The sequence below is a fragment of the Erigeron canadensis genome, chromosome 5 (genome assembly GCF_010389155.1).
Source record: "Erigeron canadensis isolate Cc75 chromosome 5, C_canadensis_v1, whole genome shotgun sequence".
Taxonomy (NCBI): domain Eukaryota; kingdom Viridiplantae; phylum Streptophyta; class Magnoliopsida; order Asterales; family Asteraceae; genus Erigeron; species Erigeron canadensis.
In genome coordinates, this window is record NC_057765.1 from 5,092,751 (window position 1) to 5,153,698 (window position 60,948).

At 33.7% G+C, this 60,948-nt stretch overlaps 5 protein-coding genes across 5 annotated transcripts; 4 read left to right on the forward strand and 1 right to left on the reverse strand.

The window, feature by feature from the left end:
• Positions 1-11,247: 11,247 nt before the first annotated feature.
• LOC122598888 lies at positions 11,248-22,434 on the forward strand. Its single transcript, XM_043771370.1, has 7 exons — positions 11,248-11,477; positions 14,614-15,691; positions 17,535-17,595; positions 17,684-17,790; positions 19,032-19,122; positions 21,531-21,578; positions 22,159-22,434. Exons 2-7 carry the CDS (start codon positions 14,703-14,705, stop codon positions 22,258-22,260), a joined length of 1,398 nt encoding a protein of 465 aa, XP_043627305.1. The 5' UTR covers positions 11,248-11,477; positions 14,614-14,702; the 3' UTR covers positions 22,261-22,434.
• A 12,840-nt stretch (positions 22,435-35,274) lies between these two features.
• Positions 35,275-36,830, forward strand: LOC122600509 (UDP-glucuronate 4-epimerase 1). Its single transcript, XM_043773237.1, has one exon. The coding sequence runs from the start codon at positions 35,428-35,430 to the stop codon at positions 36,709-36,711; it is 1,284 nt and encodes a 427-aa protein (XP_043629172.1). The 5' UTR covers positions 35,275-35,427; the 3' UTR covers positions 36,712-36,830.
• Positions 36,831-43,360: 6,530 nt separating this feature from the next.
• Positions 43,361-48,340, forward strand: LOC122600245 (protein FLX-like 4). Its single transcript, XM_043772932.1, has 4 exons — positions 43,361-43,460; positions 46,231-46,785; positions 47,150-47,289; positions 47,875-48,340. The coding sequence occupies exons 2-4, from the start codon at positions 46,253-46,255 to the stop codon at positions 48,174-48,176; spliced, it is 975 nt and encodes a 324-aa protein (XP_043628867.1). The 5' UTR covers positions 43,361-43,460; positions 46,231-46,252; the 3' UTR covers positions 48,177-48,340.
• Positions 48,341-48,946: 606 nt separating this feature from the next.
• On the reverse strand, positions 48,947-49,957 carry LOC122601054. The gene has a single exon (XM_043773831.1). The coding sequence runs from the start codon at positions 49,955-49,957 to the stop codon at positions 48,947-48,949; it is 1,011 nt and encodes a 336-aa protein (XP_043629766.1).
• A 7,294-nt stretch (positions 49,958-57,251) lies between these two features.
• On the forward strand, positions 57,252-60,636 carry LOC122600533 (cytochrome c oxidase subunit 6b-3). The gene is made up of 4 exons (XM_043773262.1): positions 57,252-57,359; positions 58,116-58,204; positions 59,468-59,549; positions 60,386-60,636. The coding sequence occupies exons 1-4, from the start codon at positions 57,348-57,350 to the stop codon at positions 60,437-60,439; spliced, it is 237 nt and encodes a 78-aa protein (XP_043629197.1). The 5' UTR covers positions 57,252-57,347; the 3' UTR covers positions 60,440-60,636.
• Positions 60,637-60,948: the final 312 nt, after the last annotated feature.

Consider the following 60,948-nt stretch of genomic DNA (forward strand, 5'->3'; position numbering starts at 1 on the left):
AAACATAGATAATTAATATCAATTGCTTTAAATGTATGTTTGTACATGATGTATAAAGTGTTGCATTGTTTAAGTCTATAAACATTTTAAACCGAAAAAATGTATAAAACCTTGTAATAGGGTGTAGAAAAGATAGTTTAAGAATCCATATTTTTTAAAGAATTAAAAAGCCAATCATAAGCCTACATTGACATGTATAAAAGCATGTGAAGCTTGATCTATACATGTACATACATAATTTTTCACATTTGTAATTTATCAAAGGTTGCAATGCGTCCGAACTTTACTATTCATTGATTTTTCTCAGCCAACTTACAAATTTTTCTTCCAAAAGTTGTGTGATCATGTATACATGGTTACATGACTTAGATACATGACAAATAATCCCTTTGGTCCAAGTTTTATATATTATATAGCTTTAAATGAGTGACAACTATTGTAAGACAACACTCACTTATCCATTTTATCTATAAATAAAGGTAGACAACTTTCCTACCAAGATAATCTTTCAAGTAACAAAAGATTTACCTCATTTTTCACCATAGATAAGTAAAATCCCCTTTATTTCCTTACAATGGAGATTCCCCACTTGATATGATACATATTACAAGACATATACATTCACACTATACCTACATATGTATGGCATTCAGTGCCATATTCTCTCTCTTTCATATATAATTGTGAATTACATGTTCACTACATCATCTAGTAGAGAGACTCTTGACTTCAAACACATACATATAGCAAGTGTCAAACTCACATTTCTTCAGATGCATGTATATTACAAAAGACATAAATGTCTAATTACATGGTATCGATAGCAAACATACAACGTAATAACACAAGCCAAGTGACCATGCTCACTTGCTCCATATCCTTCTAGGGAAAACATATACCCACAACCATTGCCACCTTAGGCTCGCTAAGAGCTTGTTAGGTTTGCACTGTATATTCAGGAGATGCGATGGTTGTCGCGGTCAAGCCCGTATTGTCACTGAGCCTGTCGTTTTAGGTTCAAACATTGGCGTCATCCGGGGGACCCGTTTTGAACGTCTTGTAAAAACCAAATCACCAATTTTTTTCATTTTTTCCTTGGGCTGAGTAAAGAAACTCCAGTTTCTAAGGTAGTCACATCTGGGCTGGATACTGAGATTATCGGTGGAGAAATATATAAAAATAAAAAATAGAAAAGAGAGAGCAGACAACACTTAATCGTACTGGTTAACACATAGTTGTGTGAAACCCTTATTGCCTCCAAGCTGCGGCAGTACGATTATGCATGCTCTCTCTTTTTATATACATGGGTAAAAGTTTGGTCCAAAATTCAAACATATCAGTATGTATATGTATGAACGATATATTTATATGTATCTCGGGCCGGAGCCGGACACCCCTTTGTTTAGTCAATTAAGTCAGGACCGCCTACACTTCTTAATTACTTAGTGACTATATGTTTATATGTTAACACAAAACTGTGAACATATATTACCAATGGTCGAAATTAGTGTTGGATTTTTAGTGTAATTGGGTTAACTTGTTTGATCAATAACGTCATAATAATACATCATATAGGATTGGTGGTGCGGAGTGCACGCCTATTTGAATTTATTATGACCTTAGGGGCGAAGCCCCTAAGATACGGGGGTCCAGGGGTAGCGCCCCTGGGAGCGGGGTCCAAGGGGCGGCAGCCCCCTGGCGGGGTCCAAGGGGCAAAGCCCCTGGCTGGGGTCGAGCTGAGGGACTTGAGAGACCAAATGTGGCAACTCGAAAAACCCATGTTGTTAACTGCCGTTTATGCAGTTTTATGGACCAACAGATATATATATGTCAATATGTGTCCCGTATGTACGAGGCTTTGATCATTCTTTTCTTTTTCTTTGGTTCTTCTCTCTCAAACACATCAACACCGAAAATTCTTAATCTTTGATTGTATCCTATTGAATAGTTTGGGTGAACCGCCAAATTAATTCAATCTGAAAGCGATCACGTGCCTTCAAAGATTGATTTGTATACGGTTATTTGTTTGTTATCTCGAATTTCCCCAACAAAGATTGAATCAATTTCTGAAGATGACAAACAACGATTCTGGGAAGGATATGATGAAACCCTTTGAGAAGTTGAAGCAGTTTACTGGGCAGGACTTTCGTCGATGGCAGAAAAAGATGCACTTCTATCTGACGAATTTGAAAGTGGTATATGTTTTGAGTACCCCATGCCCTGAGGCCGTTGAGAATGAAACCCTGGAACAAACTCGTGCTCGTTCAAAGTGGGAAAATTCTGACTACATCTGTCGCGGTCATATTCTTAACGGTATGTCTGATTCCTTGTTTGATATCTATCAAAACGTAGAGTCTGCAAAAGAATTATGGGATTCCCTTGAAGCCAAATACATGGCAGAAGATGTGTCTAGTAAGAAATTTATTGTCAGTAATTTTATTAATTATAAGATGGTAGATACTAGGCATGTCATGGAACAATATCATGAATTGCAAAGGATGTTAGGACAGTTGGCACTATATGGTATGAAAATGGATGAATCTATTTCTGTTTGTAGTGTGATTGATAAACTGCCCCCCTCTTGGAAAGATTTTAAAAATAATCTGAAACATAAGAAAGAGGATATGAATATGGTTCAACTTGGAAGTTGTCTCCAAATTGAACAATCCATACGTGATATGGAAAAGGCATTTGATGGTGGTACTAAAGCCATGGGGGGTTCTTCTGTGAACATGATGGAAGAGGGTGAAACCTCCAAGGCTGGTAAAGGGAAACGAAAATCTCAAGGCAATAACAATAAAGGGTCTGATAAGAAACCAAAGTTGGCCTGTTGGAAGTGTGGAAAACCTGGACACTTGAAACGTGAATGCAGGTCTGGTAAGGGTAAAGGAAAAGGCAAAAACGAGGCTGGTTCAAGTGGATCCAAGGATCCAGAAAAACAAGCAGGTTCGTTTTTGGTGCCATGTGATCATTCTATTCAGATTTATTATATATCTGTAATATCTGAAGCATTTTATGTGCAGGATGATGACACTTCGTGGTGGACAGATTCGGGAGCAACATGTCATGTGTGCAAGGATTTTCGATGGTTCAAGGACTTTAAACCAATTGAAGATGGATCTTTATTGAAGATGGGCAATGTTGCTATTGAACCTGTTAAAGGAATAGGATCTGTTCTATTAATATTTACTTCTGGAAACTCTTTACTCTTACATAATGTTCTATATGTACCTGGAATTCGTAAGAACTTAGTATCTGGTATTGTATTGAATAATTGTGGATACAAGCAGGTCATTGAAAGTGACAAGTATATCTTGTCAAAACATGGAACCTTTATTGGATTTGGATATTTGAATGGAATGTTTAAATTAAATTTGGATGTTTCTTCTTTTGATAATTCTATTTGCATGGCTTCTACCGTCTCTAGCAATAATTTTAGCAAATCAGAATTATGGCATGCTAGACTAGGACATGTACATTACAAGAGATTAGTTGACATGTCGAAAATGAGTCTAATACCTTCTTTTGATGTTAATAATGAAAGGTGTAAAACTTGCATGTTGACTAAGATTACTAGACAACCTTTCACTAAAAACGTCACTAGAGATACAAAGGTATTAGAACTCGTTCATAGTGACTTGTGTGATTTCCATTCTACTCCATCACTTGGTAATAAAAAGTATGTGGTTACTTTTATTGATGATGCTACTAGATATTGCTATGTGTATTTGTGTCACTCAAAAGATGAAGCTCTTGATAAATTTAAAATTTACAAAGAGGAGGTAGAGCTTTATCATGGTGTGAAGATTAAAACCCTTCGCACTGATAGGGGAGGCGAGTACTATGATCCAGTGTATTTTCAGTCCACTGGAATTGTACATCAGACCACAGCTCCTTACACTCCACAGCAAAATGGTATATCCGAAAGGAAGAATAGGACATTAAAAGAAATGGTTAACTCCATGTTATGCTATTCTGGCCTTAGTGAAGGTTTTTAGGGTGAGGCTATGTTGACAGCCTGTCATTTATTGAATAGAGTTCCTAACAAGAACAGCAAGGTAACCCCTTATGAACTTTGGCATAAAAAGATCCCAAATCTAAGTTATCTTAGAGTTTGGGGCTGTAGAGCAGTGGTGAGACTGACTGACCCTAAAATTCATACCATTGGTCAAAGAGGTATAGATTGTATCTTTATTGGTTATCCTGAAAATTCTGTTTGTTATAGGTTCTATGTCATAGAACCTAATGACTATGTATCCGTGCACTCTATTGTTGAGTCAAGGGATGCAGATTTTGGGAATGAGGATAGGTTCACATCTTTACCTATACCTGGAGACACAGTGGCAAGCTCTAGTGGCACTGGTGGAAATGAACAAGTGACTGAAGCACCTCCTGAGCCTAGGAGGAGTGAAAGAGCGCGAAAACCCAAGTCATATGGGGATGATTTCCAATTGTATTTGGTGGAAGGATCAAGGAATGGAATTGATTTTCAATATCAATATTGCTTTAATGTTGATGATGATCCTAAGACCTACAGTGAAGCAATGGCTTCAAGGGATGCTGCATTTTGGAAAGAGGCAATCCAAGATGAGATTGACTCTATTATGCACAATAACACTTGGAAATTGGCTGATTTACCACATGGGTGTAAGCCTTTAGGTAGTAAATGGATCTTCAAAAGGAAGATCAAGGTGGATGGAAGCATAGACAAGTATAAAGCTAGATTGGTAATCCAAGGCTTTAGACAAAAGGCAGGTATTGATCACTTTGACACCTATGCTCCTGTTGCTAAGATTACCACCATTAGGTTACTGTTAGCACTTGCTGCTATACATAATCTTGTAATTCACCAAATGGATGTGAAGACTGCCTTTCTAAATGGTGAATTGGATGAAGAGATTTACATGAAACAACCTGAAGGATTTGTCATGCCTGGTAATGAACATAAGGTTTGTAAGTTAGTGAAATCTCTTTATGGTCTGAAGCAAGCCCCTAAGCAATGGCATCAGAAGTTTGATGAGGTGGTGTTGTCTAATGGTTTTGCATTAAACCAAGCAGACAAGTGTGTCTATAGCAAATTTGACACTTCTGGTAAAGGAGTGATCATTTGCTTGTATGTTTATGACATGTTGATTTTTGGTACTCACCAAGATCAAGTTGATAAAACTAAGGAATTCCTGTCATCAAAGTTTGATATGAAAGACATGGGGGAGGCTGATGTGATTCTTGGAATTAAGATCATACGTGGAGAACATGGTATTACTATCTCTCAATCTCATGATATTGAGAAGATATTGGATAAATTCAATCACAAAGATAGTTCTCCAATGAGTACTCCTATGGATCCTACTCTAAAACTCGTGCCTAACAAGGGAGTTGCAGTGAATCCACTTGAATATTCAAAGGCTATTGGATCTCTCATGTATGCCATGGTTAGTACTAGGCCCGATATAGCCTTTGCTGTTGGAAAGCTGAGTAGGTACACTCACAATCCTGGTTTGATTCATTGGCAAGCGATTAATCGAGTATTTAGATACTTGAAAGTAACCAAGGATTTTGGTTTGACTTATACTGGATTTCCTTCTGTTCTTGAAGGTTATTCAGATGCAAGTTGGATTACTAATTTGGAAGATCACTCTTCCACAAGTGGCTGGGTATTCCTTCTTGGTGGTGGTGCTATATGTTGGGCATCAAAGAAACAAACTTGCATCACTAATTCAACAATGGAATCTGAGTTTGTGGCATTAGCAGCAGCTGGTAAAGAAGCTGAATGGCTAAGGAATTTGATATATGAAATTCCATTGTGGCCTAAACCGATATCACCCATATCTATCAGATGTGATAGTGCAACCACGTTGGCTAAGGCATACAGTCAAGTGTATAATGGGAAGTCTAGACACTTAGGTGTTAGACACAACATGGTACGTGAGTTGATCACTGATGGTGTGATATCTGTGGTGTTTGTGAAGACACAACACAATCTAGCCGACCATTTAACCAAAGGGTTGAATAGAGATCTCGTGAATAAGTCGGTTATAGGGGTGGGATTAAAGTCCGTCAGAAATCTCTGAGCATTGAGATACCCAATTCCCATCTAGTATGACGTTGGATGCTGAATTCAATGTGGAAGGCTTAATGTTTAGAGATTGGAACACATTTAAAGATTCATCCCAAGGTATGTGTTCGGACCTGCAAGATAAGGAGGTTGAATGTATATATTCTTAATAGCTCTTTTGACAAATTGCATATGCAGGTGCAAGATTAAAGGAGCTACCTATGTGAGCATGAAGTTTAGCCGCTTCAAGAAGCTGGGACTTGGCTTTGACATGCTTATGAAGGATAGGGAAATAGGCTAGTAAAACATATGTCAAGATAGAACTACTATGTGTGTAAACTTTTGTGTACATTATCTTCGTGTATTCAATAGAGTTCCCATGGTTCAATCGTTACGACACCTTGAAATTCGAATATTCGGAATGTGCAATGTACTAATGTGAAATTCAATCGTTACGACATTTCATTTATGCAAAAGTTAGAATGTTTGAGATGGTTTGTTAGTTAATCATGGATTACACTAAAATAGGGGAGGATTGTTGGATATTTTAGTGTAATTGGGTTAACTTGTTTGATCAATAACGTCATAATAATACATCATATAGGATTGGTGGTGCGGAGTGCACGCCGATTTGAATTTATTATGACCTTAGGGGCGAAGCCCCTAAGGTACGGGGGTCCGGGGGCAGCGCCCCTGGGAGCCGGGTCCAAGGGGCGGCAGCCCCTGGCGGGGTCGGAGGGGCAGAGCCCTTGGCTGAGGTCGAGCTGAGGGACTTGAGGGACCAAATGTGGCAACTCGAAAAACCCGTGTTGTTAACTGCCGTTTATGCAGTTTTATGGACCAACAGATATATATATGTCAATATGTGTCCCGTATGTACGAGGCTCTGATCATTCTTTTCTTTTTCTCTGGTTCTTCTCTCTCAAACACATCCACACGGAAAATTTTTAATCTTTGGTTGTATCCGATTGAATAGTTTGGGTGAACCGCCAAATTGATTCAATCTGAAAGCGATCACGTGCCTTCAAAGATTGATTTTGTATACGGTTATCTGTTTGTTATCTCGAATTTCCCCAACAATTAGATCGGCTAATTATCTAACCAAAATAGAAAACTCATAACACTAACATTGTCATTCTATAAGAGTTTTCGTTTTGAGTAAGCATCTTTTCCTTGGCATGGATAAAGGCTATCCGGCCTTCACACATATCTAGAGGTATAGACACTGTTGTATCCTATAAAAAAAAAATAGACACTTTTGTATACGATAAACATGTATTTGAAGGAAAAGGCACGTACGCTCAGTGTAGATCGACCTCGATCAAAGCTAGAATCCAAGGCTAATGCCACACAGTATACCCCTTTTTTCTCTCACAAACTCTAAAGTCTATATAGATGATCTGTATAGAAATAGAAATATATAAATATAAATACAAATATATATATATATATATATAGGAAGGGATATGAGCCTAGCTAGCTAGATTTAGGCTTTCCTTTTCTCTCTGGAATATTATTCCTGTAAATGTGCATATTAGTGGTAATGTGTGGATCTGGTCAATAAAAAGAAAAAGAGCTCTATGGGTTACAAATATCCATATCAACATACGTAGCCGGATAGTACTCGGTTGTCCAGCATAAATATATATATATATTATCGTGTAATGAAGTACACATGGGCATGGCTTTCTTTCTAAAGGCGCGCATATATATAATGCCATACCGCTATGAAGGTTTATCATCTAGAGAATTAGCTATTAATTATATATGTTGCTCACAAAGCATTGACCTATATATATAGCTGTTTCCACCTAAACAAATAAATAAAAGCCATATAACATATACTAATAGTGGATATAAGCATACTATGGAGTATGTATGTTAAGAGCTGGCGAGCTGCTATCTTTTTTCTTTTATATCGCTCATCCTTGGAATCCAATATCGACATTAGATATGAGTGGATTAAAAAAAAAGAAAAAAAAACAACTTTTTATGGCCTAGCTGTATGATCTACACTGTATAAATTAAGAAGTGTACGTATAAGTGGAACCTAAGCCGAATGAGATCAGGCCCAGCCTTTTGGTTGGCCAGCTACACATAAAAATATATAGGTACACTAGCTAAGTATCCCGGGTTTAACCCGGGAATAGTAATAAAAGTTTTGTAATTAAAAACATATATTTGATACTTAAGTTCTCATAATCTCGTAATACTATATCTTATGTTTTAAATAAATTTAATTAGTTTATTAACCTGTATGATATGCCAAAAGTTTAAAATTATGTTATTATAAAATTACTTATATGATGAAAATATAAAAGTCCCATGTATAAAATATTAGAGTTTTCAAAAGAAAATAAAAAAAAAACCATCAAAAATAACAAAATAAAAATGAAATAAACTTTAATTAGGAAGGTGTTTTTGACATCATAAATAAATTAAATAAAAAAGAAATAGTTTTAAGAAAAAATTTAGAAGTAACAAATTAGTTATTTTTGTAAGATGTGATATCATAACAATTTTATTTTATTTAATATAAAAGTTGTCTATTTATTTCCGTATCATATGCTTTAATTATGAATAACCCTTGCTGATCAATTGTTGCAAGCCAAAGAGGTCTGAAATGAATTGCGGGTTAACATCATTTAGCCCAGTATGTCATCATATTGCAATAAAAGAATAAGTATAAGGATATTTTTAGATGTATTCTTGGATGTGTTTTCCGAATAAATAAAACATATTGTTTTTGGACAAATTTCCCGAATAAATGAAGTACATAGTATCTTCCATACGCATAAAGTGTGTATGCATACTCGGACGCTTTGGCACGAGCAACTATGTTATAAACTCTTGGAAGTTCAAATAACTTCTTGAAAATGAATCAAGATGAGCGGGTAAGCCGAATAATATTACGGAAGTCAAATGCTAAAGCATGGAGAAAAAACTCTTTATTTAAGCAACTTCCAATCTAGATTATAAAAATCCAAGTATATAAAGGACAAAACATGCCATGCATGTGCAAACACTTAAAGAACATCTTATTAATTGAATGAGAATACGTACATACGTTTCTCAAAATACAAAATTTTTATCCTAATCATCCATTGGATGGGATGATAAGCATTTCCCATGGGGAAGTAATATCATAAAAGAAAAAAAAAGTGACTACCTTAACTTTCAAATTTTATCCATCCTTTACATCTATTGGATGGAAGGATATGCACTTCTCATCGGGGAGTGATATTATCAAAAGGGATCAAAAAGGTAATTACCTCGACACCCATGACTTTATTCATCCTTCACATTCATTGGATGGAAGGGTAAGCGTTTCTCATCGGGAAGCGGCGCGCGAAAATAAAAATTAATAATAAAAAAATCATCTTTTTATTCATTGGATAAAAAGGTAAGCATTTCTCATCGGGAAGTGACAATCCTCGTGAGTTATAAAATTTGTAAGACCCAGACGTGGACAAAATATAAATACAAATTTAAATGCAAAGATACTAACAATAACTCCTTCACAATTGAATTTGGGGGACTTGATATTGGCAAAGTTATTATTTGATAGCTAAAACATCGACAAAAATAATACGGGCATGGATTATGTTCCTCTGTAATGAAGGCGGGCATGGATATTTTCCTCCATGAGGCAAGTATGGATTGTTTACCTCTGTGAGAAGGCGGACATGGATTACATTCCTCCGTGATGATGAAAGCGGACATGGATTATTTTCCCCTATGATAAAAATAAAATAAAAAAATATTATGCTTCTCCATGGTCTATCTACCAAAATATAATTTCCAACACTCGTATGAGCCGATTAAAAAGGCTCCCGCTAATAAAGTGTCAATTGGAAAAAAGTTCCATCAGCAGATAAAGTATATCAAGTCCACAGGTTGTACAATTGTAAAATGCAAAAAACATTTGAAACCGTAGACAAGGAAAAGAAAGACGGTTATAAGTTTAGACACAAATATACTTGAGAAATCACTTTATGTCTAAACTTGGGGGGACTTGATTATGTATACATGGTTATATACATGTTAACAAGACTTAGATGCATGACAAACAATCCCTTTGGTCCAAATTTTATATATTATATAGCTTCAAATGAGTGACAACTATTGTAAGACAACACTCACTTATCCATTTTATCTATAAATAAAGGTAGACAACTTTCCTACCAAGATAATCTTTCTGGTAACAAAAGATTTACCTCACTTTTCACAACATATAAGTAAAATCCTCTTTATTTCCCTACAATGAAGATTCCCCACTTGATATGATACATATTACAAGACATATACATTCACACTACACCTACATATGTATGGCATTCAGTGCCATATTCTCCCTCTTTCATATATAATGGTGAATTACATGTTCACTATATTATCTAGTGGAGAGACTCTTGACTTCAAACACATACATATAGCAAGTGTCAAACTCATATTTCTTCATATGCATGTATATTACAAAAGACATAAATGTCTAATTACATGGTATCGATAGCAAACATACAACGTAATAACACAAGCCAAGTGACCATGCTCACTTGCTCCATATCCTTCTAGGGAAAACATATACCCACAACCATTGCCACCTTAGGCTCGCCAAGAGCTTGTTAGGTTTGCACTGTATATTCATGAGATGTGATGGTTGTCGCGATCAATCTCGTATTGTCACTGAGCCTGTCGCTTTAGGTTCAAACATTGTCCCATTCCAGGAATTTGGATTTATCATTGACTAATGGACTAGTCGGACAATCAAATTTTAACAATAAATATTGATCATTAGTATTTTCAAAATAATAGTTAAACGTCAATATTTACATTTGAACCTAAAACGGTGTTTGGGATTACGTCTCAAAGTGATTATTTGATTATTACGTTTGTAAAACACCAATAATTTTAAAAAAAATTTGAATGAAAAAATATTTATCTGTTATAAAATGCGATTATAAAGAAACATATAATACGCAGTATATGCTTTTTCAAAACTAAACCAAACTTTGTTTTTTTAACAAAAGAAACAACAAAAACCTCTTAAATATAATCTTTTTAACAAAAGCAAACTCTTCCACAAGCCCCTTAAACAACAATAGGAAAGAGGTTACTTGAACTGTTAAATACATAAATCTTATATAATGAAAATGTTAGACAGTTAAAATTTAATTAAACCAAAGCCAAACAAACCCACCTTCACATTCCATTCCATTCCATTGTAACATAACACAACCACCATTCCAAGAAAGAGAAAAACTTTCAAAGAAAAGGCTGCAGCAGCCTGTTTGGTTGATAATTTTTCAATTTTATAAAACATAACAAAATTAGTTTTAGAGAACTATAATAAATAACAAAAAGGGGTTTCAAAAGTTGCAAAATTTCAAACACTGAAACCAATCTCATCAAATCTCCCTAGGTATAAACGCTCTTTACTCTCATCCCTTTATTAATTTGCAGTATATACGTTTTTGTATATTATATATATATATGTATGTATGTATCTATATGTTGATAGTATATCTGCTCTGTTAGGATCAAAGCCCTTAGTTGTTGAATGTATTAGGGTTTTTTTGTGGGGGTTTGTTGCATAAATTTATAAAATCTTGAGTCGCGGATATGCGAAAAGTTTATAGCTTTAGTGTATATATATTTAGATTTCAATTATTATGCTTATAAACTTGTTTGACTGTTTCTGTGTGAGGAACAGCAGTTGAAATTGTCGAAGTGTTCATGATACGAAACATATTTATAATCAATTTGTATTTTAAGTATATATATGTGATACCATATAGATCTCGTTTAAAGAAGCCCTAATTATAGAATAGTGGAGTCTTGGTTAGATTAGATTTCGGTTAATGTGTATAAACATGTTTAGTCGGTTTACGTTTGCTGTATTATTATAGTATTGACCGGATATTTAGTAAATTATATATGCAGTGTTAATCAGATCTAGTTTAAAAAAGAGAGCGAATAGGGTCTAGGGACCAGATATTTGGTCAACATTATACGCAAAATTGCAATACCTAAGTTTAAGACTTACATATAGATACATACGAAAGGAATTGTGTGAGTAGGATGAGAGTAAATGCATCTTGGTGTCTTCGTTGTAAATTTTTTTGCTTTATAAGCTTGATCATGTAATATGATAGCACGATACTAAACTTTTATCATGAGTTCTAGTATAATTGTAGGTGTTTACGTTCAGAAGACATTCAAGGCTAAATTTTATATGCATAGTTGCAGTGCTAAGCAGATCTAGTTTTCTCAAGAACACAAGAAAAGAGCTTTTAAATGGCCTTCTGTTTTTGATCAAAAAGTAGTGTTTTCCCGTGTTTTTAGGCCATAAATTAGAGAGTTAGAGGGCAGAGAAGGGGTTGGATTTCACCTATGATCAGATCAATGATCAGATCAGTGGGCAACCATAGTTTACTTTTTTCGTAGTGTTGTTAACGTTGTTGAAAGGTCATTACTTATTTAAGCAGGCCTCGCTTTTCGGAGCTAGAAAGAGATCGAATAGGGATCAGATACTTTTTTAACTTTATACGCAAAATTGCAATACTTCAGCAATTAGCGTCGTAAATAGAGAGTAAATACATACGAAAGGAAACATGGGAGTAGGATGAGAAAATTTACATAATGGGACCTGAAGCATCTTAATGGTTTCGTTGTGATTTTTCTCGTTTTATATGCTTCATCATGTGATATGGTAGCATGACACTCAACTTTTATCATGAATTTATAGTATAATTACAGGTGTTTACGTTCTGAATGTCAACCTAAGTTTTTGTGATCATATATGTTCTAAGGGGTGTTTCTATATGTGTTTTGGAACTGATTATCTGTGACTTGAATATTAATAACTTGTTTTCAGTGTTTGTATGAATGTATTCTGTTTCTGAGGAAATAGTTGTGTAATGATCTTACAACTTGCACCTTCGCTAATTTCTAAATGGTAATATAAAATGGTTCATGTATTCTTTCTTTAGCCAAACTTGAGTGACTGTGCTTATTGAGTTATTTCCATTTCATTAAATTTTATGCCTTTTTTCACACGAATATCATCTTTGGTTGTTTTCCTGTTGTGTAAATAAAATGCTTTTGGGTAAAAGGGATTACCCTGGTTCAATGCGTAAATATAATTGCCGAATTAATAACAAAAGCACATCAAAATACTTTTAACCCAATTACATTTTTACTACACTTATTATCATTTATAATCTATTTCAGAAGACTTTTAAAGTATGAGTCTTAAGTTCAATGTGATATGGTAATGTTGTGAACCCTTAGGACCAATGATGTATTTGTTTTTGGTTTAAAAAGCTTTCCGAGGTGATAGGCTTTTTTCATTCCTTTTTTTTGTATAATGATGTGGTATCAACTATGATTTTTGTGAAACCAACATGGCTGTATAACTAGCTCTAAAGTGGACTAGTGGTTAAAACCTCACCAGGTTAACATCTTGGCATAGTCAAGGAAAAAGTTTAGGAAACGGCCACGGGAATATTAACTAGGTTGCGTTCTTCAAATCCCAAGGCTTGACTTTTGCCAGGTAGCCTGAAATTCCTCTCCTTTTACCCACCATGGTCGTATAAAAGTATGTTTGCTTGTTATGTTGGGTGCATATGCATTTTTCTATTCAAAGTTTATTCAATCTGGTTATGACCTGACATTCAGTAGAGCTTTTGCTATATGCGTAACCTCTTCTGTAGGTGTTTGTGCATATGTTCCTTTTACATCTATATGATTGTTACGTTAGTAAATAGATTGAGAAAATACAAAAGAATGATTAATTTGCTTTGTGCTTGTTTGTCTTTTCTCAATTTGGGGTCCACTAACAAAACATAAACTGGTCATGGTGTGTTGTGGCAATGGGTAAATCGTAGCAGAGAAGGGAACAATCAGTGTATGGCCTGTGTAGACATTTAGTGAGGTACGATTGGTGGAGGAATCAACGAATTAAAGGGACATAGGCTTCATTTTTTGGGCCGAATCAAAAAGTTTTCTATCTTGTTTAGTGTCTCACTGTGATCTAGAAGAGAAGAGGATACGTGGGTGGAATTAAGATCATGGAATAGATGGTGCTAGGGCAACTATTGTAATATACTTGGAGAATAAGGCTTCTTTCTAAAGGGAAGTAATGTTAGACTCATTTGGAACCTCCTGGATTTAGAGTTACGGTTTAGTAGCGGGCTTAACTGGTTTTTTGCAATGATTTAGTTACTGGCTCGGGCGGTTTAATAACTAAGGTTTAACACCGGGATTTGATTTATATAATTGTCAAAAGTACTTTGCCTTAACCAATTCTTTTATTAAGATTTAGTAATAAGTAGTCATTTATTGCATGTTAGTAAGATTAATAAACTTATATGTAGATATTATGATTAGTTTCTTGGGTTTTGAGAGAGACGACCCAACTTTTAAAATTCATCCAACCAGTTTCATCTGTTATTTTCGCTGGATAAACTTGCTCAGGTCTTTACGTTTTAATTCTGGTTCAAGTATATGAGGTTTCTCTCTTTTTATGTTTGTATATTGTTTTGCTTTGTGATTAGGTTGCATTGGGGTGCACGTGGATTCCAGATCTACACAGCTGCTACTTCCAAAGGTGTATGTTTAAATCAAATAAATAAATGACCTGGCGATGATGTTGGTACAGAGTTCTCTTCCCAGTACAATTGATGCTGGTCTCTCTTCTGTTGCTCAGCACGTGGAGCAAGAACACTCATGTGTGTGGATCCCCAGTGATGGATCATGGCAGGAACCTACTGTATGTAATGAACATCCTCAACTGGACCAATCACATGCTATTGAAGTAATCAAAAACAAAAATAAGGATGATAATTTGTGCTCTATAAACTTAAGTTTTTCTTCCCAGTTATCAAATATGTCTGAAATTTCTACACCTAATCTTGTGTACAAAAGAAGGAAGATTCAAAAGAAAGCTGATTTGTGTGACGTGTTACCACCTAATCAATGTTCTACACCGACTTTTGTATACAAGCGAAGGAAGTTTCAAACTGAATCAAAATCAGGATCTGTTGATGGGGACCCACTTGGAGACGAGCTTATTGAAGACCCAAAAGGTAAAAGGCAAAAAAGCTCGAACGTGCAGGGAGTAAATGATAGTTGTTCATCATCAAAATCGAATCTCGATACGGGTTCTTCTTTGAAACAGCAAGTGGATGATGTTGGTGAGTGCTCATCTTCAGGTGTAGTGATCATGGAAGGATCAAGTTCCTGTTTCTCCTTTCTTAGAAAGCATGGAGTGTTTGAAAGAAGTAATTCTAAAAAGCCGACAGTCGTTGAAAAAAATACTTGTTTGAGGGCGTGTCAAGTCTGTGATCGATCAACCACGACTTTGAAAATGTTAATATGTGATCTCTGTGAAGAGTCATTTCATATGTCTTGCTGTAATCCTGTTATAAAGAAGGTACCGGCTGGCGATTGGTTCTGCCATTCTTGTTCAAGAAAAAAACTCAAGAAAATGGAGACAAGTTCCAGGACATCAAGCCAGGATTCTTTAGGTCCCATAGCATCTATGTTAAGAGATGATCACCGTTATGCATCAATTATTCGTATCGGTGAAAATTTTCAAGCAGAGGTTCCTGATTGGTCTGGTCCCCTAGCTAGGTACGTTTTTCTGCTAACTCTAAAGTTCTATAAAGATGGGTCAATTTGGTTGTGTTATATTGTTATTGAGTCTAAAAAATATAGCCAAAAAGAGAATAATATAAAACCGGATGAAAGCCTGCTAAAATCTTTTGTACCACTTACCAAGTATTATCAAGTGTTAGACTAATAGAAGAGAGTTTCAAACAGTAGTTGATGGTGTTGAAATTGCCACCTTTAGTTGCACATGGTGTTAGTCATAGGGTGTTGAAAACTCCATGGGAAGGTGGTGGAACCTATCAACCTAACAAGAGCCTGGGTCAAATGATAGAATTTTTGAACATGAGATTGGGATATGTAAAGGGAAACTAGTAGGATGGACAAAGATGATAGAGGGTAAAGATCAGTGACGAGACTGGGGGGCGAAAGTAAGAGCAAACTCCAATTGAAGGGCACACTGGATGGAAACAGGAAAGTATAATATGCAATCAAAGAGACCTGTCACATGCTATAATTTCGGAGATGATTATGTGAGTGTGGAACATATATAAATGTAAAACTAAAGGGGAAAAGGCAACATTGTAGTAAGAAGTAAAACATGAGACCTATATAGGAAAGTAGGCATAGTGAGAAATTATATGCAAGAGAAGGTAAGGGAGCGATCTACATCATATGTAAATGATGTAAACCCTCTATTTGAAAAGGAAAGTGTTAAATAAAGTGGAGAGGTGAACTAGTAAGAAAATTGAACTAAAATAACTATTAAGGGTTGTAGCACATCCTGACAACTCATAGTAAAATGAAATTAGGCAAGACTTTGGACTCGGTGGAATTTCTATGGTATTGACGAGACTTTGATCCACCGTAACAATGTTATGGCACACTAAGTTTTATAGTGTTTCTCTTGAGGTAAAATGGCGTATGTATTGAGGAAACGTAGCATGATCTCGTAAAGTAATATAAAGTTTACATATAAAACTATAAAGGTTAGATGTTTAGGCAAATACAATGGAGTCTTGGAAGTTGGGTAGCACTTAGGTTACAGGGTGATTAGATTGTTTGGAACTCAGCTGTTTTGTGTTGAGAAGGTGACAATGTTGGCGAGGGTTGGGTAAGGTGTCGAAACAGTCGGTTGTGTTGATCTGTCACAGTGTCACACCTTCCTTTCCAGGTTTACAATTGTGACCCCGATCTCGCAGATGTTTAGATTCCAGCGATTGATGGCACCATGTCTTCAATCTGCTGAGTTCTAAATAAATAAATAATCTCTTTGTATTATTAAGTGATTATTAGAAGATTGTACTCGTTTTCAACTATCACTTTGGGTGATATACATGTGACACACTTTATTTGTGGCTAATATAACCTCCAGTTTTTACCCAGGGTATCACTTTTGAATTGCCCAACTATCTAAAACATACATCACAGTTTATCTCTAGTTTTCCCACTGACATCTTGGTTAAACATATTGCCGTTATAGAAGGGAAGAATAATTGGAGAAAAACAACCTCAAGAATGATATACATTTGAGATAACTATTGTAGTCCTTTGACACGATAAAATGATTAATATACTTGAGGAAGATGTAGATAGTGAATAGGAAAGGGAAATTATGGGACAAGAGAAAGACAAGTGTAGTTGATTAGGATACGAAGGGTGATTGGGTAATGAGACTCATTCCCCTCAGTTTTATGGATAAGTGCGAATAATTCTGATGTTTATTTCATCATTATTAACCCTTTGTCGTATTTTTTTTGTTCTGTACAGTTATGATTTCTGCTACGTGTCTCACTTTCACCTTTTTTTTGGTCTTTTTTTGTTACTTGCATTTGTATTTTATTAAGGCTAGCGTATCTTGATGCAGTGAACTTAATGATTACATCGAGCCTATGGAAATCATTCCTTCGGAGTGTGCTAGCTATCAAGTAAGACCTTCCTATTGTTTGGACTTGACTGTTTTGGTTGGTGCTGGTGTAAATCTTCTGTAAGAGATATTGTACATAATTATTTCAGGAATGGAACTCTAGCAAACTTTCAAGACTCAGTTCTATTGGGAATTGGATTCAATGTCGAGAAGTAGTTGATGATGTTGATGGAACTATATGTGGAAAATGGCGCAGGTGATCCACCTGTTTTCTAGCTGTATTTATTTTATTGTTATCTTAGAGGTTGCTATTTTGAACCCACTATTAAATCAGTCTATATGGGCTATATTTTCTCTCTTATGGTTCAACAGGTAAACAGAAACAAAAAATAACCAATATAAAAGAAAATGTCTAACACATACTGAAAATATCCCAAATGTTGATAATGCATAAATCCTCTGTATCATTTTTTTTTAAAGTTAAGATGATCATTGAAATAAATATAATATTTGTGAACATGCATGATATACTGTAACTAACTACAGTATCAATCAACAGATGTAAATTTTTTTTGGATATAAAGTGTTCCGGGTTTGTCCAATCCTACCCATACTACTCATTTTGAGCTCCCCTACCAAGGCCCCATTTCACCGCCTCCCAGTTTCATGTATCCTTCTAACTACTTAATAAGCATGGTTATTCAGCTTTTCTCTATGTAATTCTTTTGTTCTTCCCCATGGGCCATGGTCCATCTATGATATAAATCTTTGGCTTCGTATTGAATTTACTAACGTCATTTTTTCTTTTATTTTCACATACCCTTTTTTTATCCACTTTGGTTGATCAATCTTATTGGGTTTAAGATTCTGGTCTCTATAAAGGTTGGTTTTAAAATGTGGTTAGCACTCTCAGGTGATATGTATCTGAAACCCAATTACTTTTATCAGTTTTACATACCGTTTTCTACCAAGTAAATGTTTAAAGATACTTAAAAATTACTTCTACATAACAAAAGTACTTGAAATACTTCACTTACCCGCTAAAAATTTTCAAAAACAAGTAGCAGTCACAAGGTCATATGAAACCAAAACGGTAATGTAAAATGTGTATAATTAACAACAATTATAGTATATTAGTAATTTAATAAAACTACAAGAGACCATTCAATTTTATTTGTGTTGGTTTTAATAGGTTTACCAAGTGAATTTCTACTTATATTTACAAAAAGCTGGATTAGAAAGAACCCAATAATAACCGAAGTAATTTTAGTAAAGTATGTGGGTGAAGAAAAGCTTGGCGCCTTTCTCTTAAAGTTACGCAATAAAATGCCTCTTCATGTCGCCTTATTTACCAAGACTGTCTAGAGTAACATAATGCGTTCTGACCATCGCCCAGGGTCTATGCCTCCCTTTTTTTATACCAAGCTGTAAATTGTATATTGTCCAAAATACCTGTTGTTTACAGTTTCTGATTCCTTGATTTTAAACATGTCTCAGGGCTCCTCTCTTTGAAGTTCAAACTGATAATTGGGAATGTTTCAGCTCTGTCCTCTGGGATCCAACCCATGCTGATTGTGCTGCCCCACAGGTATGTCTTTGGTGTTACCCTTTTTGTTTTTTGCTGCGTACTCTTAATATGTATTTGCAAAGATATCAGACTGGAGAATTTTTTTGTTTTTTTCAAATGTCACTGGATGTCTCCTATCATTTCACCAGTCCTTTTTGAGCTTGGTCACTTATTTGAAGTTATGATTTCATGTATATGTTTATTCTTCAAATTATGGGACTTCATGTTCATTATGGCCTAGTGGTAAGGCAACCTTAAATTCTTAAAAGACCCGGATATGAACCTTGCTGGGTAAACATCTTGGAATGACAGGGAAAAAGTCTCGGTTTAGAAAATGGCCACAGGAATACCAATTAGGTCGCATACATCAGAGGTTGACTTTCCCGAGGTAGCCTGTATAAGGATCCTTTCAGTTTATCTATTTTTTATGACACAAACACACATATGAGGAGTGTGGCTTGTGCCTTGGGCCCCCAGTAGGGTTGGAGGCATGGATAGACATAGACTTGTGCTGTAAGAATAGGTTGGTCCATACATGAAAAAAGCAGAAAACTTGATAAAAAGGAATATTTATCATTATGATTAGCATTTTAAATTTTGTAAGCCAATTTAAGAATTGTTTAAGCAGAGAAAATATTGAGAAAAATTTGGACATGAAAATTATGAGTCATCTAGAACCAGGATGTTTTTGCACAATTAAAAGGTGGAAGAAGAAAATAAAGTAACAAATTAGAAAGCATAGATGAAAATAAAATACCGAGTCAGCTATAAAAACTAAGAAGGTTATTAAGCTAAATAAGATATCGATAGTGAAGAAAAGAAGAGACTATTAAATAAGCTCATTTTAGAGATGAAAAATGACGAGTAGGTAGCAGACCCATAGTCACAGGAAACGGGTGTGAAGCAGAGTTTTTTGTATGGTACACCTCGTACCGAAACGCGGTACGAAATCGTCCCAGACGAAGGGGAAACGCGATCCAGAACGTAAATATAAGCGTACCTGATTTGACGTATCAAATGCTGAAATTCGCGTTCCAGGAGCTTCGTTTCGCCGTACCGAGTTGATAGAAATCGCGATCCAGAACATATTTGTTCGTTTTTCCGGTCAAAACAAAGAGAGGAGAGAGAAAAAGATAATATAGCGGTTGTACGCCTGTACGTGACTTATTATTTGTCAATTGGGAAAAGTGTTTTAGATTTGAAAAGTAAGTGGGCTTATGTTGGGCTGACCTTATTTTTAAAAAGTCCATTCCTAGCCACGTTTATGACTCTATACATTCACAGTTACAAGGGTATATTAGTTTTGGTTTATTTTTTGTTATTACGAACAACTTTTGGATTTTAGTATGAATAAGAAATCTTTATTATATATGTTAGTTGTTTATATATTTCGTACCAAAAACGTACCGAAAATGGTACATCGTTTTGCATACCGAATTGGCGTTCCGAATGAATCTACCCACCCTCGTACCGGATTTTGGAGACCTACGAACCGCGTACCAGTTTTCGTTCCGCGTACCACGTTCCATGTGACTATGCAGACCACATAATGTTTGATGGGGGTATCTTAGAAGTAATCGGATTTCATAAATTTCATAAGATATTTATGGCCATAAACATGGCAGCTGTCAAACCCTAGTTGGGTCATCTTTCTTCGTCTATGCCTATGCCTCCAGGGATGGATCCAATTTTCTGTCTTTTTTTGGAATCGTTTATAGATGTGTTATGTTACAATGGCTTCGGATGAGAGAGGGTGGTCGTAGATCATAGTTCTGTAGCGAAGCTAGGCTGTTGATTAATGGGTCAAAAATGGTTCAGAGTGTTTGTGGTACATGCTGAAACCAGAACCCGCTGGGATGGGATGACTGAACATATTTGGTCTTTTTCTATAGTTGGTTGATCCGTTAACCCTGATTACAAAGTCTGGAAGAATAAGAAATAATAATGATAATCTAATGTTATAATATAAAACATTCTTGGAATCTTGGAGTCCGTAAGCATTAAATTACCATTTTGCGGGACATTCAACGTGCTTGACTCATTCCCCTTTGTTTGACCCTACAGGGATAAACCATATCCCAGATAGACCCATTCAGAAATTGCCTCCACCATAACAAAAATTTGACCCAATTAGAAAGTGCATATTTTAAGATTCTGGATGTTAATTAATTGACATATATCTCGTAGATACTCTAATAAAAACAGGGGTTAGCCTCGAAGTCATTCATACTCTTCTTTCTAGTACATTGTCTTGTCAAGTTTGTATGCTTGAAATTATCATGTTTAATTATAATTGGGACAATGCCATATTCAGCACCTACTGGAAGCCATAGGCCGCATTTTATGCTACTAGGTCTAAACCACTAAAACTTAAATTTCTAATCCCATCCATCGAAACCTATGATAACATGCAACTGTATGCTTTTCAGGAGCTCGATAGTGATCAAGTTCTGAAGCAATTGAAGTATATAGAAATGGTATGTTTTAGAGACTGCATTGCACGTTGATATTGATTATGTATTATAAAATACCCTTAAAAGTTGGGCGGTTGGCTGGGTTGGGTAAGAGGTCAAAACGGATTTTGGTCAAAAAACTATGTTTTGACAACAGGTCTAAAAGACTTTGGTCGGTTGGTTATTGCTTTAAATATGGTTGTAGGAACTCTGATTCACAAATCACAAGAATAATATTCTTTTGTGGGTAAGGTGATTCAAGAGGTCTTGTGCATTTAAGTGTATGATGAGTGCTAACTAACTCATTTTCTTAGTAGTGGCTTTCTCTTACTTATTTGACTTGTGAAAGATCAAATGGATTCGATCCATTCAAATGTCTACCTAGGTTGATATTGACACTTCGATATAAACTTCATTTTCTATCCATTGACGGTATAAGTTCTTTATTATTACAACTTGACATATTATGACTGTACACTATGAATGGGTATAGGCCAAGTTTCTATAGTCTACAAAAAGGACGTGCAATCTATTCATTTGGCATCTGAATTCATGACATTGTCATTGTAAATTTATGATTGTATATATATTGTGTGACATGTAGTTGAGGCCACGGCTTTCTGCGAGAAGGTGGAAGCGGGGGGCTAAAAAGGCTGTAGCTCAACGAGAACACTCCGGGGATCCAAGAAATAGACAAAAATCGTAGGTGTCATGCTTCTAATACTTCTTTTTTTTTTTTTTTTTTTTTTTGCATATATTGTAGATTTTGAAAAGTTTACCGAGGAAGAATTTTTGTGATAATATTCGGCATTGATGTTCCGAGAAAGTGTATTACATTGCTGATCAAACATTGAAACACGTTAACAAAATGTGTATTCGGATCGAGTTTTAACTTTCTTTTTCGTTTACTCTATCAATAGTTACAAGTTGTCATCAACTTCAAAATCTGTCAAATTCTGAAAAATCGTTATAATATAGCTGGTTACACACGAAAGCTAGATATAAAAAAAAAATCAAGAAAATTGATAACAATTATGTCACCCAACCTGTAGAGATCGAAAACTAGGCACTGCCTTCAAACTAAAATACCATAAAAAAGTATTATTTTTATATCATTGCGTAAATACATGTGAGCTAAAATGGATGAGATGTCAGCCGATCAAACAATATCTCTTCTTTTATATTAATAAAATAAAATTGTGATGATATCACACTATTTTAAAGAAGACTTTCATTGAATGATCTGTTCGTAGTTTTATCAAGGTTTGAGCCTAAAATAACGTTTTTTGGGAATGTACACAATTACATACCTTTTATTGATCAAGATCCCTATCAATCTTCTTTAAAAAATATCATATTGATTTCTAACGGGTCATAAAAACACACTTGGGCCGTATTGTGTCATAAGGTTATACGGGTCACAACAAGTCCCAAATGGTCCTTCGCAATAATGACGCGGGTGGCAGTGGGTAACTCGATTTTAGACTCGTGTCCAACACTGGACACGGAATTTACGATATTAACAATATTAGATTTCCATACATTTAAGTCATAAAAGTTTACAATTTCAAAAAAACACGGTTTTAAGTGTTATATTTTGCAAGTTGTAGTATAATAATCATAGATTCCTCACTGTCATTATTAGCCTAGACATATTGATAGAATTGTTTGTCGTAGTCATTCCACAAGGCACATGCTATATATAATAATTTCTCCATTATAGAATATTTTGAAACAGATGTACTCATAATGTGATATTATTAGGAAAAATAATTAAGAATTAAAATATAAACATATTTGTGATCCTGTACTTGACATTTAAGTATATGTATTTAATCATGATGCACGTTCATAACACGCATATGTTTATTTTCAATCACTTGTTTTATGATAATATGATAACAACTAGGATTGTTTTTATATTCATTGATAACAATTAGGACTTTTCTAATATTTGTTAATAAGTCATTAGGTTTTCAAATTATTTTTTGTAGAAAATATTTCATATGTTAAATTTTTTTTACTTAATTAAATGATTGTAAATTTTAAAAAATTCTTTCAAGTTGATGGTTAAAAATAAATATAAATGAAGTATTCAGGCTAAAAAGTGTAAATTATTGATGGAAAACAAAAAAGTGTAAATTAATGAGACTTTTTATACAAATTAATACAAATATTAATATAATAATATATTTGGATAATGATTATTATGATTTTTAATTTGTAGTTTATCTAAATGATGACATCATCAAAAGTCAATTTGATGAAATCGAACGATGTGATTGATTAATTAATCATTTGTTCAACTGTCTTATAGTATATATTAAGATTAAGATAAGATATGGGTTAAGTGGTTAACCACCCATCACATAAGTTCGAGATCAGTCATCTTTGTCATTTTTGTTATATTTAGTTATAGAAACTACGAAGTATTAAATAAATGCAGTTCATAATCGTTAACTTGAGGAATTGATACTGGTTAGTAATTTCAGATCCCAATCTTATCCCGGTCTCATACTGATTTTGGTATCGAAAACTCGTACATAACTTCAAGTAGGACCTATTCACTTTTAGTATTTTTCAAATTAGGAGATGAACAGTATAAAAAATAAATAAAAATGATGTGTCTAATTGTTATGCCTAAAGATGACCTAAAAAAGATATTAAGCCCTGTGACAAGATCGAAGGTAAAAATAATGAAACAGAATTAACAGTGTAATGTATGGAGTATGCTTAACTTTATGCCTATAAATTAGACATATATATCATTATGCATCAAAAAAATCTCGTAATTTGTTGAATTTTCCTAATAACGCGACGTCCGATCTGGTATCCATATATTTGCCACCGGTACCAAACTACCAAACAAATTTATCATACACAACAATATATGCATTAAATAGTAGTTGTATAGTATATATTGACAAAATCATATTGTATAAGTATCACTTCCCTTTTAATGTCTTGCTTTCAGTTTTATCCCAATGGAGTATATACATGCTTTGTAAATATGTGGAAGTGAATAATATATTTCACCTTTTAAAAAAGGAAAAAAAAACACAATTGTTGTTGCCATGGAGAATGTGAAAGTAAAAGAAAAAGAAGGTGAACAACAAAATCAACCTCCAAAACGGATCAAAACCCAACAACCTTCAAAGCTGAATTAGGTTATGACACGTGGAAAAATAATGGGAAACTTGCTTCTAAAAAAGATCAAGATGAGATGCTTAATACGCTTATACTAAACCTTCGCCACATCAAAGAGCTTAACATCGGGATTCCCTGTTATGAGGTAAATTGTTTGTTTTCTTTATGCATTTTGTGTATTTGTAAAGATTATGCCACTTAAGTACTTTAGTGTTTCATACATAGTTGATTATTGTCAAATTGTATATTGCCACTAGAAGCACAAAAAAGCAATTGGTTAGGTGTGTGAATATTATTGCTACTTTGAAGAAATTTTATAATAAGATAATTAACTGTTTGAAGTAACAGATAGTTTAAGACTTTTTACAATAATCTTTTCTGATTTGTTGTAATATTAAAACAATCTAAACAGATCATTGCAACATCTTGTCAAAATAATCCGCTCCCAAGAACTCCTATGAGTCAGAGACAGAGCCATACATATGTAACTGGGGTCTGATCCCACTTAATAGTGTTCTGTTCACCCTTAAAATTTTTGCTAGTTAATTGTTGATATGACATACTAGGATGTTCAGTTCGTGAGTTGGCTAAGAATGTTTACCCGACCTCTAATTGGGTTGAATTTAAATTATCTTTTATTTTAATAAGTTATATTGTTATTTTTTATTTTTATAAGTTATCTCTTTATTCTATTAGATAATTATAGATTGAGTTGTTTCCTAGTTTAATAATGTTAGGGTTAATATAAATACGGGTCCTTGGTTATTGTAAATTAGAGTTGATTATATGAAATTTGACATTTTTGTCAAGAAAACCTATATGGTTTTGGTCTTTGATTAATCTTATAGTTTTGAGTCATTTGAATGCGTGTGAAACTCCATCAGTTTAATTGTATATAATCTTTGTTATTAGTCCTTTGGGTTGTGGTTTTAACCTTTAGGGAGACCCTTTCTGTTGCTCTGATATAAGTTTGTTCTTGATATTATTACTTGATTTTCTAAGAATTTATATACTTGATTATAATATTATATATAATCTGTTCATGTTATGTCCAGTTAAGCATTGTATATATGCCTTGACCCCGTTGGAAAATTTGTTTGCATAGGTTGAGGCCTTCATGTATAGAGGATGGATGTAATTTTTTCTTCTTCTTTTGTTCTTGGGTGTCTCCTTGTTTAACAATTGATTATTATTATTGTAATTATTGTTAATGTGGAAATAGCTTAAATTATTAGGATAACAAAAAGCACGAGTATCAAACAAAGCCATTGTCACAAATGCTTAATTTCAACTCATTTTAGCATCTTAATTTCTTATCCAACCCAACCATCTTGCCACAACTTTATTTAAACCATTTAAGGCATCTTACCTTTCTTATTATTTTTGCTATGTTCTGATTAATATATTTTATTGGTAAGCTCTTGCTCGTTTGGAAGTTAAAGGTTTCAGTTTTCCATCAAATTTGAAGGGTGTGGATACAACTTCACATTTATACAGTTTAGCTCATTCAAAGGCGCTAGTTGATTGCCATGATAGTGACTCATCTGATAGTGATGCATCTGATAGTGACTCATCTGATAGTTGAAAGTGGAGATTCAGAGGAACCCATGCTTGAAGAGTTTAATTGATTGATGCCTTGATGGCACTTTGAATTCTTGTTTAAACTTGAAATGGAGCTTTGAACTTTTGTTACTCCCCAATTTCATTTAGGAAATTATAGGTTATAAAGTTGTTTGATATTTTTTGTTTTGTTCTTTGTGTGATTTTGTATATCAGATTTTAGTTATCAAACCTGATCTTCCATGCACTCATACTGCTATATAAGTTTCTACATAAATATGATTGCATAAATATAATATCCAAGATCTTAAGGGTCTTGGATTGTCCCCAATATCTTGAGGTTAAAGTAAAAGATTAAAAATTTTCACAAGTTTCTTTACTAAATGTAATGATGATTTAATAACTCTAATAAACTAAGGCAATTTCAAAGTAGATAAAAATTAATCATACATTTGATGATTTTCGAAATTCATATTCCAAGTCAATTGTAATCGTATAATCAATTTCTCATATTAAGTTTCACTTATTAACATCTAATAAATCGAGTTATTATGTCCCCGGTTAAAATTTTAGCATGACATCTAATCTTGTTCCTTTTTATTTGTCTACTTCTATTGATAAATTTTTTAAAATTATTGTTACGTCGGAGATTGCTATTAAAATTAATCACAAATTTACTAAGTGAGATTCTATCACCGCCCTAGGACCATATTCTAAATCACAACATGCAGTCATCCTAATTGCGATTTCTAGTTGCTATGTATTTTATAAAATATTAGCCTTTATATATGTAGTATGCATTTCGAATATTGCCTATGTTTTGTAAAAGATATAAGTAATAATAAAGTAATATTTTTAAGAAGAGAATACCTCGTTTCCGCATATGATAAATTCTTACTTGTTTTTCCCGTAGAGATCACGCCTCATTCCTTCTCAAGATCTCGTCGAGGTATCCTTTGCTCACGAGAATGTTTACTTCTTTCCTTAAAGAAAGACAATCTTTAGTTATGTGGCTTAAATCCTTGTGAAAAGCGAACCAATCTAGTCTTCCGCTCCGTTTAGGATTTTTATTTTTTGCCTTTGGCCATCTCACTTTGTTCCCAAGTTCATACATTGCAAAAATTAGACCTGAAATGTCAACAGAAAAATGATAGTCATTTATGTTAGGATATTCCTCATTGTCCTTATCTTTATCCACGTCATCGGCTTTGTGATTGTCAGATCTTGAATAGGGTTTAGCCCTAAATGATTTGGAAGACGAGGTTTTTAGTTTTCGGTTGGGATGATCATAAGTAGATCGCGACTTTATCCTCATCCTATCCTCCTCATCCGCATACCTTGAACCTCAGATCCTTGCCTCCATCAAGCTCCTACATGGATTTTCTAAAAGATCATCATAGAGTGGAGAATCACTACGCAAACTCATATGGAAAGCGTGTACCGCCGAAGTGATCTCAAGATCTATGATAGGAAAAGACTTTTGGAGAAACTTGTTAAGATAACTTCCAAGAGATTCATTAGAACCTTGGGTGATCTTATAAAGATTTTTAATTAAATTTCTATAAGAATGATTATAAAATAAACTAATCATATGAGAAAATGAAGTAAATGAGTAGGGAGGAAAACTTAGCAGCCATTTCAAAGCTGAACCCATAAGAGTATATTCGAAACCTTTGCACAAGTATCCTTCCTTCAAATGTGTAGGAATAGGAAATCTTTTTATCTTCTCCCTAAATTGGGCAACATGCTCTTTGGGACCTTTAGTACCATCATACAGCTTCAAGTTGAGAAGTTGGATACATTTGGGGATCTCCATATCACATATCGGAGGAGCAAATCTGGAGATATAGCTTCTTGGTGGAACTTCTTTAGAACTGATTCTATGATCCTGCATATTGTTAGTGTCTAGAAAGTAATAAGGGTTCAAAATTTTATGACCTGGGTTCTGGTATGAAGATTCCAGAGTTATGTCAATATCTTGAGCTTTAAGATCTTGAGCTCTAAGATCCTGAGCTTTAAGATCTGCAACTTTAAGATCCGCAACTTTAAAATCCGGAGCTTTAAGATCTGCAACTTTAAGATCCGCAGCTTTAAAATCCAGAGCTTTAAGATCCAGAGCTTTAAGATCCTGAGGGACGTCAAGATCCCGAATTGTTAAGATCTTCAAAGCTCCAAATGGCTTTCTGGTCCTTGATCTTTGCATTTCTATCATCATTTGTACCTGCTCTTTAAGTTGAAAAATCATAGAAACAAGATATTGGTTAGAATAAATAATGGGATCCAACATAGTTGTCCCGGATGTCAATATCTTGGCCGAATGACCATCTTCCTTCTCAGATGATTGGATATGAAGAGGAGAGCCATCTGTTCCTGAAATTGAAGATGATAAAAAGGAAGAAGAAGATCTAGATTGAAATGACATTTTCGCAATAAGTTTTGTAAGATAATGTAATCGCAAGTTTAAAGAAAAAATTTGAGAAAAGCACCACTTGCCCCACGGTGGGCGCCAAATTGTTTTGGTCAAAAATTACCCAAGATAATCACCGTTGAAAACTTAGATCAATTATGTAACCAAACTTTCGTTCGTGAGGTTGTGTGCTTAAAGATCTTGAAGGGTCAGTATACTAAAATGTCAAAATAATTGCGGAAATGTAACGTATTTGCTAGATATTGAATAATCACGTAAAATAATGCTTAAAAGAATGTTTTTATCAAGATAAGACTGTGAAAGTAAAGATCTACTTGTAAAATCTAATAAATGAACATTTAAATTGCCAAGATCTTGAATAAATAACGTTAAAACGTAATAATACTTAAGAATTTGTTAAGAAACAGTAAAAAAGCATAAAATATGAGTAATTAATGTACTTGAACTTAAATAAAAAGATTACTTTGTAAAAGTTGATCTACAGTAAGCAAAACGTAAAGATATGAGCAAAAATTGTAAGAAAAACGTTATATAAAATAGAAATAAAGTAAAATGCATATAGGAATAAGAACACCGTGATTTGTTGACGAGGAAAAGCCCTTAATCCTTTGAGGATTGCTGGCATAAAAACCCCGGGAGGAAGCAATCGTCCATGCCTTGTTCTTTTATTAATGATGTGTAAATCGATTACAATGATAGAGCGACTTGATCGATCTTTCTAAGTGAATAATACGTAAAGTAAAGTGTGTTGTGTGTTTACAAGTGTTTATGAGCAGAAGTGATAATGAGAAAAATTGATTGCCTATGATCGATTAGCCCCTTCGTTTATATAGAGCTAGGAGCTAACTAACTATCCGAAAAATCTGGGATCTTGGAGCTGACTATCCTGAAAATCTAGGATCTTGGAGCTGGAAATCTGGGATCTTGACCAGATTTTCCTCTTTGACTTGATTACTTAGTAAATGAATGTTGTGGAGCCATTTCTACACGTTTTCAACCATAAATTTCGACTTTGGGGGCAAGTCTTCCATTTTAATCGTTCCTGTACAGCCAAGTCAAAGTAAAATAATGGTCAGATATCTTAGAGCCTCAAGATCTTGAACCACTAAGATCTTGGATGCTGAAGATCTTGGAACTTCAAGATCTTGGAACTCGAAGATCTCGGAGGTGAAAATCTCAGGCATAATACCTACCACTTCAAACCCTAAACTAAAGTGCGGGGCCGAAGGCCCCCGTGATCACACTCCCCCCTCGGATTAGATTTTTGCCCCCAAGGGTTTAGATTTTAGGGTTTTAGAGTGCAACAATGTATGTATAAAATCAAAAATGATTTTGCATTGATTTTTAACATTATACATGTGAAATCAAATTTGATTAGCAATTAAGTAGTCATAGTTTACAAAATCAAATTTGATTTTATTTATACATTTAGAAAAACAAATGAAGTCCATATCAAGAAGTATTTAGAAAATCACATTTGATTTTATGCATACATTTAGAAAAAGAAATAGAATCCATATCAAGAAACATATGCAAAATCAAATTTGATTTTATGCATTTAGTGTCAAAAAGCTATACAAAATCATATTTGATTTTATGCATACATTTAGAAAAACAAAGAGTTCATATCATGAAAGCTAAACAAAATCAAATTTGATTTTATACGGACAGTGTTAACAAGTTATACAAAATCAAATTTGATTTATACATACATTTAAAAATACAAACAGAGTTCCTATCAAGAAACCATTACAAAATTAAATATGGAACATAACTAAACACAATTTATCATAATTCACAACCAATTTTGATTTGTTAAACAAGAACAAATGTGTAGACAAATGATCAACTAATGAAAACTATCATCCAAGTATAAAATCTATATACAGCTAAAAATTATTTATTTCTAAACATGTATAATAAAGAAAAAAATGTTTGTCTAACTGTTTGTAGCTCCTTCAGTATCCATGTTTTCATCTACTTTTTGTTACTTATTTTCACATGTCATGTTGTTGTGACTCGTACCTCCACACTTCTGCAATTTCTCCGACAGTTTTCAAGTTTTTCATACTTTTTTACAAACACTGGTTGTCGTTTATAATCAACTATAGACACAAAAAACTGCGATCCATCTTGTGTTTGAAATGTTTGTGTAACATTTGTTTTAAGTGTTTTTTTCAGCACAGGAACTATATGAAAATATACATGTCAAAAACAATAATCATATATGATTTTACTTATCAAATTGAGTCAAGGCAAATGGTTTCCATACAAAGAAACCTATTCAAAATCAAAATTGATTTTAAGCATACCGTGTGAAAAACTTATTCAAAATCATATATGATTTTACGCATACAATGTGAAAAACCTATACATAATGAACTATTCAAAATCAAAATTTATTTTACACATACATTGTGAAAAACGTATACAAAATCAACTATATTCAAAATCAAAAATGATTTTACGCATACATTGGGGAAAACCTAGCACATTGAGACAAAACCAAATGAGTTCCACACAAAGAAACCCATTTAAAATCAAAAATGATTTTAAGCATAAAGTGTGAAATACCCATACGAAGTCATATTTGATTTTATTCATACATCTAGACAAAACAAATGAGTTCGGTATCATTAAACTTATTCAAAATCATATATGATTTTAGGCGTACATTGTCAAGAAAATATATATGATTTTGTATAATACATTGAGACAAAGCAAATGGCTTCCATACAAAGAAACCTATTCAAAATCAAAAATGATTTTACACATACAGTGTGAAAAACCTATACATAATGAACTATTCAAAATCAAAATTGATTTTACGCATACATTGTGAAAAACATATACAAAATCAACTATATTCAAAATCGAAATGTTTCCCTTCTTCTGATCTTTTCAACACTCGATCCATATATATAGAAAAACAATATATTGCAATGTAAAATCAAATTTGATTGTACACAGATAAACTTACAAAAACACAGATTTTAAGTATAAAGCTGCACATAATCAAATTTGATATTAAGCATAAAATTACACAACATAGATACATAAAGCTTACATAATCACATTTGATTCTAAACATAAAGTATTGCACATACATGTAGTTAAAATCTTCGGTGCTCAACACAATCAAATTTAATTTTAAGCATAAAACAATACAAACACAGATACCTTACATAATCAAATTAGATTGAAATTGTACAAAATCAAATTTGATTTTGTTCATACATTTACACAAACAATTGGAATTTATATCATCAAATCTATACACAAGCAAATTTTGATTATATACTTGAATGTGCTTGATTTCATATCAAATGTGATTTTCTTGACCAATCAAATATGATTAACTATATAGTTAGTAAATATATATATATAATCATATATGATTCGATACATACATTTTGGTTTAGACATTTCATCAAACACCTTGTGAGCAAAACTCATTTAAAAACTTCTAAACAACGATAACCAAATTTACAACTTCTCATCATATAAACAACAAAAATCACGACAAAGAACAAAAAATCTTGCCATAAAAATGAATTGTTTATCCATTTTTACTAAAAAAAACGAATGGAACTAATCTAGCTACAATAAATGAATAAAACACCAAATTGCAACAAATTTGATTGGAAGGAGGATAATGGAGATGGTGTTTACTGAAGGTTGACGACAGAAGCGGTTGTCATCAAAGAATTTTGACAGAGAGTTTGGGAAGGATTGATTTGGTGGTGGTGGTTACTGGATTGATTTGGTAGTGGTGGTTTCTGACTAGGTTTTTAGAGAGCGGTAGAGAAAGAGAGATACGAGATATGAGATATCAGATCTAATGTTCATGGTCTAATTGACCAAAACACCCCTCATTTAGTTAATTTTATATCTGATCTCCACCTTTTATTTAAGTTGATCCAAGGGCTGAGATTTAGCCCTTAGCTTTAACCAAATTTTTAAGATTCCCCTGATCACAACTCTATCATATTGAGTCCCAAAAGTCTTAAAACATACATGGGTCATACTGTGTCGTAATAAGGTAATATGCATCACAAAATGCGATATCGGCAATCTCCCAAAAAGTGCTGCCCAAGTCATAGACTCATAGTTGGTGATATTATAGTTGTCAAAATCGTACGAGTTGAGTCAAAGCAAAGTGAAAACCAGAGTATTTGGTGGAAGACTCGACTTTGTTCCAAACTCATCTCAGTCCACAAGTCACGTTTCGAGTCGATACGTGTGATCTTCCAAGTCATCAGTAAAAAAATTATTATTTTATGTTATAGACATAATTTTTTTATATGCTTTAAATTTGATTTTTTTTTAATAGTGTTTTTTTATATTTTTGTAAACTTATTATATAAACATAATGCTATTTTTGTACTATAAAAATTTTTATAATCTACCGTCATGTATATGGTGGTTTAGCATTAGAAAAAAAACTATTATTGAAATGTATAAAATGGAAAGTAAAAAGGAGGCAACTAAGAAAAAAAAAAAAATATAGGAAACATTTTGGGAGGGACTTGAGTTCTGCGGCCACACCCACCCTTATGGCATAGATTGCCAATTGGTGGTGCACAATTTTATCTAATAAAAATGTCAAAACTTGTAATCTTGTGAGACGGTTATATACTCCAATTGGCAAGATCTTTGACAAATCACATTAAAAAAGGTCAAGTCTTGCGCTTAAATCACATAAAGCGCCGGGCATTAAAATCAAAGGTGAGTTACGATTAATTAAAGTACATTCAATAAGAACAACAACTATTTAATTGAAAATAAGAAGAATTGTTGCAACGTCATGTCAAGAAATGATCATTTACCAACCAAATTGTCATTGGTCTACGTGTCTATGTACAAAAACTAGTAGTCTAAGATATTGATACAACTGCAAAAAATAACAATAAATCAATAAACTAATTAATGTAATACTCCATTTAACTTATTTAATTATTAACTGGTAACCCTAAAAATTTAAGCTTCAATCCTTTATTCCTTCACTCGAGTCGGTATGAAAGAACAACTTAGGTTTCGTGTTTATAATCATTGGAAATGGTCTTGTAATTAGACTTATAAGGCGACTAATTATAACAAAAAATACACGTTTTCTAAAAAATAAAAATAAAAATCATAAGACCAGATGATATATTTCCTTATAACAACCATCACAATTATGACAAGATTACTACCAATCACAATTTAACATGTGGCCAAACAAAAAAGAAAACAAAAAAAGTTAAAAATTGCTGATTTAAAGAGTGTAGCTTGCCGATTTAAGCCAAAATGCCAAAAGTTGCTAATCATAAAAAAAAAAAAATAGTGAGTCGTTGTACTTGATTTTGTAAAAAAAAAGAGAAGCCAAAATCGACCAATTATAATAGATTAAACTTGCAATACAAAGTGTCAATGGATACCAATGAAAGAAGCCGATGAAAACCATTGACTGCATTCTTGCTCTAAAGATCCAAAATCAAAGCTCTTTTGATTTCAGTTGTGCATATGTTAAAGTTGATTTTGACTACTTTTAACTGACAATTACTAATAAACACACTTTTTCATTGATTCATTCCTATTGCACTACCTTATCTATAGTCCATTATATAGCATATTGGATTAAGAAATTAAACATTTTTTTTATTATTTTTAAAATACCCTTAATTATTGTTTAACGCTTTTCACATTTTTCTTTTTTCCTAATACACATTCTAATGCATGATGTATCATACATCATAGTCACATTACATCAGTAACTTCTACTATTCACCGACCCTGCCGCTCACCACCACCACTCGTTCCCGCCGCCGCCATAACATCATCATCACCGTCGTAACGCACGGGTACCTTTATCTCATATATATATATATATATATATATATATATACATAAATTCCATCTTTCCAATTATGTAGAGTAACCTACAGTGGCGGCTTAAGGTTTTTGAAGGCCTCAAACGAGATCAATTTTGGAGGCCTAGTTTATTACCATATAAACTAAAGTAAAAAAAAGTAGTTCGTCTTTTGTTATTGAACTACAAGTAATAAAAAAAATATGCAGATATTGATAAAAAAAAATATAAAAAAAGCATTACTGCAATACAAATTATATAATGATACTCAATCCAAAATTCAAATACTAAGTCTAATATACAAGATTCTGAAACCTTAGAAATTTGGAGGCCTAAAACGATCGTCTAGTATTATAGTACTTTTAAGTCACCTTTGGTAACCTATTAGTAATTTAGTATTAGTAATTTAGTATTGTACTCCTAAGTTTATAAGATTTATATATATCAAATATAAAATTCGGTTAGACATTAATTTCATTTACAAATACAACATGGTAACCATGTTCAATAACAGTCCACTCCACCGCTTCTTAGCTGTTTTCTTTATTTATATTCCAAACAATTTCTTTATTTTAACACATTTATTTTATGTTATTTTATTTTAATTTACACTTTCCACCCCTGTAATTTCCTTGAAAATGCATATCTGTCAATTAGCTGGCTTTTTCACGCGGATTCCTTGCAGAATTATATAACCCCTTTTTACTCTTTCTTTCAACTCAGCAGGTATCCTTCTTTACCTGTATTTTGTTAAACATCAAATCCATTCCAAAATATATCACTCTCAACTTAACACCAAATTTTATCCAATTTTACCACTAGTATACATTCATATAATATTCTGACGGGATTGAGTATTGTTGTCGTTATCGTGCAAATTCGATACAATGGCCCCACATTTGGAAGAAGAATTATTCCCTTCAACACCCGGAAAGCTCAAGACCGACCGAAGAACATTCAGCCGATGTTTCGCTTCGACAAGTACTATGTTTTTTTGTGTGTTGTTTGTGATTGCTATAACAGCATCATATATCAGCTTCCAAAGCTTCATTAATTCTCATAGTCGAATGATTATGGGTGGTCGACATTGGGAGAAACAAATAAAATCATCTGCAGAAACCCGTCGTCATAACGGGTTTTCTGTACTTGTAACTGGCGCCGCGGGCTTCGTAGGAAGCCACGTGTCGCTCGCGTTAAAAAAACGCGGGGATGGGGTTGTGGGGATTGATAATTTTAATGATTATTATGACCCGTCTTTGAAAAAGTCACGTAAGGACATGCTTACAGCTCATAAAATATTTATAGTTAATGGTGACATTAATGATGAGGTGTTGTTGGCAAAAATGTTTAATATTGTTCATTTTACACACGTAATGCACTTGGCGGCACAGGCCGGAGTGCGTTACGCGATGGAAAACCCGGGTTCTTATGTTCATAGTAACATTGCGGGTCTGGTTACATTGCTTGAGCAATGTAAAAAATCAGACCCACAACCCGCGGTTGTTTGGGCTAGTTCAAGTTCGGTTTACGGGTTAAACGAGAAGGTTCCGTTTTCAGAATCCGATGTAACGGACCAGCCCGCTTCGCTTTACGCGGCTACCAAGAAAGCCGGGGAGGAAATTACACACACGTATAATCATATATACGGGTTATCTATAACCGGTTTGAGATTTTTTACGGTTTATGGTCCGTGGGGCCGACCCGATATGGCTTATTTTTCGTTTACGAAAAATATATTACAAGGTAAACCGATCACGGTGTACCGTGGGAAGGATCACGTTGACTTGGCCCGAGATTTTACTTATATTGATGATATTGTGAAAGGGTGTGTGGCTTCATTGGATACTGCCGGTAAGAGTACCGGGTCGGGTGGGAAGAAAAAAGGACCCGCCATGTACCGGATTTTTAATTTGGGTAATACCTCGCCCGTTACCGTACCCGCATTGGTGAGTATATTGGAAAAGAATTTGAAGATGAAAGCAAAGAAAAATGTGGTTGAAATGCCTGGAAATGGAGACGTTCCATTTACACATGCGAATATCAGTTTGGCCCGAAGGGAACTCGGGTATAACCCGACTACCGATTTGCCTACCGGGTTGAAAAAGTTTGTTAAATGGTATCTTTCATATTATGGTTATGATCATGGCAAGGGCAGTCCTGTAAATTTGTAGTCTTTGTTTTATTTTTGTCATATTAGTTAGGATTCTCTTCTTATTTAACTTTATTATTATGATATTATATTCCTTTAAAAAGAAAGAAATATGCCAAACGCATGATTCTTTGCTTGGAATGAGGAGAGTTGAAAACTTTTTCCTTTTGTTGATTATTAACATCATCAATATATATATAATTTAACATGTGTAATTTGTATAAAGATCAATTTAACATGTGTAAATTGTGCAAGGATTACCGTTTTACGGTTAATGATAAACACTTTAGTTAGTGGTGTTTTACATTCACTTTTGGTCCAAGCTAATGGCAACAAATTAGGATAGAATCAAGGTAAAAATCCCTACCTTTGGATACAAATGGTGAAGAATTTGATTCTTGTGGAAAACTTTTCTTGAAATAGCCTCTCTATTGTGTCGAAACACAGTCAAAAAAACATGGATTCAAATAAGTGCAGTTAAGATTGTCACGACTAATAAACAAGTACTTTTAAACGAACTTTAGTTTTCTATACAATGATTTTCATTTATGTATATGAAAGGTTTAAAACTAAAAAAAAATTCTAATAACCTACTTTCAAATGCTGTATATGTATCTTGGTAGAATTAAAGAAAATTTAGAAACCTCTAACAAATATAAACTAATAATTAATCTATTGGTTAGCTAATGAGATTGATGGTCCAGTGATAAAAATTTTAATTTTTATAAGATTCATCTAGGTTTGAGTCTCACCTCCCACATTTATAAAGATGAATTGAGAAGAGGTTTTTCGAGAAGGTCGGGTTCTATCCCAAACATTCGTGTAATGTATAGTGGCGGAATCAGGATTTTAAGTCAGGGTGTGTCAAATAATTTATTAGACATAAACAAGTGTCAACAGGGTCGGTCCCAAAAACCCAGATGTCTTAGGTGAGATGGTCAAAAATACGTTTCTATCAAAAAAATTAAACTAACAATACTATATTTATAAAGATTTAGAACCCGCTCAAAATAAAAAGTTAAAAACACTATAATAACTCATTAACTTTAATTGTAATAATATCGACATATTTCAGAGATTAACAACTAACAAGCTTAATAAAGTAAACTTTGATAGCTCAATCTAATTTTATTTTAATTTGTAGATATTTATATGAAAAGTTAATTCACCTGTAACTAATTATTAAATGCTTAAAAACTAATAAATTAATTTGCATTAACAAAATAGATTTTTGATTACGAAAAAGAAAAAAAAAACAAAATCTAAGGATTATTTTTTAAATGTATTTTTAGAAATATTATTATGTGTTAAAAGCACATAACTTTTAAAAAAGCTTTTATTTCATTTATGATGTCATATTTAAAAAAAAAAAGAGTTTTCTCTCATTTTTGTATAGCATTAGACTTTCAACCGCACATAATGCTTATTTAAATTCTTAATCTTTTATTTGAAACAAAGAAATTTTTAAATTCTTTTATATAATATTATGAAATGCTTTTTTATTAATGTAATAGGTATTTTTATTTTATGTATCATTGTGTAGTGAATTCACTATTTTCATATCAACCTATAATTTATCAATAACAAAAATTACATATATTCTTTTACATTTGTTTTTTACAAATTTAATTAAAAGGCCCGGGTTAGATTTTTTAAATATTGTATTATCACACATTCTTTTAATTTAATTATGACATCATCATATTTTTTTATTTAAAACTCAAAATATTCTTTTTTTAATATGTATCATTAATATAGATTTTTATTAAATGTAACATTATTATGTAATATTTTAATCACCTTATTTTTTTTGTTATAATAGGCCGAAAACTATGGTGTTTTTTTTTTCAAGATAACGTTTTTTGTTTTTGTTTTTGCCAACCGAATGTGTTTTAACGTGTGTCCACAACTACACAACTACTGTTTCTGTTTTGTTTTGTTTTTTACATAATAATTTATCACAACTTTTCAACTTATTTAACGTTGTTATTGTACATTTTAATATAACAACATATTTTAAAGCTACCCGGATATTATTCGATTTATTTGCAAAACGTTTATTAGTTAACTCGGGTCGAAACCGGGCTGATTAGCTAATTATAGTGTATAACACAATTTATTAATCAAATAAAGTATGGTTATAAAACTGCTTTTCATAAAACTTATCAAGTTTTCATTTAGGAGACAATTGTTAATCGATTACTATTATTATTGCTTAAGATAGTTATTTGTTATTTGGATCAAAATTTTCATATCCGTGTTCAATTATTCATTGCACATGCCTAACGATAATATATTTTTTTTTGTTTTTACCTGTTATTCTTGTAAGGGTTCTATTATTCAGGATGGGTCATAGTCATTCTTGATAGGTAGTATAAATATATTAACAAAGTAGAACATTATAATAAAGATTCTCAGGGTGGGCCTTGGCCCATCCAGGCTTCAATGTGGCTCCGTTCCTAGTAATGTAAGATTAGAAGTAGAATAATATGTGGTTAAAAATTTTTGATTGGTTAGCAAAGGCATTATATTAGATTAGTAGTTCATGCGGTTCCTTTGAAATAGTACTATGGGTTTGCTCATGGTGTTGAAATGTTAGAGCTATTGTCATAGGAACTCAAAGCTATCGATTAATTGAAGAAAAATAAGAGGGTCTACATAAATATCCAATGAAGAAGAAGACGACACTAAATTATAATGAGAATTTCTTATTTGAATAAAATATATTTATATTTATACTATTTTATAAAGCATCTTGCTCTTTTTGAAAATCTCAATTCATGATTTGAAGTACCTAAAATACCATTCTTCTTTATTAATTAATTTAAATATCCTTAGCTAATATACTTATAATATCCTAAAATCTCAACCACTCATTTTCTTCTCTCTCCTCAAATCTCAACCACTCATTTTTTTTCTCTCCTCCATAAATCATTTTATTCATCTAATTCATTCAAAATCTTTTATCTCAAAAACCGTATATCCATAAATTATAAAAATTGTATGCGTGTTCTTAAAATTTCATGCTTTTTCATTAGATATGTAATTTGACATACTTTCGACAAATTTTTAAATGCGGGGGCGGAGCCCGTACGGATAAAGCATTTGGTTATCACACTCTATGACTTATCAACTCCTATGACCTAGCACCCCTATAATCTCACCGCCGCAATGCGCAGACACTTTTCCACGTATTAAAAAAAAGTGAATCCATCCAACATTTGAAATCTTTCCATAATAGAATAGAGGAAGAATTTCATATATATCCAATTGAATATTATTTAAAGTTGAGTAAATATAAAATTTTTAAAATTTCATTGGGTATTATATGTAATCAAGGGTTTAAAATTGGATAAATATAAATTTCTCCATAGAATAAATGGTAAAAAGGAAGATTTGGACATGAATTTGATAATTGAATCTTTATATAGGGCATAGGTGATTCGTTGATTTGTATTAAGTTTACGAAAATATATATATATTTTTTAACGGTAAATACATTATTAAAAACTAATGCACCAAATAATCTTAAAACTATCCTAATGTCAAGAATTAAACCTTAGCCTCTACCCTAAGAGGCAAGAGCTCTATCAAGTGGGCTAACATCACATTGGCAGATTGTGCTTTGTTGATTAATATATTATGGATTTGCATAAAATAAATAAAAATAATAGTGGATCATGATGTTGGTGCTTTTAATTGATAGCATGGTGCGGCGCGATGATAGCGACGACAGATAGTGATGGTATTGACGACGTCAAATGATTTGGGTAATTAATGTAAAAATATTTGATTTAAAAGAATAATAGAAATATTTTATAAGATTGATGGTGCAATTTAACATTAAAAGTTGGTAGCGATCAAATCCATTAAAGATAATTAGGTTAATTCGCATATTTCATTTTTCTTAATTTTCAACATACTATTACAATCTTTTTATATATTAATTCAAAAAGTAAAATTCTAAGGAGTTAAAAATACTTATTTTTAACCATTATCAAAATGTTCCAATTCAAGAAAAGACACTTGGAATGTTCTTAAAATGATGTTAATAGACTACTATGCGAGTTTCAGGACCCAAAAAGATCAAACGAAGCCTCGATAAAAAAGTGTAAAAATTACAGAGGAGCACGACTCTTGTGTCCTGCAGAGGCTCGAAAGGAAAGACTTACTATCTTTGGGATCTGATCCTACACCGCTGTTCAATATCTTAGTGGATCGACTCTATTCCGTCCACAAGAGCCGTCCTCTGCACAAAGGCCGTCCTCTTCAGGTTTCGTACTTTTGACACATTGAACAACTAGAAAAATCAAAATGTTCCAATTCAAGAAAAGACACTTGGAATGTTCTTAAAATGATGTTAATAGACTACTATACGAGTTTCAGGACCCGAAAAGATCAAACGAAGCCTCGGTAAAAAAAGTGTAAAAATTACAGAGGAGCACGGCTCTTGTGTCCTGCAGAGGCCGTCTACAAGAGCCGTCGAGGCCGTCCACAAGAGTCGTCCTCTGCACAAAGGCCGTGCTTTCTGCTGTACACCAAAAACACTCCTTTTGACGTTTTCCAACATTTCGACTCAATTCCAAACAATCCCAAGCACTATTACTGACTCAAATAAGATCATATCAAGCGAACAAACGTTTCATAAGCTTACATTAGATAACGTGTACATTTCAACATAAGTAGGGCATATTACCCATTTCATCACATAACCCAAAACTTTCATTTGACTTCCAAATTTAACAAGACTAGTTACCATCACCCAAAATGAACTTGACACATAACCACAAGATTCAAAACACCAAGATTGTATCAAGAGCCAAAGAGGTGGGATGAACTAAGCCTCTAAAACAAAAGTGTGTCATTCAACCAAGAATGACCTAATACATTCAAATGTCTTGCAAAGGTCAACTTCAAGCTCTAACCAATTCTTCCAATTCAAACACACTAGTTCCTTCTTCCTGAACTACCTATAAAAGGGGTAAACAACTAAAATATAAGCAAAGGCTTAGTGAATATACTTGCATACATTTACGAACACGAAGGAAGGCAAGTGCAAAGACTTTCACATGTAACCTATGACACCGTCATGTCACATTTACATGCTCACTTTGTACACTATAAACACATTATGGATCCATATAAGCTAAACATAATCATCATCATCTATCGGGGTTCTTAGGCCACCGGAGGTTCTTAGGCCTCAATCAATCAACTATCGGGGTTCTTAGGCCCCGGAGGTTCTTAGGCCTCATAACTATGCCCCACATGGGCTTAACGCCAAACCAATTACCATGCTTGAAACATTCACATCTCATGGTAATTGGCCCAACGTATACATAAAGGTATGCAAATATACTCACCTCCTCCGCGTCAAAGACAATAACGCTAAACGATCAAGCACAAGCAAGCTTTAACCTATGATCATACCGTAAAATGCATAAGCTTACATTCACAACTATGACTAGTTCAACCTAGTCACACTCAATCACTACCCTTTTCCTAAACCCAAACCCAACCCATTTGTCATTGAGTTACTTCCATTCTTAAGATTAACATTAGGTAGTTCAACCTACCATTTTCATCCATAGTTCATTAACTAGCAAAAACTCATATTTTCTCATAAACTCAAATTATCACATAACCTTATCAATTTCATAATCAAATACATCATATAACTCAATGACAACTAGGTTAACTAAGGAATTGGGGAAAAATTAACCATAATTCAAATTCTAGTAAAAACCCCTAAAGTGGTTCATCCATGAACCCTAATTTCTCAATAACAATAGAAATAATGAAATAGAAATCAATACCTCAACATTGGAAGATAACAACTTAGGTTTTTAATTCCCAAAATTCTCTCTTTTTCTTATTAAATTTCGGCCACCACCTAAAATCACCAAAACCCTAAATTTCAAACTCTTGAATGGAGATATATTGATGGTGATGATTGTTAGGATGATTTCTAGTCTTGGATTTGAAGGATTAACACTTGATTTTGGAAAGAATAGAAAGAAAATTGCATGAGGGAATGAAGATGAAGGTAGTGGAATTATGAGTTTGAAGAAAATAGTATGTGGCTGGCACATTTTGGGGGTGCCACGACCCACTTCAAAAATTGTGGGTATTTTACCCGCTATCCGCTAAAGTTCCAACTAAATTAACCCCATATCCAAAAATAAAATACTAGGAAATTAATTTAATGTCAAAACTATAAAAAGGGGTTAATTTCTTTTACCTTAAAATCTTTGGGGTGTTACATTTATGTCCGGTAAAGGATAATTTTTTTGAACGTTTGAATGGTCAGAATTTGTTTTTCCCACTTATCGATACTTACGTCTTTTGGGAAGATGTTATTCGAATTTTCAGATAACCACGGAGGGAAGCAAACCTTCTATTAATACGTCAAATGATGACGATTAATCGGAGTAAACATTGTACCCTCAAGACACGTCTTCCTCATGCCCAACACCCTCTTGGGAAGACTGGGAACATCCCGAGAGATTAGGATTTGTTTTTATTTGAAAATTAGTCATAATAATAATAATAATAATAATAATAATAATAATAATAATAATAATAATAATAATTCAATATTGTTTTCTTCTTAAAAATAAATACGAGTAAAATACAATATATCACATAAAAGTTTTCCTAAAAAATGTACAAACAGAATTTTGTTGGAATTTTGATTGGTCGCCGGACTTCCGAAGACTTCCAAATTTTCGCCACTGTTTTCCGATCAAATTCTTTTATTTCCATTCGCAGGTAACCCTTTTATATCTTCTCTTCTCTTTTATTATAATTATAATAATAGTATAATATTATTCCTTCTTTTGATCAGTTTTATTTTCTATTAATTTTATCTCTTAATTTTTGTCTTAATTTTGTCTCTTTTTCCTATTTGTAATTTTTAACCTAATTTTGAAAATTTAATTTCTTGTTACTGAAATTAGGTTGTTAATAAATAATCTTAAGTTGCTCAAAATTTAGGGATTGCATTGTTTGATACTGATCAAAATATAAAATTTTATATTCGTAAAGATTCCGAAAAGAAAATAACATGAAATACCAATGTGGATATATAAAGTTTTGTACTTTAAAGTTTGAGTTTCAGGGCTAGTTCGCGAGTTTTCGTATTTCGATTTGGTTTTAGAATAGAACTGAATTGTGCTTGGGTTTTGGTACCAAGTGTGCCAACATTGTCGGGCTCAGCTCGTTGGCTCGTTTCTGAAAAAGCACACTTAGTGAAATGTAGGATAAAAGGATATAATTTTACATACCCAGCATTTTTCGAAATGGTTGTATTTTATGGATTTTGCTAATCACGGCTCGAAGAGTTTCTTTTTTAGTTTAAAAGTTGTATTTAATAACATTTGCATTTGATAAAGTCAAATGGACCTCTTTAGCCTATTTGGCTTAAGAAACTGCATCAACTAGAAGATTTTCATAGAACTCAAATTTTAGGTGGTATAACGGAGAGGGATCCTTGTTCAGGCTACCTGGGGAACTCGAGCTTTAGCTTTAATGTATGTGGCCTTATTAGTCCTCTCATGTCCGTTTCCTAAACTTATTTCCTGTCTGTCACGAGATTCTTTTCGAGACTTTCAAGATGCCTTACCACTAGGAAACCTTAGAGATGGTTCTAATCTTATTATGCTTATACTAGAAGGGTGCCCGCGCATTGCAGCGGTAACGGTTTATAATGCGTGAGATGTCGTAACGGTAATATGCTGTTTAGGTTACTTTCATGAGATGCGGCGATAAGGCATCTAACTGTGGTTCTCATTCTAAATATGAGTCGAGTATTATATGCGAAAATAATAAGGTGCAAATATAAACTATTTTAAATATATTTGTTAGGGTTATTAATTTAGGGGTAGTTTGGGGATATTGAAAAAAGTGCTTAGTTTCCTAAAACAGGATGACCAATATGTTTTATAAGGGATTATAGATATTCATCCATCGATTTATTTCCAAAGCTTGAGTGTTGTGCTACATTTCTTTGACATACAATCGTGTTGTTGTAAATTTCTTTGAGAGACAATCTTGTTTAGAAATGAGTGAAAAGCTGTATAAATACTTTTATTAGTTCATCTGTTCTATAAACTTTATTAGTTCTCTACTTTTACTCTTTTAGCAGGATGTATTGCATTGAAATTGAAGCTACTTTGGTTTGCAATTCCCGTGATAATATTATTAGTGTCATGCCTATAGCCTACTGACATAGGGATATTTAGCAACTTATGAAGCACTAATATGGACATACCAAAAGTTTTATGATGGATTTAGCAGTTTCAGGAAGAAAGTCGTATGTTATGTTGCAGTTCTTTCATATAGCTTTCTAACTTATAAACTGTAGCTACATAAAATTGCATGTGATAAATAACTTCTTCTGCAAAACTCAGAAGAATGGTAGTTACTAAAGGGCCTGGGCCTAGCAGTATTGGCCATTGGGGTGACTCATCAACCTTGAGGTGGTCGGTGTAAGTCTCACTTGAGACATTTGAGGTAAATATTAGGTGGTTGTATGTGTGTAGTTCTCTGTCTATAAAAGAAATATCTTAGGAGAATGGTTGACTTTGAAAGTTTGAAGATATAAGTCCAAAGCTGTAACTTTAAGCTAGAAACTAAGCAGCTACTTATAATGTCAGGTTCAAGTTTTTTAGTTTCTTTAATAAATCACAAAGAATAATTTGTATTTGATTGTATTGAATGAATCCGATATACAAGAGCTATATAAATAGGCTTATGTAGACATGATGACCTAGTAACTTAATCGTAATAGGAAGCAAATTCTAATGTAAGTTTTATTTAAAATATATCTAAAGATGGTTTTCTAATAAAAGTTTGCAACGCTGCTTCTCGGATCAAGGCTTAGAATTAGAAATGACTAGTTATATTAGCATTTCATACAGAAATAGAAAATCTAAGATCGATTATTGGGTCAATTTAATCGATCATAAAATTTCAGGTGTTCTGCTTATCAATTTAAGGAGGTATTGCTTTTATGCATTACTGAGGTAAAAGTCTAGATTTAAATGGACTCAGAGTCATCATGTTTACAAATTAGCTGCATCTATTTTTTGTTTTGATTTCTTAAAACTATATAATGCTGTTTGCTACTATTCTGTTGGTGATGTACTCTTTTTTTTTTTCTTCAAATCTTTCTGCTGGAGTGTGTCATGTCGTCATGCGATTCTCATACTTTGAAAGAAGTATATTTATTTACCTGGATTATGGAGAAAGATCTGTGGAAGTATATTTAGTAATCTTTGTTTGCCTCTTAGGATCTTTAATAATAGTTCTGGCCATGAATAAAAGGTAGTCAGACGATAATCTTGGCTATTAAATATATGTAAAGAGCTTAAGTCGTAGGGTTTGAATTTTCTGAACTAGAGGTGCTAAACTGCTAATCAACCCTACTTCTGAATGGGTCGATTTGGCTACAGTTCAAATTTAACGGGTCAAACAGGTAAATTAAAAGTATGAACCAGGTTTATGTTAAGATCAGTTCCTCATGGCCCTTATTTTGCAGAAGGGTTTCACCAGACAGATAAATGTCTGCAAGAGGACATGGACTGCCAGGTTATGGGAGCCGATCGACCCAAACTGACGGGCTGATCCGCCATGGGTTATACTCTGTAGGAAACGGCATAGAGTCACAACACTCTGAGCGTGGAGATAGCAAACTAGTGGCTCAGTCAGCTGAATTAGAAAGGCTTGTTAGTGACAACAAGAGACTAGCAACTGCTCATGTGGCCTTAAGGCAAGACTTAGCAGCCACTCAACAAGACATTCAAAAACTCAGGGCGCATATAGGAAGCATCCAGACAGAAAGTGACCTCCAGATTCGAATATTTTTGGAGAAAATGACAAAAATGGAGGTTCATCTTCAGGATGGTGAGAGTGTGAAGAAGGAGCTACAGAAGGCGCACACTGAGGCTAGGGCTTTAGTCGTAACTAGACAGGAGCTGATCGATCAAGTTACAAAGGCTACCCAGGAATTGGAAAAGATCCGTGCTGATGTGAAAAATTTACCCATATTGCAAGTTGAACTTGATGGCTTGAGAAAGGAACACCAAAAGTTACGGTTAGTGAACAACATTTGGCTATAACCTTTTCTTAATTGTTTATTTAGAGGTGTTGATTTTGCCACAGTTACTTATGCACGAGTGAATTCAGGTTAGGTTTTACCTATAAATGTTTAAATCAAGGGAACGAATTAGTTTCAAATAAAACGAGTTAAAATTAGTCAAACTGGTCAAAAGTCACAGAAAGTGACACAGCCTCCTAATTAATTTTATGTGCCCAACTTGTCTGTTGTTTGTTGCTAGGTTCATCTATTGTAGGTAAAGATTTGCCTTTTCAAAATTCTGTTCAACCTATGTAACTCCAAGTGTTCTCAAAGTCAATAGTTGGCCTGAAATTAATCTTGTATCTTTGTGCTCTTGCAGGTTGACTTTTGAGCATGAAAAAGGCTTAAACATGGAGAAAGTGGCACAAATGGAAGTGTTGGAGAAAGATCTTGTGGGGATGGCAAAAGAGGTGGAGAGGTTACGAGCTGAGGTTTTGAATGCCGAGAAGAAAGCAACTGGTATATCTTTCCCTTTAATTCCTGTTCCCCATTCTCTCCAATTCTCTTAAGCTAGGCCATTCTACATTTTCATTTTGTTCTATGCAATGCAAACTAGAGGTGGCAATCTTAAACCCATTACATTTACGAATGGGTTGATTTGGATTATATTTTATCTCAAATGGGTCAAATAATTTTCCATGACAAGAATTAAAATTTATTCAATTGTTTGAAAGTCAGCCAAAGTGTATTTTTAATGCATACAACCTTTTTAATCTTTTACTTCAGAATTTTGTACTGTAACGATATACTTTGCAGTCATATGGTACAATATTAATTAACTAGGTTTTTAAATGTACAAAAGATGTTTGTGGGTCAACAATGCTCATTTAACCCGAATCTGCTTTGACCTGTTAAGCTACCTATCCTTCATGCAATGAGACTTAAAATGAAACCCACAAAATGGAAACATAGGTGAATGGTATAAATGTATAATAAATGAATAACTCAAATAATGAATTCAGATAGATGACCCTTGATTTCAGTCCCAAATATCGAATAAAAGCCGTACTTTCCTACCTAAAATTAATCTTATGTTGTATGCAGCACCAAACGTGTACGGTGGGCCCTATATGACGCAAGAATCATATTCTCGACCACTTCCACCACCTCCACCACCTCATATGCATACTAGTGTAAGTGGCTATGTTGATGGGTACGGAAATCATCATCATGTCCAAATGGGTGTTGGTGGAGGTCACCCTGGAGTAATTGTTCCAGGTAGCAATCCACAATGGAGACCGCCGGTAATGGTGCCTTATGGTGCACCCCACCCTGGCCCAGTTGGTCCAGGCAGCAATCCACAATGGGGAGGACAACCGTATGACCACTCTTACTCTAGAACCTGAACAGACAGACAAATGCAATGTAGGTTTTTTTCAGTCTTGCTTTTGTGCTATATGCAGATCTTACCCTGTTTATTCAAGAAAATGTACCCCCTAACCCCAGCAACTTATACAGTGTTATGAAAGGTATTTAGATTTGCAGAATCATGGATCTGATTTTAGTTTCATTTTTGGTTCTACCCTGTCGTTCTGACTGTTAACTTGTTTATATGATCTTAAACATGTCATAACTGTTTATATAACTATGGCAAATTGTTTCTTATAAGTCATATCTTCTGGTCGAATACATTTGGTACACCAAATTAGCACACAATCATCAGATATATGGTTTTGAGGCCCATCATGTGATATTTAGTTTCTTATCCATTCTTTGTTACATCTATTGTGTCATTTGTTCCGTAGTCGTTAATCACCATACATTAGAACTCGTGGCTAATTTCACATGGATTTGGTTTCTCATACTCCTATATGGCATAAGGGTATGTAAACGGAATGATACGATTACCTGTATATAACATTACAAAGAACAACCCATTTCACTAGTGCATTTTAGCCCATAGACTATTGGTGTGCAAGGATTGATGAAAATAAAATAGTAACATTTATATCAATATAGATGAGAAATTGTAGCATTCAGCTTGTGATTATTAAGAATGGAAAATATAGATAATTATTGGTACAAGTATGAAAATATATCGAAAATATATATGTCATCCGCCCAATTTTTTACTACTAAATATAATGTATGTTGAAGGTAAACATGCTTGAGTTTGCTAAGCTTCACTAGCAACAACAGGAAGATACTGGTCTTTCACTTCCTTCTCGTCAAGGTTTGTTTTTTGTTCATGGAAGAAAACTGTATACACCACAAACATATAAAGTTTCAACAAGCAATCTGATGCGTTTAACAATGAAATCTCAATTGTCAGTCGTGCGTTCTTGTTTAGATAATATCTTGTGACATGCCCATTTGAGGACATCCGATCAAATTGGAACAATGTGGGGCTTGTAACGATGACATGAACCAAATGATAAACAACCGCACTAGCAACAACGAAAGGAACCATCATTAGCGACGCTTGTAGCCTTTTTCCGCTCATTAGCTCCACTGCTCTTCCAATTGCTTTATAACCGCCTGGACCTTCCTCTAAAACCGAAACTATTAAACTCACCATCCAAAGTGCAGCCAAGTAAAAGTACCAGAATGGGACGGTAATAGTAATCATTCCAAAGAAAATGACTGTAGACCATGAATTTACATCCAAGTAGGAGATTAGGGCGTAATAAATTAAGTAAATAAACATTATGCCAAAAGTAATTAAGAGCATGCAAAAGCTAGTTAAAGATACCCTATTCCAACATTTTCCTATTTTCAACAATATTTCCTTGGGGCCTAATAGTTTGTAAGTGTAAGCCTCATAAGTGGAAAGAACAATTGCAACCAAGAAAAATAGTGTGGGGATTAAAGAGGAGAGCAGATGCAAGTGTTTAACAAGTAGAATCTCCAGAAGTTCATCGAACGCGCCATGATAAGTAACAATATCAAGATTACGACCAAGATTGTATAGAGTGGTCGGGTATGCTGCTAACTCCAACACAAAATTCTTTTCGACTGGTCCTAACACATAGTACTGTGTAAAATCTAACTGACAATATATAAGAAACACCAGAATAAGGACCGGAAACAACAAGGTCTTATTTTTTCTTATTATTTTGAAAGATTCCCTCACTATACCAAAGAATGGTAACGAATTTTGGGATCGTGGGATGGATTTGTTCTGCATTTCTAAGAGTTTGTAGTTTAGATGGCTAAAACTTGATTAGAGTTGGAGTTTTTATATATAGTATTGACTTGAAAATGTAATTATATTGAGTCAGGTTTATTTAACGTACATGTATACTACTAACAAATTGTTCGATTAATTCAAAGATGAATGGGATCAAAGAGGTATTCATAAGACAAATTAGTCACTATTGACTTGGATCTTTAGCCTGTTTATTTAAGCAACATAATAATAATAAATACTCGTAGTTTGATTATTCCAAAGCCAGGTATGAAACATTTTATAATTTATTATGATGTTTTGCTCTTTGGGATTGGAATAATCTATAAACCCTTATAAAAAGTATTGGGTTTAAGACTTTCAGCATTTTTTACATTTTTTTTGAAAGGTGAATTTCGCTTGAGAATTTCGTGTCGCGATTCAACAGTGGGAGGTCTAACATACGTTGTTTAACCGGGTCCGCGTTAGAGAGCTCCCTCGAAGTAGAATTGCCTATTTCAAATACCTGATGGGGGAAAAAACCCCTACTAATCCGCCCGAAGGCACAACGATCAATAGGGGTAAATCCTGCCTCCTCAGACTTGAATCTGCGTATACCCAAGCCAAGCATTTATAGAAATAATTCCTATCAACCACTTACATAGCATTTTTTACATAATTCCCAAACTACCCCTGATTACTAACACAAACGTTCACTTCCCAGTTCGCCATTGTTGTCCATCATCGCTGAACCGACCACCAACCGGGGAATACACCACCACCACCTTCGTCCATATCCATCACCGCCGTATTAATCATCACCAACATCCCAGTTATCGTCGTCCATCAACATCATCTATATTGGAAGACAGTAGATATATAGCACCTGTTGACTTGACTTGACATGAAACACTTTCCTTCAAAACTTTCATTGGTATACTTAGGTTTTCATCTATGTAAGTTTCTACGACTAATTATATATTTTTCTTTGATATGTAAATTCTAAATATATTGTTTTCTTCATAAATTCTAGATAAGAGAACCATTACCTGACCCACTTATGTTGCAAAATTCGTTTGAGGTAATATATATATATATAAGGCTCCAACTAATTTGGTTATGTTGCCAATTGTTATAGAGGAGCTTTTGCTTGTGACCTTCTTTGTACTTTATACTTTAGATAGTTGATCGTTTTATCGAGTCTAAAGTTACATTTGCTGATTCACTTATACATTTGATGTAAGCAGCTCTTTCCCACGGACAACGCGCAATGTGGCTCCGTGGATCCTAACCGTTGGTGCTAGCACGATCAATCATAAGTTTCAATCTTATATAATTCTTGGAAATCAGAAACAGTAGAAGGGTTTTGCTGTTAACATTATGCCATATCAATATTATGGGAAACAATATGGTTTTATATTTGGTGAACTAGCAAGGACTGTCGGCATGGGAAACACGTTACAGATTTGATATAACCCGAGCTAGCTTTCCTTATATAATTGGAAACACGTTTTAAACCTAAAATACCCTTCATCGCCCCACCTCGAATATCCTTCTGGATTCACCAGCCTGAATCCTGAAGCTGTTTGGTGAATGTACTCCCACAAGGCTTGCATCGTTGCTCATGTAAAATCCTATAAGGTTTTAAAGTGGGTGGTTTGATAATGGGTCAAATGGCATATTTCAACTTTGTCATAATGGGTTCATGGGTTGGGGGCTATCGGCAAAACTTTTTTAATTTGCTAACTTAATGCTCTAAATGTTGGTTAATGGCTATATTATCCTAACTGATGAATGCAAAAATATGTGAGGTTATTATGCATCTTTTATACACACTGCAATGACTTTCTACCCATTTGACCATTAAGGATATACATGAAACAATACATGAAAAGTTTAAAACTAGGGTGACATGAACGATTTTCGGTTTAACGAAGTTTGGGATTACAATACATCGAGCTTCGACAACAATCCGAGTTCAATAGCAACTGCGTTATACACTTATACCATCAAAGGTAGAGGCTTTAAGTTTACATGAATGTTTGCAAAACTGTTTCTTTAGTAACACTTTTTTTTTTTTTTTAAATTTATGCTTTTGTGATGTAGAAGTTTCCGTTTTTCTTAGACAATAAAAGGCTGATTATTTAGCTTCACTCGACTCACATGTTCATGACATTTTACCTCTTTTGTCACATGATTTAGGTGGTGGCTCGGTACTGGCTCCCGAAGAGTTACCAGCACTCCAGCAGGCTCTTAAGTTTATCGTTTATGTCATAGGGAAGTTTTTTGAGAACTTCTCCGTTGATCTGGTATATGCTTTCTATCTACATTTTTAAAATTCTTCCTTGATAAATTTAACCAAAACGCAAATACATTCTATAATATCATTATTTTGGTTTGCCTCTAATTTATCATGTGAAACAGGTTCGTTCCAGGCAAGATTCTTTGGAGTATCTAGGAATTATCTTGGACAACACAGTTATATTTTTGTTAGCCTTATGAACCTCTAAGATTTCTTTCACTTGCCAATAGCTCAATACAGTCATGTAATTTGGCATCTCATTTTGTTGGGATTTGAAGATTAAAAAATCATCATTTCTCTTACCAGCCATAAGCTAGCATCTATTATTGGGCAACAAAAGTTTCATCATCTTCAAATGTCATTACTATGGTGTAGAAAGTTTATTGTTTTTGGGAATAACAAAATCCCTTTTTCTTATGATGAGAGGATTTCCCTATGAAATCTTAGTGAACAATTTTCTTAGCTATTGTAACTATCGTTGCCATCTATCTATATCTATACTTATCTATACTCCCTATGACCCTATATAAACAAATTACCCTTTCCAAATTAAACACTCTACCTTTAAATTCCCTATTTTACCCTTTTAATTTACACTACCACAAAACACTTTAATCCTGAAATATCAAAAATACCCTTAAGATAACCTTACGCCGAATTTGTCTCCTTTCTTTTCCCCTGAAGTTGCTCACATATTATACCAAAAAACACACCCATATATCCCCCAGAACAAAATACACACATACATCCTCTCAGAACCGCCTCCCTCTAAACACACATAGCCACCGCCCCCCAAAACCGTCGTCTCTGCTGTCTAAAACACACATAGCCATAGGTACGGTAATCCGGTAATCGCGCGGGTACCGTTAATTAACCAACATTTTTTTCTTATGTCCCGCTGCATCGCGCGGGTACAAGGCTAGTATCTATATAAACAAACTACCCCCTAAAATTTAACATTCTACCTTTAAAATATCTAATTTACCCTTTTAATCTATACTATCATCCAACATTTTATCCCATCCAACACTTTATCCTTAAAATTCCAAAACTACCCTTAAAAAAACTCTTACATGTGTTCCTTTCCTTCCCTATAGTTGCTCATATAGTATACTAAAAAAACACACATACGTTACTGTTTTTAATAATCAATCAACATAAAAACGCTCACTTTAAAACAACAACGGCGGTTTGCACTTTCAGCCGGACTAAGAAACACTTGATATGAATCATACATTCATGTAATAACACGGTATCACGACTTAACCAGCGTTTTTTTCTATACCACGCCGCATCGCGCGGGTACAAGGCTAGTTTAGTAAAAGTCATCAATTTTGACCCATTAATTTCAAAAAAAAGGTTTGTTAAATACAATCTTTAGGGCTGTATAAATACAGTCTTTAGGGCTGTATTTAAGGTGCAAAAATTATTTGTATATTTACCATTAAATCAAGGGTAAACTTTTAATATGGAAGATACAAGTGTTTTTATGCACGTTAAATATAGCCCTTAGCATTTCCCTTTCAAAAAATTAAAATGAATTAACGGCAAATGTTATACCATTTCTACTCTTGTTCTTGAAGTTTCTTAATATATTACAACAACCAATATCATAAATTGAATTTTGATTTTTAAACTAAGAGACAAGGTTTCCTACCACTCAACTAAAACTGGTATGGCCACTATTTTTCATTGTATCTAGATCTTTGGTGTTCTTATGATAAGTCAAGTTCCATATCAAAAAACCGCAACCAATGACCATATTAACCAAAAAAATTAACTCACCCAATGTTTTCTTAATGAGGCCTCACGGAGTCGTGTGGTTGAAAATTTCAACCTCCTAAATTCCACTAATCACATCTCTTCAACTCATTTTACCATCTCAACTCTATTAGGCATTCATTACTTTTTCAACTCTCCTAATTTTTTTTTTTTTCATTTAATCTAACAAACATTTACAATAAAAACTTAAAATATTTTATTTTAGAGAAAATCGCGACAATAGCCAATTTTCGTTGCGATTGTACCAAAATAGCCAAGTTTTTTCGGATTATCACAAAATAGCCAACTAAATCGCAATAAAAAAAATGAAAATCGCAACAAAAAATGGAAATTGCAACAAAAAAACGCTAAATCGCAACTTGCAACTCATGCTAGTTCTTTAGAGCTAGTGTGTACGTGGTCACGTGGTGTGGGAATCTAGATACCTCCCTGTGGCATAGTTATGTTTGAGTGTATCCGGGTGGAGTAACTAATCACTACACGCGCAAAGTTCAAATGGTATACTCACTTGGATCGACTTTGTCTTTCCTTAACGACGATGATAGACCACCGAAAGGTCTACCCATCAAGTCGGGTGTGAGGTCCCCATGTAAGGTCTTATGGCCGCCTACACACAACCCCACATCCCTAAATGTGTGTGGCTTATGTCACATAGCCTACGTCTAGTTGCTTTTAAAGCTAACACTTGCTATTTTGAAAAACGTTGTTCCCTTAGGTTAAGCAGGTTGAGCTAGTGAAAGACTTAGCTTGGTGAGGTGGGTAGTTGCTATGAAGAAGACCTTCAGTTTTCCCGCTTAGTCATTTATGTTAGCTTTATGATGATTGACTACTTTTAATATGACTTATGTATTGATTATAATTGCATTTATGAAGGAGCCAAATCTGGATTATCTTATACTATTTTATTGATATGAATGTTGTAATACCACTTTTATAAATGGACTATCCATTAAGGGTTAGTTATGTTTTAAGGATTCTGTTTTTCTGCATTTTTAAGCGCCGTTAGGCAAAAGTTTTTGAAAATCCAGGTTTTAAAATGACAGGTGTTACATATTGTCTCAATCTATTGCTCGCATTGTCGCCTTTTTCTCTTGTAGGTAACCCATGACCCTAGAGAGTTCAGTTTGAAGAAGGGTGTCCTCTTTGGTATCAGGCATGATTCATGTTTTCATCTCATCTTCGGTCAGACGAGGTCGGTGAACATTCTTTTTTTGATTATGAAGACGCCATTTGCTGAGAAAGAGTGAGTGAGTTTGTAGAATAATGAAAATTGGAATGATAATTGATGGGTGTGTGTTTTTTATTTGGTCTTTAAATTTAGAGAAAATGTCACAAATGGTCCTTGTGGTTGTTGGTATTTGCATTTTGCCCCTTGTGTTTTTTTTTCGTTGCAAACAGTCCTTTGGTTTTTATTTTTCATTACCAACAGTCCCTGCCACTAACTTCTGTTTATTTTAACCGTTAAACCCCTCACGTGCATACCATGTGAGGGCTTTTTAGACTTTTACCATTAAAGCCTGTATTGTTTTCTTTCAGCCGTCATCATCTTCATTATCAACAAGAACATCTTTATCACTGACCCTTACATCACCTGGGAAGTGTTCAATCACCACCATTTAAATACAAAACACACTTTCTTCCCTTCTTTTAGATCCAATATCCAATAACAATCTTCAATATACTCATTTCCATCATCATCATTAACAACACCCATAAGTCCCCAAATCTGGTGATGAAAAAAATAAATAATCTAAAAAGAATTAAAACCCAAATTTGATATCTAATTAAAAAAAAATCATACGTATATCCTAAATCGATCTCAAGTTCAGATCCTATAATAAAAACCAACCCACATAAATTAATCCTAAAAGCATATAAACCATATCCATATCCATGTTATATATATATAAATATATAGGGTAACACTCCGGTGAGAACACTTTTAAAATAAGAACGGTGAGAACACTTAAAAAGCATCATTTTGATGCATTAAAAGTCCATAAAACTAACATAGTGCTTAACTAATTATCATTATTTAAGTGTTTAACAACACATTGATACGTCAAAATAAAAAAAATCACGTTTTTTGTTTTGTGCATCTATCTTGGATGCATATTAATTAAAATGATGCATCCAACAAAAAACGTGATTTTTTCGATTTTGACGGATCGATGTGTTGTTAAACACTTAAATAATGATAATTAGTTGTGCACCATGTCACTTTTATCGACTTTTAATGCATCAAAATATAGTTTTTAAGTGTTCTCATTTGATTCCCACCCTATATATATATATATATATCAAATTAAAAGAAAAACATAAGAAAAACAAACTGACTATATATACATATTCACATATATATATCCAAGCAGTATTCATGTTAGGATATCAAATTTCAAAGTAAACATAGAAATGAAAACCAAAAAAGATTGAAACTTTCTCTTTAATTTATAACACCACCACCAACCCACTTATCAAAAGCTCCAAAAACAATCTAACGATGTAGATATGGAATAAGTTGAACATGGTGGTGCTTACTTTCTTTCAAAACTTATATATGGAGAAGGTTTTCTAGATCAACACGACAGAGGAGATCATCGCAACCTAACACCTTTATCTTTCACAAACACCACAACCACCACCACCACATGGCCATCATCACGCGACCATCGCCATTATCCCCACCACCACCACCGCCCAGCCATCGCACCCATCAAAAGAAACTGAAAAAGATGCGAAAAGATCGCCGCCAACACTGGCCGCAACTTCCAGTCCATTCACCCACTAATTACAGCTCTAATAATCATCATCTTCGTCTTTGTCTTTTTTTTTTCTTTCTCTTATGATGCTAAAGGCAGTGATGGTGAACATATATAGATTTGTGATTGTGGATATAAAGTATACATACCTTATATATAGATACTTATCTATATGTGTACTTATATATATCTTTATTAATTAATTAAAAACTGTTATGTGTTATTACCAATAGTCCTTCTGAAAACAAAATGGACCGAAATGCCCTCACGTGGCATACCACGTGAGGGAGTTTAACGGTTAAAACTAACAGAAGTTAGAGGTAGGGACTACTAGCAACGAGAAAGGAAAGCCAAATGACTGTTTGTAACAAAAAAAAAACACAGGGGACAAAATGCGAATACTAACAACCACAAGGACCATTTGTGACATTTTCTCTTAAATTTATAATACACCAAATAAAAGAAACATTTTCCCCCAAATTTATTTTTATTATTATTATTTATTCAAAATAAGCGATTTCATTTTTCTTTCATTTCATATCTAATCTAATCAAATCAAAAAACATTCATGGCTGATGAGGTAACATTCATTCAATAAATTATAAAGATTCAATCTTTCTATATTTCTATTGATTAATCTTTAACTTTTTATTTTCTTTTTTATTTTCTGTATATTTGATCCGTCAATATATATATATATATATATATATAATCTGCATTTCTATTCTATTTTTTTTCTTTCTTGTTGCGATTTATTGATTAGCGGTTTTTTTAGATCCCTTTATTTGATTATATATATATATATATATGATATTATTTTTGTTGATTATATATGGTGGTTATAAGCCGTGGCCTAGTAATAGTAAGGCGTTCCGAAGGTCCCGGGGGATGGCCACGGAATTACCGGTTAGGCCGCGGACAAAAAAGTCAAAAGCTTGACTTTTCCGGGAACCCCGGACAGGGGTGTCGATGACTCGTTTATATATCATGTGTTTAGAATAATTTTGAGAAATGTTCTTAGCTTGAATAATATGTTTTTAGGATTTTTGTTAGTTGTTTGTATTGACGATATACGTCATTTTTATACATATGGAGAAATATGAAGATTATTGTTTGGTTATGCTGCTGTCGATGCTAGTCTAGAGATATATATATATATATATTGATGGCTTTTGTTAGGTGTTGCTTAAGTATAGTTAGTCTTGACGACTTTCGTTTATAGACTCTTTGTTTGGAAAATTCAAGTATAGTTAGTGTTGCACTTGGTCCACCTGGATATTGTTACTCTTAAAGTGTCATGTTGGATGATTATTATTATTTTTCGTACTGCCTTCAGATCGAATTGAAGACTGCACCAGGTGACTACCGTTTCCCAACAACAAACCAAAGCCGACACTGTTTCACGCGCTATGTAGAGTTTCACAGGTCAGTAGTACTTTAATATGAGCTATTATGACACGACAACCTTTAGCCTTGCTAGACATACATTTGCCGAACTGTAGTATCTCTACCATGTAAAAAATTAATACAATGAAATAAGTCTAAATATGCTACTTGAGTTATTTTTATTGTGTTCCATATCTTTAAAGTTATCCCAGTTGATATTTAGCGTAAGCTTAGTTGCTGACAATATATAGGAAAGTTGAATAAATGTAAAACCAAAAAACTTGGTGACATGATAAAAAAGTACAAAGTTGTAGAACACTATATATGTCAAACAGGCAAATGACTATGTTGCTGTTTCCATACTTCGTTTTTGTCGACAGAGTGTCTTATTTGGAACAAGAGATAATTTATTCCTCTAAATGGTTTTGGTTTATATGATTATAATTTGGAAGTAGTCTCTCTACCCTCGGGCAGGGGTAAAAATGGTTACATCTCACTCACACCTTCCTCATATCTCGCTCATAGCGGGATCGGGTACTGTTGATGTTGTTATAGACGATTATATCTACACACCCACCATATGCCAAGACAGTTGGCACTTAGCACACGTTGGTTTTCTTAACCCTTCTGAATCTTTGACTCATTTCGTATTACACACCCATATTTATGAACATAGTCCTTTTCGTTGCATTTGAGAAAGTAGAACATATCCTTAGACCGCAACAGATTAAATTACCTTCTCTGTTGGATGCATGATTTTTTAAGTACTTCATTACGTGTGTTTAATTTTAGATATTTCTTTTTATCTCTAGTTCAAGAAAAAAAATCTACCATTATGTAAGAGTGTCAAAGATGCACAAGGGACTTGTGATAAAATAAGTTTATCTTATATTTTATATAGTGTAATCATCTTTTTAATTGAATGCCAACTTATTTCACTATCAGCTAGTTGAGATAACACAAGCATGTCACTTAAATCGGACTAAGTTAAAAGAGTATTTTCCGTGATCAGAAACCTTCAAAAAGTTACTACTGGGTAAATTTTTAGTCAGGAAATAAGAAGTACTAGATATGGTTCTGTTTTTCTGGTTTCCTGAGCTTATACATGCTTGCTTATTTCACAAGCTGTAATCTGAGTCTATTTCATGTGACACTTGCTAACAAGTAACAAGAAGTCCAACTTGCTCATGAGTATGTTGATTTACCTTGAAGGTGTCATCCAAATTTATACCTTCACAAGCTGATATTTGAGTTTACATCTTGAAGCAAACTGCTTTTTTGCTAACATATGATTAATTGCAGATGTGTAGCTGCAAAGGGTGATGATGCTTCTGAATGCGAGAAGTTTGCTAAGTTCTATCGTTCTCTTTGCCCTGGTGAATGGGTGAGTTTTATCCTAGTGTTTTACATATATATCGATCCTTGTACATCAAGCACATTGTCTGATTTGCCAGTTATCGTGGCCTGTTTTTTTTTTAATACCACTGTCTTCTCTTCAAAAGTTGTGATACCAAGCTGGTAAGTGATGAAAACAAATATTTTTGTTCAAGTTTTGTAGAATAATCAGTGGGCCAAATACGATCACAAAGTTATGTTGTTTCATTACTAATGTAGTTTGTTTCATTATAAAGCTATTTTTAATTTATCCATTTGGAATAAAACATATCTCAAAATTAACCATTCTAATCATTAGTAAATGGGTTGATATTTCCACATCAAAATCATTATTTCGTTTCATTTTTACATGAAGAGATCATGCATATGAGGTTTAATCTCTGCAAGCTCAGTATGTGAATCCACAAGTTGGTTCATACTGCCATCTGTTTTTTTCTTTTTTTGTGATAGGCGTATACTGAAATTTATTAATTCAACTAATTGGTAAATTTCTGATGTAAACCTGAAAGTTGTGCCTATTTCTTGTCATCAAGAATCGAATAGTAGAATTAGTGGGGTGGTTCATTTGCTATCAGGCCTCCCAAGTCATGGGAAATGTTGTGAATTTAATCATTTATATTTGTCTTCCAAAACTTTTTAGTTTCATCCACATAACCCCTTAATGATAAAGTAAAGTATAATCCAATTTAAATCATTTACTAGTTCGGATCAGATGGCCACCTCTACTTACTGAATTATGTTAATCTTTTGCGTATTCCTTTCATTTGTACACTTAGATTATTGTGGGCAGGTTATCAAAATAACTCTTTTTTAATGGTGGCTCAGGTTGACAGGTGGAATGAACAGAGGGAGAATGGTGTATTTCCAGGCCCTCTGTAATCTGATTGGGATCATCTGAAGGAAGCTGATCTGATGTGGCCTTTATTGTTTGTTATAATGGTTGCAAGATTATTTTGATAATAAGATGCCAGTTTTTTATGGACATAGATGTCTGATTGATTTTGCTACATACCTTGATCATGTTGAATGCTTCAAGTTTCTGTGCTTCGTATGAAAGTTTGTCCATCTTGTTATCATGATTGATTGATATGTTTGATGCTTGCTTAGCTGCTTCTAAATAATCAGATTGAAACACCCTCTTACCAGACCTTTTAGATGGCCCATAAACCGCAAAGTAACTTAAGACTTTGTAGTTATAAATAGGTCACAACTTATTAACGAGTGTTTGGATTTCTTGCTTCTCTATTTATGTGGCGGTTTCTAATAACCTTTTGCACACTAGTATAGCTCTTTTAAGAGTATGAGCACCTATCAAAAGTTACTGTAGGCTGCTAGAATATGGAGCACCTTGTTGTTTGCTTAGGAAGGAACCTAAAGTCCCTTTACCT

What these genes read in the sequence shown, in the direction of transcription:
- LOC122598888 (XM_043771370.1), top strand. Translation starts at nt 14,703, where the DNA reads ATGATGTTGGTACAGAGTTCTCTTCCCAGTACAATTGATGCTGGTCTC. An exon ending in TGGTCTGGTCCCCTAGCTAG is followed by an intron (nt 15,692 to 17,534) that starts GTACGTTTTTCT and finishes ATCTTGATGCAG; the next exon opens with TGAACTTAATGATTACATCG. An exon ending in ATATGTGGAAAATGGCGCAG is followed by an intron (nt 17,791 to 19,031) that starts GTGATCCACCTG and finishes AACATGTCTCAG; the next exon opens with GGCTCCTCTCTTTGAAGTTC.
- LOC122601054 (XM_043773831.1), bottom strand. Translation starts at nt 49,957, where the DNA reads ATGCAGAACAAATCCATCCCACGATCCCAAAATTCGTTACCATTCTTT.
- LOC122600533 (XM_043773262.1), top strand. An exon ending in CGCTATGTAGAGTTTCACAG is followed by an intron (nt 58,205 to 59,467) that starts GTCAGTAGTACT and finishes GATTAATTGCAG; the next exon opens with ATGTGTAGCTGCAAAGGGTG. An exon ending in CTCTTTGCCCTGGTGAATGG is followed by an intron (nt 59,550 to 60,385) that starts GTGAGTTTTATC and finishes ATGGTGGCTCAG; the next exon opens with GTTGACAGGTGGAATGAACA.
- LOC122600509 (XM_043773237.1), top strand. Translation starts at nt 35,428, where the DNA reads ATGGCCCCACATTTGGAAGAAGAATTATTCCCTTCAACACCCGGAAAG.
- LOC122600245 (XM_043772932.1), top strand. Translation starts at nt 46,253, where the DNA reads ATGTCTGCAAGAGGACATGGACTGCCAGGTTATGGGAGCCGATCGACC. An exon ending in AAGGAACACCAAAAGTTACG is followed by an intron (nt 46,786 to 47,149) that starts GTTAGTGAACAA and finishes GTGCTCTTGCAG; the next exon opens with GTTGACTTTTGAGCATGAAA. An exon ending in TGCCGAGAAGAAAGCAACTG is followed by an intron (nt 47,290 to 47,874) that starts GTATATCTTTCC and finishes TGTTGTATGCAG; the next exon opens with CACCAAACGTGTACGGTGGG.